Source organism: Cottoperca gobio, chromosome 17 (assembly GCF_900634415.1).
Source record: "Cottoperca gobio chromosome 17, fCotGob3.1, whole genome shotgun sequence".
NCBI lineage: Eukaryota > Metazoa > Chordata > Actinopteri > Perciformes > Bovichtidae > Cottoperca > Cottoperca gobio.
This window is the reverse complement of record NC_041371.1, coordinates 25073654-25145742: the sequence shown is the minus strand read 5'-3', so window position 1 is coordinate 25145742 and position 72089 is coordinate 25073654. Positions and strand designations below refer to the sequence as shown.

Sequence of the window (72089 nt, the reverse complement as noted above, 5' to 3'; positions counted from 1 at the left end):
TTGCTGAAAGAGTGTTGATGCTTTTATTCTGAATTTATATCAAATCAAATCAAATTTATTTGTATAGCCCAATATCACAAATTATACATTTGTCTCAGTGGGCTTTACAGACTGTACAGGTTACGACACCCTCTGTCCTTAGACCCTTGCATCGCACAAGGAAAAACTTCGTAAAAGAAACCTCATAATTAAAGGAGGGAAAATGGAAGACGATGGAGACACCTGGAGAGGCATGATTGGGAGGAAGGGCCTCCCTGATCTAAACCCGAACGGTCGTTTGTTGTTGGACTTCTGTGCTAGTCATAGAATGGCCATAACAAACACCATGTTCGAACATAAGGATGCTCATAAGTGCACGTGGTACCAGAGCACCCTAGGCCAAAGGTCAATGATCGATTTTGTAATTGTATCATCTGATCTGAGGCTGCATGTTTTGGACACTCGGGTGAAGAGAGGGGCGGAGCTGTCGACTGATCACCATCTGGTGGTGAATTGGATCAAGGAGTGGGGGAAGACTCTGGACAGACCTGGTAAACCCAAACAGGTAGTGTGGGTGAACTGGGAAAGTCTGGAGGAAGCCCCTGTCCTGGGGATCTTTAACTCACACCTCCGGCGGAGCTTTTCAGCCATCCCTGTGGAGGTTGGGGGCATTGAACCTGAGTGGGCGATGTTCAAAACCTCTATTGCTGAAGCTGCGGTGATGAGCTGTGGTCTCAAGGTCTTAGGTGCCTCAAGGGGCGGTAACCCTCGAACACCGTGGTGGACCCTGGTGGTCAGGGAAGTCGTCTGACTGAAGAAGGAGTCCTTCCGGGTTATGTTATCCGGGAGGACTCCGGAAACAGTTGCAGGGTATCGAAGGACTAGAAGGGCGGCAGCTTCTGCCGTGTCAGAGGCAAAGCAGCGGGTGTGGGAGAAGTTCGGAGAAGCTATGGAGAAGGACTTTCGGTCGGCACCAAGGTGCTTCTGGAAAACCATCCGGCACCTCAGGAGGAGGAAGCGAGGAACCATCCAAGCTGTGTACAGCAAGGGTGGAACCCTGCTGACTTCAACTGAGAAGGTTATCGGCCGGTGGAAGGAGCACTTTGAGGAACTCCTGAATCCGCCTAACACACCCTCTATGGTAGAGGCAGAGCTGGAAGCTGATGGGGGATCATCGTCAATTTCCCTGATGGAAGTCACTGAGGTAGTCAAACAACTCCACAGTGGCAAGGCCGCAGGGGTTGATGAGATCCGTCCAGAAATGCTGAAGGCTTTGGGTGTTGAGGGTCTGTCTTGGTTGACACGCCTCGTCAACATTGCGTGGAAGTCTGGGACAGTGCCTAGGGGTTGGCAGACCGGGGTGGTGGTTCCCCTATTTACCCCCTGGGAGTGCGTCCATCCGGTCTACATGTGTTTTGTGGATCTGGAGAAGGCGTATGACCGGGTCCCCCGGGTGATACTGTGGGAGGTGCTGCGGGAGTATGGGGTGAGGGGGTCACTTTTGAGGGCCATCCAATCCATGTACGCCCAAAGCGAGAGTTGTGTCCGGATACTCGGCAGTAAGTCGGACTCGTTTCCAGTGAATGTTGGCCTCCGCCAGGGCTGCGCTTTATCACCAATCCTGTTCGTGATTTTCATGAATAGGATATTGAGGCACAGTCGTGGAGGAGAGGGGTTGCAGTTTGGTGACCTGAGGATCTCATCGCTGCTTTTTGCAGATGATGTGGTCCTTATGGCATCATCGGTCTGTGACCTTCAACAGTCACTGGATCGGTTCGCAGCCGAGTGTGCAGCGGTTGGGATGAGGATCAGCACCTCTAAATCTGAGGCCATGGCTCTCAGCAGGAAACCGGTGGATTGCCTACTCCGGGTAGGGAATAAGCCATTACCCCAAGTGAAGGAGTTCAAGTACCTAGGGGTCTTGTTCGCGAATGAGGGGACGATGGAGCGAGAGATTGGTCGGAGAATCGGAGCAGCGGGGGCGGTATTACAGTCACTTTACCGCACCGTTGTGACGAAAACAGAGCTGAGCCAGAAGGCAAAGCTCTCAATATACCGGTCGATCTTCGTTCCTACCCTCACCTATGGTCATGAAGGCTGGGTCATGACCGAAAGAACGAGATCACGGGTACAAGCGGCCGAAATGGGTTTTCTCAGACGGGTGGCTGGCGTCTCCCTTAGAGATAGGGTGAGAAGCTCAGCCATCCGTGAGAGACTCGGAGTAGAGCCGCTGCTCCTTTACGTTGAAAAGGAGCCAGTTGAGGTGGTTCGGGCATCTAGTAAGGATGCCACCTGGGCGCCTCCCTAGGGAGGTGTTCCAGGCATGTCCAGCTGGGAGGAACCCCGGGGAAGACCCAGGACTCGGTGGAGAGATTAGATTTCCTCACTGGCCTGGGAACGCCTCAGGATCCCCCAGTCGGAGCTGGAGGATGTGGCCCGGAGAAGGGAAGATTGGGGTTCCTTACTGGAGTTGCTGCCCCCGCGACCCGATCCCGGATAAGCGGTAGACGATGGATGGAAAATGGAAGAAACCTCAGGGAGAGCAACTGAGGAGGGATCCCTCTCACAGGATGGGCAGACGTGCAATAGATGTCGTATGTACAGGATAAACAACATAGTACAAATACAACATTTGACAGAAAATGATGTGTTGAAAAAGAGAAAGTTTGGATGAATGCAGGAAAATGTCAAAAAGGCTTCCCGGTGTCCAGCAGGACTAGGGCAGCAGGCACAGCCATGATTCCTGATCCTGACGTAAACTTTATCAGTGGCAACCTGCCACATGAGACACAGAAACTCCAGGGATGATACCCCGGATGATGAGTTAGTACATTTACATAAATGCATACAGATAGAGAGGGAGGGGAGGAGAGAGGAAGAGAAGGAAGAGAGCAGGGAGGTGTCCCCCGGCAGTCTAAGCCTATAGCAGCATAACTAGGGGATGATCCAGGGCAAACCTGAGCCAGCCCTAACTATAAGCTTTATCAAAAAGGAAAGTCTTTAGCCTGCTCTTAAATGTGGAGAGTGTGTCTGCCTCCCGAACACAAACTGGAAGTTGGTTCCACTGGAGAAGAGCTTGATAGCTGAAGGCTCTGGCTCCCATTGTACTCTTGGAGACTCTAGGAACCACAAGTAACCCTGCAGCCTGGGAGCGCAATGCTCTAGTTGGTTTATAAGGTACTATGAGATCTTTAAGATATGCTGGAGCCTGACCATTAATTGCTTTGTAAGTCAGGAGAAGGATTTTGAATTATATTCTGTATTTTACCGGGAGCCAGTGCAGAGCAGCTAATACAGGAGTAATATGATCCCGTTTCCTTGTTCTTGTCAATACACATGCCGCTGCATTTTGGATCAACTGAAGAGTCTTAAAGCGACTTTTTGGGACAACCTGATAACAATGAGTTGCAGTAATCCAGCCTTGAAGTAACAAATGCATGGACTAGTTTTTCTGCATCATTTTGAGACAGGATGTGTCTTATTTTTGCAATGTTACGTAGATGAAAGAAGGCAGTCCTTCAGATTTGTTTTAGGTGGGAGTTAAACGACAGATCTTGATCAAAGATGATGCCAAGAGTCCTTACAGTGGTGCTAGAGGCCAAATTAATGCCATCCAGAGCTTCTATGTCATTAGAAAATGCGTTTCGGAGGCGTTTAGGGTCAAGTATAATAACTTCAGTTTCGTCTGTGTTTAACATCAAGAAGTTGCTAGACATCCAAGTTTTTATGTCCTTAAGGCATGCTTGAAGTTTAGCCAATTGATTGGTTTCATCTGGTTTAATTGATAGATATAATTGGGTATCATCCGCATAGCAATGAAAGTTTATAGAGTGGTTCCTTATAATATTGCCCAAAGGAAGCATATATAAGATGAATAGAATCGGTCCAAGTACAGAACCCTGCGGAACTCCAAGACTGACTTTGGCTGTCATGGAGGATTATCGTTAACACATACAAATTGAGATCGCTCAGATAATTAGGACTTGAACCAGCTTAATGCGGTTCCTTTTATGCCAACACAATGTTCCAGTCTCTGTAGTGGAATGTCATGACCAACAGTGTCGAAAGCAGCACTGAGGTCTAACAAGACAAGAAGAGAGACAAGTCCTTTGTCTGATGCCAATAGAAGGTCATTGGTAACTTTCACCAGTGCCGTCTCTGTGCTATGATGAACTCTAAATCCAGATTGAAAAACCTCAAATAAACTATTATTATGTAAAAAATCACATAACTGTTTTGCAACTGCTCTCTCAAGGATCTTAGCGAGAAAGGGTAGGTTAGATATCGGCCTATAGTTATGGCTAAAACCTCTGGATCAAGACTAGGCTTTTTAAGAAGTGGTTTTATTACTGCTACTTTAAAGGATTGTGGTACGTAGCCAGATAATAGAGACAGGTTGATCATATTTAATAACAAGGTGTTAATTAAGGGTAAAACTTCTTTAAACTGTTTAGTTGGAATCGGGTCTAAAAGACAGGTTGATGGCTTAGACGATGAGATTGTTGAAGTTAGTTGGTTAAGTTTGATTGGAGTAAAACAGTCTAGATATATTTCAGGAGTTACAGATGTTTTTAAAATTCCGGAGGTTGAAGTTAAGTCATTACCAATTGAGGTCAGGAGGAGATTAATTTTGTCTCTAATTATAATTTTATCGTTAAAGAAGCTCATGAAGTCATCACTACTGAGAGATATAGGAATAGAAGGCTCTGTAGAGCTGTGGCTCTCTGTCAGCCTGGCTACAGTGCTGAAAAGAAACCTGGGGTTGTTCTTATTTTCTTCTATTAAGGAAGAGTAATAACCTGCTCTGGCATTACGGAGAGCCTTCTTATACGTTTTAAGATGATCTAACCAGACTAAACGAGATTCTTCCAATTTATTGGAATGTCATTTACTGTCAAGATTTCTGGACTTTTGTTTTAGTTTGCAGATTTGTAAATTAAGCCATGGAGCGTTCTTTTTCTGTTTTCTGATCTTCTTCTTTAGAGGAGCGACAGAGTCGAGTGTTATTCGCAGTGAGGCTGCAGCACTATCAACAAGATGATTAATTTGGGAGGGACTAAAGTTAGCATTGGAGTCCTTCATTATATTGATATTGAGTCCTGGTATTGAATTAAGTGCTGATGGAATCACTTCCTTAAATTTTGTCACAGCACTTTCAAATAAACATCGAGCATAGGATATTTTGCCTACTGGCTTGTAGTCCAGTAACAGGACTTTAAAAGTTATTAAAAATTGGTCTGATAAAAGAGGATTATGTGAACACACTGATAAACTTTCAATTTCAACACCATATCCCAGAACAAGGTCCAGAGTGTGGTTTAAACAGTGAGTTGGTTCATGTACATTCTGACTGAACCCAATTGAATCTAATATTGAGATAAATGCATTATTAAGGCTATCACTATCAACATCCACATGAATATTAAAGTCACCTACAATAATTACTTTATCTGTTTTAAGGACTAAACTTGATAAAAATTCTGAGAATTTCCTTTCTGCCTTCTCACTGTCAACTGTCCAATAAGGTGAAAATGTCAAAATAAATCACATCACATATCCCTACTAACTTGTTGATCATGAGACAAAAAAAAAGGCACTCTATACCAGAGGTTTTCAAAGAGGGATAAAGACTTTCCCATGGGGGCTCCACATGTTTTTAAGGCAGGCTCAGTGAATGGAAGTAAAAATATTACAATAGTTATTAGTTATCAAAAGAAACAACACATAAAATACCCCTAACATAAATTCAATGTGTGTAATTTGGTTAAAGAGATGCAGTCTGTTTGGCTGACATTTACTATTTAACCCACTGCAGGTTGTCTTTGCTAGTATTTATTGTCTCCTCTTCAAAGGATTCTGTGTCTGTAGCCTGTCCTCAGTGATCTTAAAGTATCGATAGTGTGCGATTAGGTCCTGTCCAGTTATGAAAGCTTAGGGCTGGTCTGGCACTCATAATTGGTAAGTTAACAATTGGCCTTTGTTAAATATTCTTGATACATGCTTAGTTTTTAATCATGCTGGTTAAAATTCTCCTCTTTAGCAATTGCATAAATTACAACATCTTGATGTTGATCCCATTATTATCGTGTCTGACGTTTCAGTAAAGACATCCAGCGTCAGTTGTAGTCTATATTGTGTAGACTATCATCTCTTCCTGTTCCTAATTATGAGTGTAAACTGATTACTGTAATTATCCCCTGTATGATTATGATTTTTGAGTTGATGTAAAACTAAATGTTATAAAACAGTTATATGGGTCATTCCTGTTATGCAGCAACTTTGGCCTCATAACTGTTAAAAACATTTTTTAGAATAATAATAAATAATAATTATCATGAGTGGATTAGTTTGTATTTGTTTATATAAAAATATTATATAAATGTTTAATTTTCTTTTGATATTAACTTCCTTCATAATTGAACAATAATAATAATAATTGAGTGTGAACAAAAAAATGAGTATATTTATATATATATATATATATATATATATATATATATATGTATATATATATATATATATATGTATGTATGTATATATATATATATATCATTTATATATCATTTATATATCATTTTATTTCAAGTAGAGTAAAGATGAGCGGCACACGCCAGAGTGTAAATGGAGCGCACTCACATCCAATTGGCGACAATCTGTGTGACGTATCCGGATGTAAACGGAGCAGAGTCGTCCTAACGCTGTAACACAAGGTGAGAATGTTATCAGATGTGTTTTAAGTGAGCAACAACATAGGCTTCAGTATTGAAGATGTCGCTTACAAAAGACATTAGTGATGGCGAGATGAAGCCTCATGAAATAAATTGGTTCGCAAAAGGGTTAATTTCTCGAGGCTTCACGTGCTCACAAAACCACCTGTTGGTGAAAGAATGTAAAACAGGCAGATATCATCTCTCGACCACGTGATTCCCTGTGTGTCTTGCTTTATGCATGCTAGTTGCTCAGTTGCTTTTTAATGTCTCAAATTCAATACATATAAAATAACTTCACCCTCTACTGATAAATAATTAATACTCAGCTAATTTCAATAGGAGAACCATTTAATTGGAAATGATTCCCAGGTCTATCAAAGAATGCAAGTGAAACAAGTGTTCCATGTATGCATTATTCCTATTAAACTGACCACCGCTGTCTGTGCAGCCTTGGAAGGAAGCAAAGATGAGGATTTCCACCAGTCAACTGCAGCAGCTCACCCTTTTCACCACTGTGCTGACTGGGGGTGGGGTCGGCACCATGTACTATCTGCTGCAGAGTGAGTACAACTCAGCTGTGTGTGTAATTAGGTGAAGGCATGCTGGTTTTTCTGTGGAGATGTGTGTAAACCAGCACAAGCAAGATGGTGTATCACAGGGGTGGCCAACCAGTCTGAGGTTAAGAGCCAAAAATGTTACTATGTTACTGCAAAGAGCCACATCATACACACAATGACAGATGCGCCGCCCCCCCCCCCCCCCCCCCCCTCTTCTCTCTTTTGTTCTCAGCCTTTCTCTGTGCTCCCCTCTCTCTCTCACACAGACAAAATTAAAATCTAAAACTTTACACACACACACACACTCAAAGACCCTCCCTTCCAAAGACACACACACCCTCACACAGACAGACACACATATCTCTGCTCAGACAGATTTATTGTAAATGTCCCACACCATAATATTGAGAGAAATTGAATTAAACCTCTCCTACCAGTATTCAGAGGCCAGTTATTATCAACAATGAACATTGTGTGCACTCTCACACACAAACTCTCAGTAAGAAAATGTGAAAACGTTTTTTATCTTCCTATGCATGTTGCTTCTTTAAATTAATGGGACTTCTGACATTCCTTGCCTTGAACAATCCTCCTCAAATCTGGCTTGTATTCCGTTGTGGTCACTCGAAGCAATTATTTCACATGTGTGTTAGTCAGAACAGATGGATACTTTGATTTCACGTGTTTCAGGGTAGAAAACACCGACTCACAGACGTATGTTGACCCAAACACTGATAGTAGCTTGAGTGCAGCCTGTTTGACATTGGGATATTTTTTCCATTGGCACAGTTTTCCAGATCTCAAGGGTCCCCTCAGAACAGGTTTCAGTCGGTCTTCCTCAGAAAGTTCAATCTTCTCTAACTTGGCCACCGCCTCGTCCGTGACTAGCGCATACCTGTCAACCCTCCCGTTTTTCCCGGGATTATCCCGTATTTTTACTTCTATCCCGATTTTCTCCCGTTTAAATATTTTCCCGTAATTATCCCATATTTTTAACCTTTCAGAAAAAAAATAGGCCTATTTAAAAAAAGTGTAAAGTGGCCTCCAGTAGAGCAGATGGCAGTATTATGTTTAACTTTAGCTGAAAAACGTTATCCGCGAATAAACACAGAAGAAGAAAACCGGAACAATAACACAGAAGAAGACTAAAACATATGGATGAGTCATAGTGAACGGGAGATAGATGGAGACGCAGTTGTACCTACCAAACAAGTTAAAACTTTATGTAAGTACCTGCCAAATGAGATGAGACCTTCCCTTATTTATTAAAAGCAGAGTCGGGCAAACTCGTGCTTTTTGTAAAGTGTGCCATTCAGATGTTAGCATCGCACACGGCGGAATAAGTGATGTTCGCCATCAAGAAAAATCGTCCAAGCACAAGAGGCACAAAACATACACTGTCAATGACTTCATGTGTGACACGAACTGTGTCGGAGGCAGACCAAGTGACCAAAGCTGAGGGAAAGATGTCGATGCTTTGCGCTAAAAATAATGTAGCCTTCAGCTTCTGCGTTGATTTTAGTCGCAGTGTAGCGGACATGTTTCCCAACTCTGCCATCGCAAGGAAGTACTCGTCGGGGGAAACAAAAGCCACACAACTCATCAATCATCAAATAAATTGATGATAATAACTCATCAAATAAAATACATAAATCTTATAAACATGTCTGTACAACTAATACATACTTTAAATAAACATGTATTTCCTGAATGTATATACCCGGACCCTTATGTGTTTACGTTTACATTGGTGGCTGAGAGCTGTTAAGATATGGGCGGAGTCCGGCAAAAAAATTCCCTTATTTTGAAATTCCAATGTTGACAGGTATGGACTAGCGGGGCTTTCAAACAGTCCGTCTCAGCATTAAAAGGGTTGACGAGGAACGTAATCTGTGACCTTTTCAGCTGTAGATCATGGAACCGGGTCGCAAAGTTTTCGTGCAGGGTTTCAACCAATGTTGCATTTCGGCTTGTCCGCTTGCTTTTAGCAGAGAGGGAAAATGCACTAATTCTCCCTTTTTAAAGATGCGTATTAAACAGTTTCAGTTTGGTAACAAACGCAAATACACTTTGCACTAGGTCAGGCAGCATTTTTATATGAATACGAACTCTCCCACTCTAATAAAACGTCCTATGTTGGTCTTCATATTTTCGCTTAGCTGTGCATTTTTCCCTGCCATTTTAGGATCAAACTCAGATGGTCAGATAGTGTTTACTCTACGATAGGTTTTTCCCCCCTCGAAGGTGGTTGGTTCACTGCATCGCAGGCATTTTTGTGATTGGCTCTTGGGCCACATCAAAATTAGACTCACTGTCATGCTCTCATACTGACAGCACACATACACACACTCACAAATAATTTGATATGAACTGAAGAGCCGCATGAAACTGGGCAAAGATCTGTATGCGGCTCGAGAGCCGCGGGTTGGCCACCCTGGCCTAGAGACTACGTTTTTCATTCAGAGAAAATTACTTTCCTTACCACAAGTAAAGTAAAAAAAAGATAATTTAATTATCGTAGTTTAATAAAAAAATTCTATATGTTGTTATGTATGAAAAGACCCAAAACACCGTAAGCAGATTTGTTTGATTACTATAAGCACATAACTTAAACAATATAGGAATGATTCTGTCCCAAGATTTGTGATCCATATAAGCATTTGATTACTGTATTTATTTGGATAAACATCCCAACGGTAAAAGTCCATTCCTAGCTGTCAGCTTTCTGACTGACTGATAGCCAGAAACAATGTAATACACCCTGCCCGGCCCAGCTCAACGGAACCGGCGTTGCCATGTTTCTTTTTGTCAAGCTTGTCCAAACTAGCAACAGTAACTTAGGGGCCATGAGGGAAACAAGTTTACGATATACCCTCTTGTCTCCAAGTTGTAAAGCGTCAAAGGACATTTGTATAAAGATTAACTTTTCTCAACTTCCGGTCACGACCACTGGGAGACTTACTCATCCAATTGACCCATTAGTTTTTTTGTCATCCCCTTCGTTCCACACCACCGCAGCCCAAACACACTACCCACACTCAACTGAATGAGAGGACTGCCGTTTACGCATGATGCCTAATTTGGTGTGAATCCAGTCTTACTCTTCAGCTTCTGTCAGTTTGTTTTAAGTCATTACACTTGTACATTTCAATGGTTTCATCACTTTAACTTATTATGTAATAACCCTTTTCATTTTTGTCCACTTTTTTGTACCTTCTTGTCTACTATCCAATTAGAGAATTTTGCTGAGTCAGACTACCACAGACTAGCTCTGCAGAAGTTGGAAGCATGTTCAGTTGCCATGGAAAGCCTGGGGGCGCCGCCTTTAAAAGTCCACAACATTCATCTTACTGACAGAAACAACTGTATAAATCAGCGCACTGCGCAGGTACTCTGTTTTCGTCAAGTCATCAAAATGTGTTATTCTTTAATCTGTGTCTCCAGAAGTTTCAACAAAAAGTCGCCTGTGCCAGTGACTCTGTCACCTGTGCATCGCTGCATAAATGTTTGTTTAGCTGTCTTATCATAAGGGATCATAAGATTAAGAGTGACTGATAACTCTGGTGGTCATCCAGGAATCATAGAACCGTAGTTACATCTGTGACTTTCATTTTAATTCATCCTTACTGACCGCTGGGGGCCGTGCTTAACACTGGATGACCTATAACAACAGAGTCATGAGGAATCCTGATTACCTACTTCATAAATATGAAGCAGAAGAACTCTGCTGCAGGATCAAGCCCAATGGATGGGGCATGGCAACATTCACTCTGTAGTATCTGGAGAATGTGCGTGGTGATGCCCATGCATGTTCTCCAAGGGCACCCTTCTCAGGGTTACCCATGGCGTGGAGAGTTGCACTTTACTCCGGATGGCAGAAATGGTCATTCTCCCTGTATGTGTAGGCAATGATGTCCACGATCCAGTGGGTCAGACAAGAGCTGTTCCACCGGCGGTATGCTTGCAGTAGCTTCTACCTAGGCTGCACTGGGCACAACAGTCTTGACTTCCTCCACCTATCCTAGTGGGGTGTCAAACTGTGCAAGCTTGATAAAACAATTGCAATGTGAGCGTGCCAGCACCTTGGGGAGGAACTCTGTATTCAGTTACAGTGTGACACCTGAGCCATCTGAGTTCTACCTTTTTTAAACAGAACAGATAAGGCATGTTGCTCCCCGACACACTTTGCCGAAGAGATGGCAAGGAGAAATGCAGTTTTGACCGACAGCCACTTTAGTTCTGCCTGTACCAAGGGTTCAAAGGGAGGCAAGCATAGGGCGTTCAGCACCAGGGGCAGGTCCCATGCAGGAGCCCTTGGGGGGCTGAAAACTGCTGATTAGCTTGGACAGACCACTTGAGCCCCTGTAGAGCATCTGAGCCGAACAGCTCCCCCAGTTTCACTGGGACAGTACAGAGGGTCCTTCTACATGTCTTTGACAAGGGTGACTGTGCCAGCCAAACCTGTCAGTTATCTATTAGTCAAGCATGTACCATACAATCATGTTGTGAAGAGCTCTGCTATCCGTCTACACTTGTGCAGATGAATTTTAATTTGCATTGTGTTGCAGATAAAGATCCCTGTGACTGGGTCAGAAACTGGAGGTTATCTGTGTACTTCTTCAATTAGAGACCTTAATACCAACAGGTTAGTACATTCTGTATTCAATGCAAATAATGATGACAATTATTTTTTATAGAAATGTACAGTGATATATAAATCCTGATGCTAACATTCTAAATTGTTAAACAAATGAAACAATAACATGGGGGGTTCTATTTTTGAGCAGCACAAGCAGCACTCAGAAGTTTGGTATTTTCCTACCCTTGGAATCCACCTAACCCATCTGTGTGGTGTTTGGTGCTAAGCACAGAGCGCACAGTACACAGATGGGAGGAGAGGAGAGGAACAAACAGGCGGGAGTTGTTGGTATTCTGAAGGAAATGGGTTCAAAGTCACACTAATTTAGTGATTCTGTCAACAAAAGTAAAACAACTGCTTTAAGGAATAACTTATTATGGAATAACGCCTACAGTGTAAATATAATATATAGTATATACTGTAAATATACAGTTTAATGAAATACTCCAACCAGCTGATGTAGTAGACCAGGGGTGCCCACACTTTTTGAGCTTGTGAGCTACTTTTGAAATGACCAGGTCCAAGTGATCTACCTGTATTTAAAAAAAAAAATGCTGCGCCGGGGGGGGGGGGGGGTTGCTGGTGCGTAGTTCACTCCATTCCTCTCCTCCGCTCTGTCTCTGACTTTAGGTGTGTGTGTTGGAGCGAAACAGTGGTGAAGGCAGGAAAAAAACAAAAAACTTGAATTTCAGGGAGCGCGGGGTTCCGTTGGGGGAATATATATGTATATATCGCAATCGACCTTTTGGGCACCCCTGTAGTAGACAATACATTTTTTTTTTTTTACTTTATTTTATTGTTTTCTTCAGAAATAACGATTACAAACATTACATTTTAAATTGAACAGTGCCTGAATGGTGACATTCTACAATATAATCAAATAATACTTAGTGTTTTATGACTCCTTTTTAGATATGTAACTTAACCATTTCCCCCAGCCTTTGAGAAATTTGTCTTCCATAACTTTTAATCTGTATGTGAGTTTCTCCATTATTAGGATATCACCAATAATGTTCAGCCATTGTTTGTAGACTGGTGCATCAGCTTTTAGCCAGTTCTTTGTGATAGCCTTCTTTCCAGCGGCAAGGAGAATCTTGACCATATATTGATCTCCTATGAACAGATCCTTCCATATGTCCCAGGTACAGTACAAGACAGGTTTGTGGGATTCCATAACCTAACACCTCACACAGAACAGTGTGTACACAGTCCCAGAACGGTTTAATTTTCGTGCAGCTCCAAAAAACGTGTGTGGTTAGATTCCATATTCATGCAGAGTCTCCAGCATTGCTGTTGATTGTTTGTTTACTACTGATTTTGTGTGTGATAAAATAACGAATTTGGTTTTTCCAAACAGATTCTCTCCATCCGTGTGACTGTGTAGTGGTCTGGTGGATTTTCCACATATCATCTGAGATCTCTTTGCTCGGTTCTTTTTCCCATTTAGTTCTTACATTAAGTGTTGAATCCTTTTTAGCTTCCATCAAACAAGAGTACAGGGTTGACAAAACCTTGGAAATAGTATCATGATAAGCTCGTACAATAATCTTTACAATAGGATGTACTTCTTTTTTTCTAACCCTTTTTGTATAGTAATCCCTCATTTGCATATATCTGAATAAGTCTTGGTTTTCTAGATCAAAACTGTTTTTCAAGTCTTGAAAGCTTCTCATTTCTCCCTTATGGATAACTGTACATACGGCTGTTAAACCTTTTTCTGTCCATTGTTTGAATCTACAGTCAGAGCTACCTGGTTTGAATCCTTTGTCATAAGCTATCCAGTCTAATAGTCCAAGTTCCCTTCCCACTTTCAATTGTTTAATAATGTAACCATATATCTAATGTAAATGTTGTGATTGGGTCTAAGTCTCTCTTTTCTTTAATATGAGGAGGTATTTTTCTTTGCCCTATGAGTGGTTGAATTGGGGACACAGATGCAAGCACTTCAATGTCTCTCCAGCAAGCTATATAATCAGAGTTGCAGCAGTAAATGAGCGGACGTAGTTGTGCTGCATGAAAGTATTCCTTTAGGTTTGGGAGAGCCAGTCCCCCTTTTTCTTTAGGCAATTGGAGTGTGGTATATCTTATCCTAGGTCTTTTACCCCCCCCCATATAAATCTTGATATTAGTTTATCCCAACTATGGAACTGGACCTGTGGTATATTCACGGGCAAGGATTGAAATAAATATAACAAGCTTTGGAGAATGTTCATTTTCACTGTACTTATCCTATCAATAAAACTCATCGGTAAGTTGACCATTTTTCAAAATCTTTCCTTATTTCTTTATCAATACATTCATAGTTGCTGTGGTACAGTTCTGTTAAATGTTTAGTGATGTTTATAACCTAAGTATTTGATTTAGCTTTCAAATTAAAATCTAATTATTTTAGTTTTTGATTTGGAGAGCAGTTAAACATAAGAATTTGAGTTTTAGATACGTTTAATTTGTAACCAGAATAATGACCAAATTGTTCTATAAGTTGCACTAGTTTAATGAATGAGCTTACTGGATCCTTCAACATGATCAGGACGTCATGCGCAAAAAGGCTAATAACATGTGTTTGGTTGTTAATATCTATTCCTGTTATTGCACTGTCTTGTCTGATCATTTGGGCTAATGGTTCTATATACAAAGCAAACAGGGTGGGGCTGAGGCAGCAGCCCTGTCTGGTTCCTCTTTCTAATGTCAATCTGTCTGACAGTGAGCCATTAACTTTAACTCTAGCTGTTGGTTTATTATAGATAGATTTAATGCATCGAATTGTTTTATTACTGAATCCAAATGTCTCTAATGTTAGATATAAAAATTCTCAATTGACCCTATCAAATGCCTTTTCCGCATCTAAGCTTATCAGCGCTGCTGCCATTTTATTTTTTTGTATTCTATGTATAATGTGTAACGTTCTTCTAATATTGTCTAGCGTCTGTCGACCTGAAACAAAACCTGTTTGGTCTTCTTCTATTAAATCTGGTACTATTTATTTGGAGCCTGTTTGAAAGTATTGTAGTGTATAGTTTGTAATCGACATTAAGAATTGATATTGGTCTATAATTTTTAGCAAAATTCTTTATCCTTCAGTGCTTTGGGGATTACTGTGATTATTGCTTCTTTTCATGACGGGGGAGTTTTCTCCTCAGACAAGACCCAATTAATAGGCACCTAGTAGTAGTGGGGAGAGCTCTTTTTCTAGTTTTTTGTACCACTCAGATGGCAATCCATCACTGCCTGGAGCCTTGTTTGTTTTTAGTTTTCCGATTGCTTTATGTATTTCTTCTATAGTTATCTTTGCTGTTATACGTTCATTTTGTACTTTGCCTATGGAGGGCAGATCTAAGGAGTCTAGGAATGATTTAGTTTCCATATGATTTGTTGTTGATGTTTGCATGTAAAGCTCTTTGTAATAATCGCTGAAAATATTTAAAATTGCTTTGGGTTCATATTTAGGCTGATTTGTTTTAGGATCATGCAGTTTATTGACTGATTCCTGCCTGTTGTTTTCGTAATCGTCTTGCCAACAATTTTGCAGCTTTGGGGCCTGATTCATAATAATTTTGTTTGACATATCTTGCTTTTATCTCAGTTTCCTATTGTAGTAAGTCGTTGATTTGGTTTCTCATCTCTTTAATTTGTTGTTGTGTTTTTCTGTCACTTATTTCTTTATGCTTTTGTTCTAATTGTTTCAGGTCGGCTGTGAGATTCTTATATTGAGTTTCTTTTTCTTTTTTTAGCTTGTAATAGCAATCAATTTTCCTCGTATAACTGCTTTTAATGCATCCCATAATATGGCTGGGTCTGTGTTGTCGTTATTGTTTTCCTTCAGGTAATTCTGTATTTCATCTTTGATTTCTTCAACAACCGATTTGTTATTCAATATGCCTACGTTCAATCTCCATATGGTGTCTCTCCGTCTGCACCCTAGTTTAATCTTTAAGTAGATTGCACAATGATCTGATACGTCAGCCACTCCAATTTGACAGTCCTGTATTTTATCCCTATTCTTCTTCTGCATGAAAAAATTATCAATCCTCGAGTATACTACTGAGTAATAGCTGAAATCTTTTTGTTGCGGATTAAGGTCCCTCCATACATCAAAAAATCCCATTTCTTCCCAAGTATTTTTCACCAGCTTCACCAGCTTTTACGACTAGTTGTACCCAAATCATAGTCCATTATTACATTAAGATCTCCACCACATATACATATACCTTCTGTTTCTACCGCAATAAGATCAAGTAAGGGCCCAAAAAAAGAGGGGGTGCATATATATTTACTAACGTTACTTTAGTTTGGTCAATTTTAGCTATCACTATAATATATCGTCCCCTCTATCTTTTATTTCTTTTTGGTACAAATTTGACTGCATTAGCAATTAGAATTGCTACTCCTCTTTTACGTGAGTTAGTATGGGAGCTATAAAAGGTGTTTTGGAATCCGAATCTTTTTAGTTTTTCATGTTCGGTCTTTGAAAGATGGGTTTCTTGCAGGAAAGTTATCTGTGTCTTTTCTTTTTTGATTTTGGTCATAATTTTGGCTCTTTTGACCGGGTTTCCTAGACCATTAACATTAAGGGACATAAGCTTAATTTCGTCTTGTTTGGTAGTCATAGGTTGTTTTTGGTTCAGTCACCTCGTCGTGTCTCCCACTCTAAAAACTATAGGCACTTAACAGTGTTTTGAACAAGAAAATAAATCTTAACTTAACTATATACTGAAAAGGCGACCTCCAAATAGAAGTGTCAACATCCCTTGTAAGTTGACTCTCCTTTTGTTTGGTGGGTGAAAGCCTTCCATAGGGGAAGGGCCCCCAGCTAGTAATAGGATGAAACCCAAAATGGGTTAAACTAACCATATTAGGTCTACAATATTGGTAGCTGTGTTTCCGTCCCTTTAAAGCCAACATTTCAGATATGAATATGTATTCATGTCATTACTAATTTCAAGACTAACATTTCTTATTGTACTTGAGTAACAAAACAAGGACATGTCCTGTTTCCTTAGGAGTCGGGCTGAAGTAGACATTTATTCTGCGTTGTTATCCTTATGTTGGAATTCTCGCAGCAGTCCTCTCGCCCGCCTGCCTGTCTGCGCGGATCTGTTGTCCCCGCCTCGATCCCAGCCGCCTGGAGCCCGTCACAGCCAGCGGAGCCTCTGGTGGCGGTGGTGTCCTCTACTACATACCCTCTCCTCATCATGTCGCTGGCTGCTTCCTCTGCTCTGCTGTATGTCTTCAATCTTAGCCCAGTGAATGCGCATCCTATGGAGGGGTGTCTGAAAGCGGATGCCTTCCCCCTTCAATATCTTCTTAACACCTGCAATGCGATTTGCGTTGCTGCAGCATCCTCACGGTGTAATCATGATCGGAATAAATCCTACTGTCTCCGAGTTTGATTGTTTTCTTTTCCCAAGCCCTTTTCAAAACCATCTCTTTTACCTGGAATTACAAAAAGTTCAGGATTATCGATCTTGGTGGTTGTCCCGATTTGGGTTTCGGTGCCAGGGATCTGTGGGCTCGTTGAATCTGGAGATCTGTTTCGATTGACAGCTCGTCCCGCAGCCATTTCTCTACAAAAATCGCCACTGTGTCACTTTTCAACTGCATCCTTTGGTATGCCGTACATTCTCAAGTTGTTCCGTATGGATCTCGATTCTAAGTCTTATAGCTTTTCCACAATAATCTTCTGTTTAATTATTTCTTGCGTGGTGCTTTTAGCCTCGGTTAGCCAACACTCATCTTCCTCAGAATCATGACCGCGTCTATCTTATCGTTCTGCTCTCCAACTTCTTCGTATATTTTTGACAGTTTCTGATTAATGTTCTCCTTGAATTCTGTCATCTATATCCTCCTTAAAGATACTCAAGTCTCTTTTAATTTCTCTTTTCATGTCTTGGATTTGCTTGCTAATGCTGTCCAGGTTAGCTTTTTGGTTTAGCCATCGCTGTGCTAGCTTCAGCCGTTAGCTTGTTCTTCTCCTTATTATTACTATTTATTTCTTTACCTTGACCATCTACGCTTTTATTAATCATTGTCTTGGTTGATCCTCCGCTCACTGTCAACGGTTTAGTTTCTCTTATGTTTTAATTTTCGAGTTTTGGCGGGAGTTTATCGGTTGACATAAGGGAGCCCACTTTTCAAGCAGCCATGCTGCCTAGCCGTCCACCGGAAGTCGACAATACATATTTAATGTGTAAAATCAGAAACTTTAGTAAATTAGTCTGCAATGATCTATGAATGAATATAAGTGATTCTTAAAGTATCTGTTCTCCACAGCTACTTTATCCTGTTTAAAAAGCTCCTCCAGTTATAACTTGGTACCTGTTTTTGCAGAGTGGGCTCATTAATCCTGTGCATCACTGCTTTCCTTCTAACCTTTTAGCAACCTCTTGCACTTGCAACAATGCCCAGGAAGTTGTATTCAAATTATGTCACGAGTTGTGCAGTGATATAAGGGGCATTCGTCAAACCAGGATGTTGCTTGTATTTTGACATACAGATTTGAATGTATATTGGAGTGACACTTAAAGGTTATTTTTATATGACATTCAGAGCAATAATATACCAGCAAACAACTATTCACCATGTAAAGATATTGTGGACGAATGTTTACCTGAGCAGAGAATGAAGTCTGTGTGTGTTTTAATGTAAGCTTCTCTATGTGGCTAGCTAATATCCGCCACTCTGCACTGTGGTCATACGGCGGTTACCGTTGATAACGTCGTCCCAACCCTCGGCATTGCAGCAGCAAGAAATGGCAGGAAACGTAATGGCCACCCGCCGGTTGCCCCTCAGGTTAACACTGTTAGCACTGCTGCTGTTGTTTGCACTGTTCTTGCTGTTAGCACTGTTAGCTGCCGGCTCAGTCGTTGCCATGGTGAGAGAGATGTGGAAGCAATCCCATGTATACCTCGATATCAAATGCAAATCAGTGCTGTACCAAATTTATGGGTCTATGACACAAACAAGCTATCCAGTAACTGCTTACTATCATTTTATCCAGAAAACATTTAGTTGGATGTGTGGAAATCTAACAGACTCAACTCCCCTATCTTAACTTGTACTTTTTCTTTTGAAGGTCAAAGTTGATGTCACATTGTCAAAATAGTATTCCAGGTATTCCAAGTGTTGTATCATTCCTGACCTGTGTTTATCCCTCCCTACAGGTGGAGTCTGAAGCAGGCAGTCCTGAAACTCAGGGAAGGACAGACCATTGACCTGCTGAATCCTTCTCCACCAACTGCAGCACAAAACCAGGCAACAGAGTACAAAAAGGGGCTAGACACAGGCCACTGCCACTGACCAACTCCATGTACTGATGAGAATAATGTTGTTCTGCTCCAACACATGTTGAGTAGAGTATTAAACCAAATGGCAATGCCAGCTTCTAACAGACTGATCGGAATTGTTGTGTTGTCGTCTCCGGGTTTTGATATTATTACCAATTGGAAACGTTTGGTGGGGGTTTAATTATTTTAAATGTCATTTATTTTCAAAGTATGACGTGCCACGGGTCCAGACATGCAAGATCAAGTGAATAAAAGTCAGATCACTGTTGAACATGTATCAAGGAGTATTTCACCTTCTAAGATAATGAATTACTCTTTAGCCATCCATCGATACATTTTTCATGCCTGGGTGGACACCGCCTGCCTGTGAGCCGCAGCATTTCAGCAAGGTAGCCAACACCCGCAGGTCACACAGGCAGTGTGGCTTAAGGCCCTTTCACACAGTTCCGTATGGCAGAAACGTATGTTGGCGCATATACAACGTATATGAACGTATACAGCAGGTCATATGCCTTCTCCAGATCCACAAAACACATGTAGACCAGATGGGCGTACTCCCAGACCCGCTCCAGGATCTTTGCGAGAGTGAAGAGTTGGTCCGTTGTTCCACGACCAAGACGGAAACCGCATTGTTCCTCTTCAATGAAAGACTTTACCAGGAAGGGTGAGAATTGTGATATCCATGTAGTTGGCACACACTCTCTGGTCCCCCTTTTTGAATAGGGGAACCACCACCCTGGTCTGCCACCCCCTATGCACTGTCCCAGACTTCCACGCAATGTTGACGAGGCGTGTCAACCAAGACAGCCCTTCAACACCCAAAGCCTTCAGCATTTCTGGACGGATCTCATCAACCCCTGCGGCTTTGCCACTGTGGCGTTGTTTGACTACCTCAGTGACCTCCATCAGGGAAATTGACGATGATTCCCCATCAGCTTCCAGCTCTGCCTCTACCATAGAGGGCGTGTTAGTCGGATTCAGGAGTTCCTCAAATTGCTCCTTCCCACACTTGCTGTACACAGCTTGTATGGTTCCCCGCTTCCCCCTACTGAGGTGCCAGATGGTTTTCCAGAAGCACCTTGGTGCCGACCCAAATTCCTTCTCCATAGCTTCTCCGAACTTCTCCCACACCTGCTGCTTTGCCTCTGCCATGGCAGAGGCTGCCGCCCTTCGAGTCCGTTGGTACCCTGCAACTGTTTCCGGAGTCCTTCCGGATAACCCGGAAGGACTCATTCTTCAGTCGGATGTCTTCCCTGGCCACCGGGGTCCACCACGGTGTTCGAGGGTTAACGCCCCTTGATGAACCTAAGACCTTGAGATCACAGCTCACCGCAGCTTCAGCAATAGAGGTTTTGAACATCGCCTACTCAGGTTCAATGCCCCGAACCTCCACAGGCATGTCTGAAAATTCGATGACGTGTGATATTCAAAATACTCAATCTGTTTTATGACAGCACAGTATGTTGTATGCACAGCAGGTTTGAAGGCCATAGTAAAAGCGCTGAGCATACAGTAGTGAAAAGAAGGCCCCCCAAGTTAACCCATAAAAGACAGATTTATGAGACTCTTAGCATATAGTGTGGGGTTTAGGAGTTCTGAGGACGCTATGACTGCCTTTCAAATCAATCCAGTAAATTTCTGAATGTTTAAGATAGTATTTATTCAAAGTGATGATAACAGTATTTCGATAATACTCTCAACCGAGGGCACTTTCAGCACACCAAGTCCACAGGCCGAATCAATAAAGATCTAGTTAGCTGTCTGTTGGCAAAGCGGAAAGTGTACAAAATCCACAACAACAATTTGACATAGTTCTATTCATATGGGTGTAGCCTCTCCTCATTGGTCCACGTTGGCGTGGTCACGCCCCTTGGAGAGCAGCATTGTGACAAGATGATTTGTAGACCTGAAACTATCATGTAGAGAAACGTACCCGACGTGTTTTTACATTCATAGCTAATATAGTGCTCATTATACATGTTGTGCAGAAATACATGTTGTGCAAAAATACATATTGATTGAGGTGGACAAATACATGTGATAATATGTAATATATAATATATAATAATCAAATGTGAATTAATACAATCAGGAGTTATTTACTTCACAATAGTGATGGAGATAAGGGGTGACATGCGCCTATATGAGGTGACATGCGGCTGTAGTGAGGGCATATGATAGTACTTGACTGTTAATGACAACCCAGTGAGCACCCCTCACACAGGCTACAAGGGCCGCCATATTGGATTTATTCTCTACGTGTTTACATTGTATTTAGCTTATTCTTCAAGCGTGTTGTAAACAAACCTTCTACTCTACAATGAGTTCTGAACTCCTTTCTTATGATGAGGTTCAGATGTGTAAAGTCGAAGCTTTGAAAGTATTTTGCCGGAAGCGGAATTTAAAGGTTTCAGGAACAAAATGTTCTAAAAATAGCACTAGTCACCATGAAGCTCCCGTCTAAAATTTGTATTTAATTGTTTTGCTGTTTTTAAAAAAATTCAATAACACTTGAATTATTCTTTATTTTAAAATGACAATATTGAATATAGAATTTAAAAAACAAAAATGTTTTATGTATATATGAACCTGACCCTGTAAGCTAAATCTAGCTGAGCAACTACGATTGGGCGCTAGGTGCGTTGTTTACGCTGAACATGGCAGAAAAGCGAAAGAAAACTAACTATTACAATGATTGGGAGTGTTGGGTTTTGAAGCCCAAAGGGCGCTGTGATTGCCTTTCAAATGAATCCAGTAAACTTCTAGATGATCAAGATACTTATTTATTTAAGGTGATGATGACAGCATTTCAAAAATACCCTCAGCCGAGGACACTTTCACACACCAAGTCCACGATCCGAATCAATTCATAACTAATATAGTGCTCATTATACATTTGTGCAATAATACATTTTGATTGAGGTGGACGAGTACATGTGATAATCATTAAATGTGACACAATACAATCAGGAGTTTATTTACTTCACAGGAGGAAGAATTATTTTTTACAACGGTGAAAGATAAGTGTGTATGTCTCATTTGCGGGGCAACGGCAAAGCGGCACATTGTGAGAGACACTTTGGTACGTGTCACAGAAGCTACCATGCTAACTACCCAGCTGCAGCACTGCGGGCAGAACAAGCCGTGAGTTAAAGGCAGTTTAGGGCAGCAGCAGTCTCTTTTCACGAGGCCGGTGAACAAGTCACAGAAAGCAACGGTAAAGGTGCAATGATAGTTATTGAAAACACTGTTCTAAGACGAGAAGAAAGGTTTCGATGTCATCTCCACTCTCCGATGTTACAAAGTTAGTGTTTGTACAAACAGGATATGATTTGAAGATGTGACAGTTAATGATTTCCTTATTTTTTTTACACAAGGGTTACCCTAATCCTAACCCAGTAAAGATATCTGTACTAAAATATCACATATTTTGTACTAAAATTTAGATTTTGAACAAAATGCTACAAATGTGCTCATTCATACAAAACTGTCAATAAAGATATTTACAGAAATATCAGAGATGTGATAACTCTGACTTTCAAATGTTGAAATAGATTGAGAACGTAAAAAAATAATGTTGCATGTTTAAATATATCTGTTTCCTACCATGGTAAATGTTAATAATCATTGTGAGGAATAATTTACATTAACATGTGATCAGACAGTCTCTTCACATAAATGAATATTTATTATGATTATTATTATTATTATTATTATTATTATTATTATTATTATTATTATTATTATTAATGATAATATTATCATTAAAGGTGAATCGTGCAACTATGTTATTCAGGAAGTTTATCAAGTACAAGTAGCCCTTTGTATTATTTAGTACCCTTGAAGTAGCTCTCAGTATCAAAAAGGCTGGTGACCCCTGCTCTATTGTATCTGACTTTGTTCTTCTCCAGTGAACTTATTTTGAATCTGTTATAACTTTAAGACTAGAACTAGACCAGAACTTTAATAGCTTATTAGATTTAAAGTGTTTGAGGAAGAGGTCCAGACTAGACTTCTGACCCGGAGAAAGGACTTTTTCCCGACAGTATGCCCCCGGATCAGAGAGATAGGTTGGTGTTCAAAACGGCTAATGCCGAAATGATAGCAATAGGTCGTTGTTCAAAATATGGTGAATAATAAATACTATGTCACACGTATGCCTGGTAATGTTCCGCTACGTTTATATAATGTGTGATCGCGTTCTGCTAGTAAACATGCCAACATAATACAAGTATTGCGTTAGTAGTTAGTTGACGCTAAATGTCTGTTATCGATTAGTCAGACTGGCTACGGTGTTAGATGAGAGAGACTTATGTTACACAATTATTTATTAAAGACAGAAAATATTATTTTAAATAATATACATCAGGGACGTTACTTGTGTGACAGTCTGACGGGCAGCATACCACTCTCGGCATGTGCCGCGGGACGATAATGGCAAACCATTAGGGTAAATAAGGGTGCGGATGCACGTGTAATGATGCTCTGTCTCTAATCTGTACATTTTGCCACCACACTACAACACAACAGTCTGTTTGTAGGACTGCCCCTTTAGCAGATACCTCTCTGTCACTAAACTCTTCAACTAAATCTGCTGCAGTGACCACGGAGGAGTCCGGGTTTCCTTGTGCTCCCCATCCTCCTCTCTTTGCATTACCACAAAACTGCACAGGTGAGTTCAATCAGTCTTTACAACAGTGACATCAACAGTCTGTTGTTGTTTTCTTTGACAGTTATCAATTCTTTATGCTTCTTTATGAATAGTATACATTTATGTTTTTCTATTTAATTCTGGTTTGAAACTGGCATAATTATGGTACTTATTTTATATCAAATGCATGGTGAGGATGAAGTGTCTCTTTAAATGGGAGTTTTCATCAGATCAAACAGCACTAGTAGTAAACTAAACTCTCAACTTCATACAAAATACTGAAATTACTATCTAATTCATATTAATTTGTCACACTGACAATATCGTGATTTAAACTTTAAAGTCTTATAAGCTTATATAAAGCTGCAGAAATGAAGATTTCTACTTTGATTTAAAAATGAACAGTAACCATTTTATAATGATTCATTTAAAATCTTAAGATTTCTTCTGATGGTAAATAATGCCATTGTGTGCACATATAAATGTGACACAATACAATCAGGAGTTTATTTACTTCACAGGAGGAAGAATTATTTTTTACAACAGTGAAAGATAAGTGTGTATGTCTCATTTGCGGGGCAACGGCAAAGCGGCACATTGTGAGAGACACTTTGGTAAGTGTCACAGAAGCTACCATGCTAACTACCCAGCTGCAGCACTGCGGGCAGAACAAGCCGTGAGTTAAAGGCAGCTTAGGGCAGCAGCAGTCTCTTTTCACGAGGCCGGTGAACAAGTCACAGAAAGCAACGGTAAAGGTGCAATGATAGTTATTGAAAACACTGTTCTAAGACGAGAAGAAAGGTTTCGATGTCATCTCCACTCTCCGATGTTACAAAGTTAGTGTTTGTACAAACAGGATATGTACATTTGCTACTGATGGTGTAAAATAAATGGATTATCAGGTTGATCAAATTGAATTAAAAGGACAGTATCAGAACATTCATTAACTAACCACACTTAATAGATAAAGGTAAAACAATAGTATATCTGTTTTTTAAGTCATATATTATTTATTGATTTATTAATAGAGGATAAGGTCTTAATACAATTGAAAATATATTCAAAAATACTTAAATACCATTTAGTAAATTTAAATACCGTGATTAAGGATACACAGGGCAGATGCATTTGTGTTATAATACATAATATGCATAGTCAGCTATGAATGTACTAAACTGACATCTACTTGTCACTTAGCATAAATGTACACTGTACTAATAACTAGCCACTTTCTCAATATTTATCACAAATACAACAACACAACCTCATTATGTGTTAATATAAACTGTCCCTGTGATAAATATTATACATTAATACAATGTCAAACAAGTTTACAGGAAAATAAACTCATAGCTTTCTAAATGGTACACCAGCAATTAAAGGAGCTCTTAACATGAGCTTCATATATTCAGATATACATCTGCTTGTGCAAACTGCGGAGAGCAAGGTGAAGAACTGTTGCACAATTCACTTTTATTCACTTTGTAGGTTGACCACACTGAAGACAAGAGGGTCCAAATAATGTCATTTATTCCCAAAAACTTTTTCAAAATGAAAACAAGTTCAGAGGTAACGAATATAAAACTCAAACTTGTGGAGCTGATAATGACTAATTTCTGGGAACAAGTATTGCACACTGTTGTGAGAGTCAGGACTTTTTTTTACTGCAGTCAGCAGTTTCAATTCTTTATTTTGAGATTAACAAAAGAAAATCCACACAAAATGATGGATCACGTATGAGGTCATTGGTTTAACTGTCAGTTATTTCATAACACTACTCTCTGCATTTTTCAAAGCAGTTACTCTGAGAGATTTTATGTTGTTTGGATCTTTATTAGTTGTTCGCCATGGTAATAACTGCTCTTCTTAATTTCTACAGGTGAAAAAAAACCATGAAATACATGTATTTAATCAGTAATATGTATCATTGCATTAATATTGGTTCATCGCTTGCTATGTATGTGCATCCAGATCTCACTTTGAGCTTTATAACGTCCCTTCAGACACCTATGGGTGACGTCACGGAATAGACATCTTTATTATTTGCTGCGTGTCAGCTGAGGTGTAGTTCATCTTATGTGATAAGGACCAGTTGTGTTTTATGAGAAATTACTTCAACTACCAGCAAAACGACTAACATGGCTCTTTAATGTCTCACAGGTCAAAGCCCAGCCATGAGCGATGATGACAATTATCTGCTCTTCAAGGATCTATTATATGAAGCCAATAACTCAACTGTCCCAAGCTATGTAGTAAGTGAAATTATTCAGCTCTGTTCAAAGCAGGCTGTCAACCAGTTTGGTGCAAAATTTATCCCAGTTTTCTACTATGCAAACTTCCTCCTGAGTTTCCTTGGTAACGGGCTTGTTCTCTTCATCATCTACAAGTATGAGAAGCTTAGCACAGTGACAAACATCTTCCTCCTGAATTTGGTCCTCTCCAACCTTCTCTTTGCATCCAGTCTCCCTTTCTGGGCAACGTACCATCTGTCTGAGTGGATTTTTGGCGTGGCTCTGTGTAAGATGATCAGTAGTGCCTACTTCATTGGCTTCTACAGCTCCATCCTCTTTCTCACACTCATGACATTTGACCGATACCTTGCAGTGGTGCATGCAGTGGCAGCTGCTAAGAGCAGGAAAAAGGCAAATGCCATCATTGCGTCAGTGGTTGTTTGGTGCATCAGTATTGTAGCGAGTGTGAAAGAGCTGGTTTTCAAAAATGTGGGGAAAAACCCATTCAATGGACTGACCTGTGAGGAGTCAGGATACCACGAGAGCATCATGGAGCGCTGGCGTCTGGTAAGTTATTACCAACAATTCCTTCTCTTCTTCCTCCTCCCTTTGTTCATGGTGATGTACTGCTACATCAGCATCACTGTCCGCATCCTGTCCACCCGCATGAGGGAGAAGTGCCGCGCCATCAAGCTCATATTTGTCATCATCTTCACCTTCTTCGCCTGCTGGACACCCTACAATATCGTCATCCTCCTACGAGCTATTCAGATCTCCAGCACCAGTGATAATGACTCGTGTTCTGACGCAGAACGCTTGGACTATGCACTTTATGTGTCCCGAAACATAGCCTATTTGTATTGTTGCATTAGTCCCATGTTTTACACATTTGTGGGAAAGAAGTTCCAGAGCCACTTCAGAAGGCTGATGGCTAAGAGGATCCCCTGTCTAAAGGGAAACATGAGCCTCAGCAGCCAGAGCACCAGAACCACATCACAAAAGACACCACACTCTGCTTATGAGTACTAGACAGGCAGACAGACAGACCAAATTTCACTCCAAACATAGAGTTCACTGCATGTTTACTTCCAGTCAGACTCCTAGTCTACACTGTAAAATGTCGTTATTAGTTAGAAACAATCAAATCCTTTTTTATCAATTAATTAATTAATACTAAATAGTGCGGAGTGTTTAACATATACTTCTCAAATTTAAATGATTAGCTTTTATCATACTTTTTTAAAAAGCATGTATTGTATTTGTATTAAAATTCTCTTTCTTCTTCTTATGTGAAAAAGGTTACATGAAGAAGGATTGTTATGTGTACTTTTATACAAGTGTCTTCTGAGACTCATACTACTGTTGTTAAAGAAAATTCAGGAATACAATTGAACAATATCTATCTATATTTTAATCTGCTGTGTCCAATGTCAAGAATGAATGTTAAATCAGTATGTGTCTTCAGCTGGTCAGTGAGGTTTAAATTCTGAGTAGTGGGCAAACCCTAACGTAGCTGCCCTCAGTCCCAACCATACATACATTTTTAAAAAACGACTTTCTATTTTTCTTTCTTTTTTGCTCTGTTACTGTCACATGAGAGTTGAGGCAGACCAGTGAATATAGAGAGAATGATGTAATAAGTGATTGTTGATTTAATGTTGAATGCAAAATAGAAGTGTGTTTAGAAGAAGTGTTTAGAAGTGTGGTGTTTTTGACAATATGCCAATATTGCTAATATTGCTATTACTTCTGTTGTTTTATGGGAAAAAAATCTTTTAATTATTTGCATTGTTGTATATTGTTGGATTGGATGAGTAATAAGATCGTTTCCCTTTTTGACAGAACATCTTGAGCAGTTTCATGTCAGCTAAGCACATTCCTCTGATGACTCAGTGTAGTTAAGTCTCAAAAACAACATGAACTAAGTGAACATGTTTAAACTGTGATAAAAAGGCTTTATGATACTTACAGGACAGTCTGAGTCTTTGTTATTGCCAAATACATTTTGGACAAGTACATTAAATACATATAAATAATAAAAGACACAGACATCTTAACAACCCATTGGAGCCTCTCTCTCTCTCTCTACATTTTTCTATTTTATATGTTCCAATTGCAAAGTTATATTTGTTTCCCTGACATTTCCTCTCTTTTAGGTTTGATTTTTTTCAAAAATATAGTAGGTTTATCTCTCTTTATCTTTGACTCATTTGTGTGTGTGTGTGTGTGTGTGTGTCTCTCTCTCTCTCTCTCTCTCTCTCTCTCTCTCTCTCTCTCTCTCTCTCTCTCTCTCTCTCTCTCTCTCTCTGTGTAAAATTATATTTGTGGATCTGGATCCTTTTTGAAATTTCTTTTTTTTTGTTAATTCCCAGGGCCCAGGTCTGACAGTTACATTCAAGTATGTTCAACCTCTGTTGAAGTCCATCTTGAGAAATATATGTTGTTCTCTTGTGTCCATTCTTGATGCCGCACAATTTGTTGTGTACATGGATTTTATTAAGTCAAATGTTTTACCCTCTACACCTCTTTGAAGTAGTTTGTAAAATAAACTGATGTGCCAAATTGAATCAAATGCTTTTTTGAAATAAATGAAACAAGCAAATATTGTTTTTATTTTAAATTTACACACTTGTCCACTAGGGTGTGTAGGGTGTAAATGTGGTCTGATGTGCCATGATTTGGTATGAATCCAATTTGACTTTTGCTCAGATTGTGTTTCATAAATAGGTCTATAAGCCAAAAATGTATAATGCTACAGAAAACCTTCCCCAGGTCACTGTTCACACAGATGCCTCTGTAATTATCAGGGTCAGATTTATCTCAGTTTTAAAAAATCGGTGTAATGAGACCACAATTCTAGATGTCAGGGAAGTACAGAAAATCAGATTTTTTACTTTACTTTACTTACATGTTTAAACATTTTGTTTAGGATTAATTAAGTCTTTTTCCAGTTCTTGCTCAGTAATCAGGAGATCCTACGGGTTCTGGGAGTTTGTTTAACTTTGTTTCAGTTATATGTGTTTGTTCTAAATCACAGTTGATAAAAAAATTTGAAGTGATTAATCCAAATGTCTCCGTTTATTTAGTTTAAGCATGTCACAGTAAAGGACGTGTATAACTGCGGGTCTCTGTATTTTTGGTTGGAGAAAGTTATTTTCTTTTTTGTTGGCATCCTTTATCAAACCAATTGATCTTAGGCTACTTTAAGTTAGCAAAGAACCAGCCTTTGAATATCTTGAGCTAAAATAAGGCTTTGTGGATTACCTTACATACCCTACAGTTTTCCTTGAGTGGGAGAAAGACTCTGCTAGAGTTTGGAGTCTTTTTGTCCTTAGGTTAGTGTAGCGTAAACTTCCCGCTTTTGTTCTGTGTCATTAGCTGCCGTGTTTGCCAACATCTCTTCTCTGAGTCTCTATACCTTTCTTGGCTTCTATGATCCTTTTATTTGTGCCTGTCTTCCTTGCTGTTTTCCTCTCTTTTAGGTTTGAGTTTTTAAAAATATAGTAGGTTTATCTCAGGTTAAAACAATTTAATTTCTGTGAGAGCTTCAGTGAAACATGACTCTCTCTTTCACTCTGTCTCTCTCTGAGAGAAACAGAGGAAATGGAATTAGGGCCACTGTCACGGTGGGGAAAAGGTGAGGACTGCAATACTGCAAATGCAAGGTGGCAGACGAGGAGATTAACAAAAAGAGGGCTTTATTCCAAAAAGCTTCTGAAATTACAAAATAAGGCAAAAAGTAAAACTTTAAACACAAACCAGGACGACACGGGGAGCACGAGGAAGCACAAAGAGACATATGCAAGGGTGACACTTAGATGACGAACTGACAAGGAACACTGGGACAGACAGGGATATATACACACAGACACTAAACGAGGGGAACGAGACACAGCTGGGGAGAGAAGCTAAAACACAAGGGCAAGGTGAACGGACACAGGAGGAACAAATCAACAATCACAGAGAGGGAAAACACACAGACAGGACATGACACAAGGGGGAGTGAACACTTCAAAATAAAACCGGATATACAAAATCCTGATCATGACAGTACCCCCTCAAAAACAAAAATCACAAAAAAAATCCAGTAGGGTGAGAGGAGGGGGACCGGAGGAGGGATCAAGGGGCAAACAAGGAGGCCCCCGCTCTGGAGGCCGGCGAAGCGGGCGGGGATGCTCAGGAGGCCGGCGGAGAGGCTTAGGCTGCTCAGGAGGCCGGCGGAGAGGCCGGGCTGGAGGCGGCCGGGCTGGAGGCGGCCGGAGCCGCTCAGGAGGCTGGTCTGGAGGGACGGAGGGAGCACAGGGGCTGGAGTGTCGTGGGACGGAGGGAGCACAGGGGCTGGGGTCTCGAGGGACGGAGGGAGCACAGGGGCTGGGGTCTCGAGGGACCGAGGGAGCACAGGGGCTGGGGTCTCGGGGGGCAAAGGGAGCACAGGGGCTGGGGTCTCGAGGGACAACAGGAGCACAGGGGCTCGAGGGACAACGGGAGCACAGGGGCTGGGGTCTCGAGGGACGGAGGGAGCACAGAGGCTGGGGTCTAAAGGGACGGAGGGAGCATAGGGGCTGGGGTCTCGAGGGATGGAGGGAGCACAGGGGCTGGGGTCTCGAGGGACGGAGGGATTACAGGGGCTGGGGTCTCGGGGGCAAAGGGAGCACAGGGGCTGGGGTCTCGAGGGACAACAGGAGCACAGGGGCTCGAGGGACAACGGGAGCACAGGGGCTGGTGTCTCGAGGGGCAGTTGGGGAACAGCTGTGGTCTGCAGCGGTCCGCCATCAGCTGGAGAGGATGTCTGCAGAGATCCGACAGCGGAGACGGGGGTCTGCGGAGGTCCGGCAGCGGGAGCGGGAGTCTGTGGAGGTCCGGCAGCGGGAATGGGAGTATGCGGAGGTCCGGCAGCGGGAACTGAAGACTGTCACGGCCCAGCAGCTGAAACAGGGGTCTGTCATGGCCCGGAAGCAGAAACAGGAGGCTGTCGCGGCCTGGCAGCAGAAACAGGGGGCAGCAGAAACAAGGTGATGTCGCGGCCCGGCAGCAATCACAGAGAGGGAAAACACACAGACAGGAAGTACAACTAGACATGACACAAGGGGGAGTGAACACTTCAAAATAAAACAGGATATACAAAATCACGATCATGACAGCCACAAGCTATATTTACAACCACAAAAACCAAGAAAAGAAAGTAAGAGACATGTTCTGTCGATCTTTTCCCCTCATTTTTTCAGCACAATGGACAGCACCTCACCTACACAGGTACCCCCTAATTAGACCATCAAGGCTCAAACAAGGAGGCCACCGCTCCGGAGGCCGAGTAGGAGGCCGGCGAAGCGGGCGGGGCCGTTCAGGAGGCCGGCGGAGAGGCCAGGCTGGAGGCGGCCGGAGCCGCTCAGGAGGCCGTGCTGGATGTGGGCGGAGCCGCTCAGGAGGCCGACGGAGAGGCCGGACTGGATGAGTGCATAGGTTTATTTCAAATTAAATAAACTAACCAATGGTTTTGATGTGCTTCCTTGAGAAGTCAATATAGACCTGTAGAACTACAAATAATCTGGACAAAAGGTCCATTATTGATTTCTTGAAATTGATTATAAATCCATGCCTTATTAACCAGCTGGTGATGAGTCACTTATGTGGGCAATACATATTCTATTTCTATTCTGTTCTATTTTAAAAACATGTAGTTCTTAACCTGTTTTTCCCTCCAGGTTGTCCATGTAGTCCTATCACATCCCTAATCAAATCAAATCAAATGTATTTGTATAGCCCAATATCACAAATTATACATTTGTCTCAGTGTGCTTTACAGACTGTACAGGTTACGACACCCTCTGTCCTTAGACCCTCGCATCGCACAAGGAAAAACTTCCTAAAAGAAACCCCATAATTAAAGGGGGAAAAATGGAAGAAACCTCAGGGAGAGCAACTGAGGAGGGATCCCTCTCCCAGGACGGACAGACGTGCAATAGATGTCGTATGTACAGGATAAACCACATAGTACAAATACAACATTTGACAGAAATTATGTTGTGTTGAAAAAAGAGAAAGTATGGATGAATCCAGGAAAATATCAAAAAGGCTTCCCGGTGTCCAGCAGGACCAGGGCAGCAGGGGCAGCCACGATTCCTGATCCTGACGTAAACTTTATCAGTGGCAACCTGCCACATGAGAAAAAGAAACTACGGGGATGATGCCCCGGATGATGAGTTAGTAACATACATTTACATAAACGCATACAGATAGAGAGGGAGAAGAAGAGAGGGAGGGGAGGAGAGAGGAAGAGAAGGAAGAGAGCAGGGAGGTGTCCCCCGGCAGTCTAAGCCTATAGCAGCATAACTAGGGGCTGATCCAGGGAAAACCTGAGCCAGCCCTAACTATAAGCTTTATCAAAAAGGAAAGTCTTTAGCCTACTCTTAAATGTGGAGAGTGTGTCTGCCTCCCGAACACAAACTGGAAGCTGGTTCCACTGGAGAGGAGCTTGATAGCTGAAGGCTCTGACTCCCATTGTACTCTTAGAGACTCTAGGAACCACAAGTAACCCTGCAGTCTGGGAGCGTAATGCTCTAGTTGGTTTATAAGGTACTATGAGATCTTAAAGATATGCTGGAGCCTGACCATTAATTGCTTTGTAAGTCAGGAGAAGGAATTTGAATTCTATTCTGTATTTTACCGGGAGCCAGTGCAGAGCAGCCAATACAGGAGTAATATGATCCCGTTTCCTTGTTCTTGTCAATACACATGCTGCTGCATTTTAGATCAACTGAAGAGTCTTAAGCGACTTTTTGGGACAACCTGATAACAATGAGTTGCAGTAATCCAGCCTTGAAGTAACAAATGCATGGACTAGTTTTTCTGCATCATTTTGAGACATGTGTCTTATTTTTGCAATGTTACGTAGATGAAAGAAGGCAGTCCTTCAGATTTGTTTTATGTGGGAGTTAAACGACAGATCTTGATCAAAGATGATGCCAAGAGTCCTTACAGTGGTGCTAGAGGCCAAATTAATGCCATCCAGAGCTTCTATGTCATTAGAAAATGCGTTTCGGAGGCGTTTAGGGTCTGTGTTTAACATCAAAAAGTTGCTAGACATCCAAGTTTTTATGTCCTTAAGGCATGCTTGAAGTTTAGCCAATTGATTGGTTTCATCTGGTTTAATTGATAGATATAATTGGGTATCATCCGCATAGCAATGAAAGTTTATAGAGTGGTTCCTTATAATATTGCCCAAAGGAAGCATATATAAGGTGAATAGAATCGGTCCAAGTACAGAACCCTGCGGAACTCCAAGACTGACTTTGGCTGTCATGGAGGATTTATCTTTAACACATACAAATTGAGATCGCTCAGATAAATAGGACTTGAACCAGCTTAATGCGGTTCCTTTTATGCAACACAATGTTCCACTCTCTGTAGTAGAATGTCATGATCAACAGTGTCGAAAGCAGCACTGAGGTCTAACAAGACAAGAACAGAGACAAGTCCTTTGTCTGATGCCATTAGAAGGTCATTGGTAACTTTCACCAGTGCCGGCTCCGTAATCTTATGTTATATGTTGTTTATCCTGTACACACGACATCTATTGCACGTCTGTCCGTCCTGGGAGAGGGATCCCTCAGTTGCTCTCCCTGAGGTTTCTTCCATTTTTCCTCCTTTAATTATGGGGTTTCTTTTAGGAAGTTTTTCCTTGTGCGAGGGTCTAAGGACAGAGGGTGTCGTATCCTGTACAGTCTGTAAAGCACACTGAGACAAATGTGTAATTTGTGATATTGGGCTATATAAATAAATTTGATTTAATCACTAATATCACAAACACTAAGCTTTTCTCCTGCGTTCCCTCCTGGGAGCTCGCGCGGACCATACCGTCCCCTTCTGTCCCCTCTTCAGCCCGGTATTGTTGTGCGTATTGGATCGTACCAAGTGTGGCAGAGAGTGGGGGTGTATTGATTGGTACGGCAGCTCAGCGGTTGGACAGATCCTGTCTAATGTCTGCCTGACCATGCACCTGGAGCGCGAAGCCCGGCCCGCAGCACAACCGCGTTCTGTTCACAGGCTAGTTCTGGAGGTTGTTGATCAAACCCCGCTCCGCTGGGCAAGTTGATAAGAAAGGAGAGAGAATTCAAAAAGCACAAGGCGCAACGGGCGGACAGCCATTGCTTTTTGCCTTCGCTGCTACTAAAGAAAGCAGCGTCTCGGCGGTGTATCACCGGAACAACAGACAGCTCAGCGAAGGGATTGCCACACTAAGACCTGTCTGGACCCGCTGTATTGTCCCTTTAGCTGTGTGGATTTTCTGTGAAGATGTCTTATCTGACCGTGACGTTGTTGCTTCCAGTCTTGTGTATCATCATCATCATCACCTCAACTGCTGCATCCTCCGTATCCCGTAAGTAGGCTAATGCACACACATACACAGACTCTCACTAGCAACCGTGGCTAATTTGGTAAGCCTGCTCTTGCTGGGGCCAGTGCAGCTCTCTGTGCAGTCAGGGATATGGACTACATCCAGGACTCAGCATGAGGCCAAACCACCGACATAATAACAGCCGGGCTGGGGACCATACACAATTGTAATGATTATAAACATATAAACATAAACACATAGTAACGTTATTTAATTGTTTAAAATAAATTCATCATCACAAATTCTGTGTTACTGAAGACGAAAACATGACCCTTATATATCTATATGTTTTTTGAAGCAGGAATGGAGTCTGTGCACTATGTTTACACTGAATTCATAAATACACAAAGTATATGGATGAGTCTAGCAAACGCTGAACTAGAACTCACAACAATTCAGAGTTCAAATTTGTGCAGCAAGTAGGCTGTATCAATACAATATCAATATCAATTGTTACAGAATAAAAAACAAGAAATCAGAACAATTCATAGGAGCTCCACTAATCAACCAAACATAGAAAGAGTCTTTTACCCTTACCTTCTTGGGTGACACTGTTTTATCCACCTACAGCAGTTCTAATCGGTGTATAGCATACACTAATTATTTAAAACATACAAATGTGTACCGATGTGGCCGCCGTGTGTTTAAGCGTTCTACTGTTGGTCTGTAAAAGATAATAACACAATATACCTCAGATCATACAATTGTATCCACAGTTCCAGAACAACTACTAAATGGACCTGAAGGGGATAATGTTCTCTCAGCAGTATAACATAATTAACATAATTAAAATAGTATATACTGATGTTTCTATGGTAATAAATCCTACAGTATGTAATGAATAATTTATTAATTATTAATGTACATGTGCAAATCATTCTCAGACACTTTAAAACCGAATGAGGGGCATGTGTTAAAAACAACTAAGGACATATGATAAAGAATATTTTATGCTTTGTTATCAATATCATGCATTCATTCGCTGTTTATAAACCAGTTATGGATGCTTCATGAGAGAGTATAGTTGTTGATACATACATTAATAAACACCTAACATACAACTATCCTAGTGTGTTATGAACTGTTTGTTATTTGTATACATACTGCTACTGTAAAAAAGTAAAATATATGTATATACATATATATTCACATTCCCTCCATGGCGGTGCGCCGTGACCAGCTCTAGTTCGGCTCGGTGAAGGTGGCTTGCAGGTCCGGCAATAAACTCTACTATATAGCTGTAGTTAGGAGCTATATTTTAAATTACCAGTCTGAACAAAACCCAGTGGTAGGTGTTTCTATCCACCTGTTTTATGTGCAATTCATACTAATATTTTAAGCAAAGTGAGAGTGTTAACATGGTCTACACAATGATTGTAGAGGAAAAAGATCTTTAGATATATAAAAGTTTGCACCTTACAGGCACATTTCAGCATTTTAAATATTCTTACCTTGTTGGAGTTTTTTTAGTTTTTTCCCAGTTGGAGGGTTTGCCTGCAGCCACTTTTGTGTGATGGCTTAAACGTAAAAGAGTTTCCTCCTGTGCCATCAGTTTATCTGGATTTTGCCAAGTCAATGTCTATTCCAAAATGTTAATGATCTCTGTAGATCTCTTGTCGATATGACATATTTAAAGGACAAACTCAAAAGGTAACAAAATGACCTGCTTAATAAAAAATAAACAATAGATAGATAAATACTTTATTTATCCCAATTGTCCTAGCTGTAGCCTCGTCTCTGTGAGCCTTGCTGTATTTCAATGTAAGATTCACAAATTTTAGATAATGCTCTTCCAACAGAAGGTTCACTAGGACCTTGAATTGTTGATTTAGCCATATACGATTCCAGTCTTCCTTGTTTAGATACTTAACATTGAGAGATTCTCTTTCATTTTGTGTGTACTCATCTTTCTTTATTAAAGTTTGTGACCTGTTGATATCTGAAGAAATATTTGTTTAAGGTTTTGTTTAGGTGTTTGAGCAGTGTTTACTGCTTATCAAGGTGCCTATCTTGCTACACTGCCCTCCCTCCCAGAGGTCAAAGGGCATATTTACAGAAACGCACAACTTAGAACCCAACTTCCCTCTTTTCTCTTCACTTCTCCTCCTCAACACAGCTTTCAACATGATGCTGCCTCTTAAACCCATTACACTGTTGTGGACTGAGAGCAGAATAGTAAAATGATCTCTATGCAATGCCAAATTATCTATAAAATGACTGGTTATGATAGAGTTTAGCACCGTAGAATGTGATTAGGTGTATGTTTTTGGAAAGAATCCTCACATAAATTTTCTTTGCGTACAGCCTAATTTAACAGATGGCTTTTGTTTTAAGAAACTCTTCACTATGCAGCTCTCATTGAGCCTCTTCACAGACAGATAAGTCAGTCCTTTAGGTGCTGAACAACCATTACAATGGGAAACACAGTAAAGTCTGTCTATAGTGTCAGCTAACAAAAATAAAACTTAAACACTATTATTTAAAAACTTTTCCACCAGAGGCTTTGCCGTGAAAGAAATGGACTACAGATTGCTTTGTTGCCAGTTAGACATAAAGACACGTAAACCTTTAAACTCCTGCATCAGATTGTTCTTAATTATGAATTTAATGAAGAGTAGCATACCAAAGGAGTAACATACACAAGGAGTAACATACCAAAAAAGACCATACTTGCAAGTATCATAACATTCATATTATTTCAAACAACTAAAAACTACCGTGTCTACCCGACAATTTGTATATATTAGGAATAAATTACTAAAACATTATCATTAAATGTAATCTTGGGTTCTGCAAAATTATCCAATACTAACAGCAGGAGGCACAAGAGGGACAAAATTGTTAATTAATGACCAAATAGGAACAAGTATTTTCCTCAGAAAGATGAGATGTCAGTGGAGGGGAGAGGTTATTTTCCATGTTCTCTGTTGAGCAGATTATCTCTTCCTTCTTCCTTTAAACTGCTTGAGATGTGCTTGGCTTGTTGTTTTGTAATGCATATGAGGAAACTCATTACCATACCCCGCACCTGTCACCCACACACACACACTGAGCTGTGACTCCTCCCCCGCCCAAAACTCCATCTCATATCAAGTGTGATGAACAAGTCGAGAACAAAGACACACACAGCCTTATGCTTTTTTACAAGGTACTTGTTCAAAACCAAATCAAAGTAATTACATTTTGTGTCAGTAACAGTGGCATGATAATAGACACCAACAGAAGTTCAAAAGTGTAAGAATAACCTTTATGGCTATTTAGGCCTTTGTAAAAGGATTAGACACTGATGTTGAGCGTAGCTGACATGTGGTACCTTCTTATTTTCAAAAATGTGTCAGAGAATTGATAATATTGTGTACACTTGGCTGGCTTGACCGTATGCTGTATACCAGGGCTATTCAACTTCATTATCCATCCATCCATCGTCTACCGCTTATCCGGGATCGGGTCGCGGGGGCAGCAGGGGGCAGCAGCTCCAGTCATTCATTAGCAAGTGGGCCAAATAGGAAAATCACTGGGGGTTTGTGGGCCACACAATACTTTGTCAATGAATCACTACAAATAACTCTTACTTACAGTAGTGTTAATAGTTACTAATATATGAAATGAACTAGTCAGGTGCATACCTTTTTTCACTTTATTTATATCACCTTAATTCATTACAGAAAGCAACCAGTCCATTCAAAACAGTAGGAAAGCTGCGGTTACAAGGCTTCACACAAAAGTGCAAAATGTTGCATCTTTAAAACCAAGGAGACAAGAGTTTGTTTCCCAACAGGTCCATGTCCACTAATGTAGAAAAAAAGATGAATATAATACCAGTAAGTAGCCCTGTTTATAATATCCTCAACACTTCCAAGCATACATAAGGTGCTTTGAGTCCATATCCATAAAATGAAATACTAAATGCAAATAGAACATAGTAAAACAGTAGCATCAGACTCACAATAACACACATATCTTGGATAAATATTTACAATTTAACAGTAAGTAGGCTTGTTTGAATCATAAAACAGATGTGTCTTATTTACACTAAGAATGCATTACATTAAGTCAGGTGATGTACTCCTACAGAACTACAAACATATCAGACTTCTGTAATTTTGAGCCTGTTTCAGTCAGTGAGCGAAATTAAACTTTTGGTTTTTTTTTTTATATTCAGAACTCAGTTTTCACATTGAACAGGTGCTTATTAAATAATATGTGTCTTGTTTATGTGCACGTTTCCGTGTTTACTGCGTTACTTTGCACGTTCACATTCTCTCTTCTGCTTCGCGGAGCTCAGTCAGACACAGGAGAGGAGAGAACTAAAACAAAGCAGGGCTGCTATCGTGGCTCTCTTGTTCCGTGCAAATGCGACCAAAAGCTACTTGACTCCATTAAATGATGCTAACGGTCCCTGTACTTTCCTTCTCCGTTCCTCTGAGCCCACGGGAAATCTGGCAGAAAACGAGCCGTGACTTGACTTGTAGTGTCGCTTCCCGGTGTATTCTTTCATCACGGAAATACATTCGTTGCACGATAAACACACCAGTTTTTTACTTGTTGTGGCTGGCAAAGTAAATCAATACGTGTCAGTCCATTCGCTCTGGAAGTGACGATTTTCAGAATCAACTCTAGGTTTCTTTGGCTTGGAGAGAGACATATTTAAGCGTGTTGTTAGCGTGCTGAGCTAAAGCAAGGGAGTGACTTTCTCTGTGGTCCGCCAACCCAGTGTGAGCTTGACTGAGCTGATGGCAGGTGCGGACAAAGTGAGTTTTTTCCCGGACGCCGCTGCAGCTCGGAGTGGAATGGAAACACCTGCATTTTCGCCGCATTTGGTGTGAATCAGGCTTTAATTTTATTTATGCTATATATGCCAGCCCGATTTGCAGGCGACCTCTTGCGGGCCAGAAAAAAGTTCAGAAGGGCCGTATCGGGCCCGCGGGCCGCTAATTGAATAGGCCTGCTGTATACTATACGTGTTGGGTCGAGAATGGGATACTGACAAAATACTATATTAGTTATCATTATATGTTGGCTAGATTAGTCAAGACACTCTAAAACTGATTATTAATAATAAAAGGTGGGAGAGCAAGAGAATGATTGAACCAACTTAGAATATAGGTAGGCAATAAGGAAAATACATGATTAAGTTAGATCTAATAATACAAGGTGTACTGTATGTATGACGTTTTATGGATGCTACAATAGAAAGGATGTCCAAACCAGTTATAGACTGGTTCAACGGAACTGCCTTGTGAGGCAACAGCTTGGCTCCATTTCTACTTCCTGTCAGATGATGTCATCCACATACACAGCAACAGGAAATAAACTGAGACGCATTTAGGATGTTTATGTTCGGAACCCAGGATTGCTTTTGAAGACGGATATCTTAGATTAGTGAGTTAGCATGCTAACATTTGATAATCAGCTAGTCAGTTGGCTTCTGCAGACTGACATTATTGGTAATGATGAGTTGAATTCTGTGTCTGTTCTTTTTGTCTCTCTGATTCAGGAAAATGTGGGGACACCTTGGCCACTCCTCTCCCCTACAGCTCCTTTACCAGCTCATCAGTGTATGCCCGAGGATATGGAGCTGGTTACGCCAAACTCAATCGGAAACAAGGTATGCCTTTGCAATGGGAGGTTGTTTGGACCTTTTCCAGTCATGGGGTTCAGTGGTCAGCTCTATCAGATGTGATCAGATGGAATTGTTCTTTTCATTAATATGTTACCACGCTGAAGTAGTTACTCATTTAAAGGCCCTGTCACAGTTCCGTATGGCAGAAACGTATGTTGGCACATATGAAAATTAGCATATACAACATGTATGAACGTATTCAGAGCCTATTGATAGTGTGTCACGTACTTATACAAAACGTATCAGAGCAAATGGCCAACGTATTCGACGAATGCCCAACAGATGCATCACGCGTTCCTAGCGTATTCCTTCGCCGTATGGCGGAAACGTATGCCAGCGTATACGGAATATCGGCAATATGGTGTACGTTGTTGAACGCTGAGGCTGTGAACATTTTTTGAGCATGTTCAAAAACCTTTCACGGCCTCAGTGTTCAACAACGTACACCAGCGTATTGCCGATATTCCGTATTTTCATATGCACCAGCATACATTTCTTCCAAACAGAACTGTCTGACAGGGCCTTAACTTAGTTCAAGGATGAGTTTGGTAGTAGGTAGGGTAAAACTACAACGAATCCAATACAATGAATACTAATACATCTTTAAATATTTAAAATTACCATTAGTAAACAAATCAAATCAAATTTATTTATAGAGCCCAATATCACAAATGAGACATTTGTCTCCAGACTCTACAGCAGGGGCTATTCAACTTCATTAGCAATTGGGCCAAATTGGAAAATCACTGGGGGTTTGTGGGCCACACAATACTTTTGTCAATGAATCACAACAAATAACTCTTAATACAGTAGTGTTAATAGTTACTAATACATGAAATGAACTAGTCCAGTGCATCCCTTTTTTTCCCTTTAATTGTATCATCATAATTCATTGCAGAAAGCAACCAGTTCATGCAAAAAAGTAGGAAAGTTATGGTTACAAGGCTTGACACGAAAGTGCAAAATGTTACATCTTTAAAACCAAGAAGACATGAGTTTTTTCCCCCAACAGGTCCATGTCCACTAATGTAGAAAAAAGATGAATATAATGAAATCACATTTCCAGTAAGTAGCCCTATTTATAATATCCTCAACACTTCCAAGTATACATAAGGTGCTTTGAAAACAAGTCCATATCCATAAAATGAAATACTAAATGCAAATAGAACATAGTAAGACAGTAGCCATCAGACTCACAATAACATGCATATCTTGGATAAATATTTACAATTTAACAGTAAGTAGGCTTGTTTGAATCATCATAAAGCAGATCTGTCTTTGCATTTACACTAAGAATGAGTTACATGCCTAAGTCAGGTGATGTACTACTGTAGAACTACCATACATATCAGACTTCTGTCATTCTGAGTCTGTTTGAGTCAGTGAGATAAATTACACTGCCTTGATTAGCATAGTTTGGCTGGCTCATAAGTGGTAAGGGTAATCCTGAGACACTCCTGCTGCGCTAATTTTTTATATTCACAACTCACTTTTCACATTGAACAGGTGCTCTTTTATTAAATGATATTGATCTAGTTTATGTGCACGTTTTAGTGTTTACTGCGTTGCTTTGCGCATTCACATTCTCTCCTCTGCTCTGTTTCACGAAGGGCGGGGCTCCACCCTCAACACACACGTACGCACTCACGCACGCACGCACACACACACTCCCACACACACACACACAACTACAGTCAGTCAGACACAGAGCAGAGGAAAGGAGATGAGAGAACTAAAAAATAGCGGGGATGCTATTGTGGCTCTCTCTTGTTCTGTGCAAAAGCGGCCAAAAGCCATTTGACTCCATTCAAATGATGCTAGCCGTCCCTGTACTTTCCTTCTCCATTCCTCTGACTCCACGAGAAAACTGGCAGTAAACAAGCCATGATTTGACTTGTAGTGCCTCTTCACATTGTATTCTTTCATCACGGAAATACAATTGTTGACACAAACACACCCATTTATTACTTGTTGCCGCTGGCAAAGTAAATTAATATTTATCAGTCTATTCGCTCTGGAATTGGAGATTTTCAGAATCAACTTGAGGTTTCTTTGGCTTGGAGAGAGACATCTTCAAGCGTGTTGTTAGCTTGCCGAGCTAAAGTAAGGGAGCGACTTTCTCTGTGGCCTGCCAACCTAGTGTGCAACGTGACCTTGACTGAGCCGATGGCAGGTGCGGACAGAGTAAGTTTTTTTCCGGACACCGCTGCGGTTTAAAGTGGAACGGAAAAACAAGAAGTTGCAAACCTATTAGAACATTAACATTAAGTAGCATTTAGCTGACGTGACTCTCTGCATGACCAGCTACAACACCAGCATATTCACTTGCAATTGTCCTGCAATACAGATGAGAAAAACAAAGCTTGCTAACCATGCGGTTACACTGCAGTTACACTACTCACTTAACTCCTTGCAATGACATTGTTAATCATAACAAAATAGTATATACTCAACTGTTCAACTGATGACAGGACACTTATGATCATTTTGTTCCAAATGTTCAGATCCATATTCTTGCTCTTCTTCCTTTTCCTTTCCTCTAATCTTTCACCCTGTCAACCCTACACAACCCATAAAACTAGGTGCTGGAGGCTGGTCACCCTTGGATACAGACCGTTACCAGTGGTTACAGGTGGACCTGGGTTCTAGGAAGCAGGTGGTAGACATAGTGACACAGGGTCGCTACAGTAGCTCTGATTGGACCAGCAAATATCGGCTGCTCTACAGTGACATACAGAGGAACTGGAGGCCTTATCTACAGGATGGAAACATCTGGGTAAGTAAAAAATCTCATGTCTGCTAGATCCGTGTATATCGCCCCCCGATAGCCCAGGCTCAAGTCTCGACCTACTCTCCAACTAACGGGTCCTAGTCCTTTCAAACAGGAGTCTAGCTGACTATTTAAGTTGGTGGCCATGAGATTTAGCGGAGTGTCTACTGCCTGTATACAAACGTCTATCCCACTTGCACCAATAATCCCGCTAAACTGAATAGCATTGTGAATTCAGCGGCTATTACCAGTCACGCTTGTTCGTACTCCGAGAACGCTGCAAACTTGGTCCAACATGCTAACAATGCTGTTGCCATTAGCCTTCCTGGCTGGTCCAATCTCTAGGTCGGAGTCTATAGGATGTCTTCGCACCTTCCCCATCTTGTGTTCGTAGCTTTCGTGCTTTCAATTGTTCCTTTCCTTAGAAACTTGTTTACTTGGCTCTGGGTGATGACTTTGATTTTCTGACCTTGTGCGAGGTCCATCATTCCACTCCAGTATCTGGCCAACACAGCTAGTTATTTTTCTTCTTGGGGGTATTTATTTTCCACTGTGGATATGGTGTAGCTCCAGAGTTACCATACCTCCTTCTTCGTTGCTGACTTTCATCTAAACTTTCCTTGTAACCATTTGATTGCAGCTTGGTCTTTCCAGTGACTGTGATGGTTTCTCAGATGTCCATAAATAACTTTGAAATACTTCAAATATAAATTCAGATCTTGCCTGCAATAATGGTTACAATGCAAACAGGAACTGCACAAATGATGCAGATTAAAAAAAAAAAAATGTAAACAAACTATGCAGTAGCTACAGACAACTCACTTCCTGCACAGCAAAGTTGCCATTCTTTGACATGATATGTGTATTTAGAAAGTAATGATTATAAAAGGACAGTGGTACAGCATTAATCAATAACAGTATATTATATGTATTAGTTATGTTAGGTGGAATCCCACTGGATGTTTTGTCTCTCTCTTTGTATTAAATCTACATTTTGTCTCAGTAGTTGAGCTAAGACTGGTTGCCAGATATCATACAAGAAAATCGATTTTCATAAAATACTAAATGATTGTATTTCTGAGTAGCCTAAACTAAATAACAATATATGGCATGCTGAGCTCAGACATTTAACTATCCTGTAAATAAAGGGAGTGCAATCCCGAAATAATATCTGGCTGGGTTTCTATCTATAATCTATATATTTATGCAATGTAATCTATTCCAAAATGATATGTGTATACTAGCAAATTATTTATTATTTATCTGTTTATCTAGCTTATCAGTACATTTTTTCATATAAAAATCAATAATCAAACTCTTTAAAGTTAGTCTTAGTTAGTCATCGGATTAATTTTAGGTATTATTTAGAAATATAAAAATGATGGCATGAGATCCACCTTGATCGTCATTACATTACATAGGAACTCCTCCCCCAACAAACCTCCACACGCAACCTCCGCTTCTCTAAAAAAACTTTGCTCCACCCCCCTGGACCAAGCTCCGCACCATGGGCGATCGGGCCTTCTGCTCAGCTGCTCCCCACCGACTCCTTCAAGAAGAGCCCAAAAATCCTTTTCACTAAAGCCTTTCCGTAAAATCTTATGTCTGTTGTTGTTGTTGTTGTCCTGCATTTTAGCGCCTTGAGATTGCTTTTAGCTTTGAAAGGCGCTTTATAAATACAATTTATTATTATTATTATTATTATTATTATTATTATTATTATTATTATTATTATTATTATTATTATTATTATTAATAAATTACAGGTCATTTATCAGCATACCTGTCAACATTGGAATTTCAAAATATGGGAATTTTTTGCCGGACTCCGCCTATATTTTAACAGCTCTCAGCCACCAATGTAAACGTAAACACATAAGGGATGGGTATATACATGTTTATTTAAAGTATGTATTACTTGTACAGTCATATTTATAAGATTTATGTATTTTATTTGATGAGTTATTATCATCAATTTATTTGATGATTGATGATTGATTGATGAGGCTTTTGTTTCCCTCGACGAGGACTTCCTTGCGATGTCAGAGTCGGGAAACATGTCAGCAGAAGCTGAAGGCTACATTATTTTGTATGTGTTTGTGCCTCTTGGACGTGCTTGTGCTTGGACGATTTTTCATGCTGGCGAACATCGCTTATTCTGCCGTGTGCAATGCTAACATCTGAATGGCACACTTTACAAAAAGCACGAGTTTGCCCGACTCTGCTTTTAATAAATAAGGGAAGGTCTCCTCCCATTTGGTACTTATAAAGTTTTAACTTGTTTGGCAGGTACAACTGCGTCTCCATCTATCTCCCGTTCACTGTCACATATGTTTTCGTCTTCACCTTCTGTGTTATTGTTCCTGTTTTCTTCTTCTGTGTGTTTACTGGCGGATAACGTTTTTCAGCTAAAGTTAAACATAATACTGCCATCTGCTCTACTGGAGGCCACTTTACACTTTTTTTTAATTAGGTCTATTTTTTTTTTTTGAAAGGTTTAAAATACGGGATAATTACGGGAAAATATTTAAACGGGAGAAAAACGGGAAGGAAGTAAAAATACGGGATAATCCTGGGAAAAACGGGAGGGTTGACAGGTATGTTTATCAGACACTCTTATCCAGAGCAATTTACAGTGAACTAACTACAGGGACAGTCTCCCTGGAGCAACTCGGGGTTAAGTACCTTGCTCAGGGTACTAGTGGCAGCCCTGGTATTGAACTCACAACCTTCTAGTGTTCCATTTGGAAACCAAACCACTAGACCAGGGGTATTCAACTAAAATGCTAAGAGGTCCAGTTAGAGAAAATTTCCTCAAGCAAAGGTCCGGAGCATCATAATGTCTAACTTGCGTTATGAATTGGTGTGATATATATTGAAGTAGCCTAGTAGCTGTATAAATGTCTGCATAACTGACTGTCAAATCAAATAATAATAAATTGTATTTATAGGCGCACTTTTCATTTGAGTAAACAAAACTCAAAGTGCTACAGAGTAAAAATTATGAAGCAGAGTATACATTTAAAAAACATTGAAGAATGAAGAAAGTACAATTCAAAAACATTTAGACAATATTTATTGTCACTTAACATTGAACTATACAGATATTTATAATACTGTAGATCTGTATAATGATCTTCTCGGGCTGCATTTGAAAATAAAATTGTGAAAATAAATAATAAAAATTTTGTTTTTGAAAAATTGTACATCTTAAAATAAAGTGCTTAATTTTTTAATTGAAATTAGAAAAATTGAATAAAGTGTAGCAGCAGTTTGAGTTTACCTTTTTCTTTGTTAACTATTTCACATCTTGACTTAACAGTCTCAACTAATTTAACAATTGAACAGTTTTACAGTTTCTCTTTCTTTCCCTCTTATATCCCACTCCCCCACTTTATTTTGTTCAGTGAGAGAATTGAGCTCTAGCTTGTCCTGCCAGGATTTTAAATCTGTGCTGGAATGGTGTCAGGGCCATTCTCATACACATGTGCAGGTGCTCATTGGTTAGCCTGGAACGATATTTAGTTTTAATTATATTCAGTTCTTCCAAATTGCTATTTCAGGGTCACATCTGCTTGGAGATCAACCAGTTGCATCTTGAGAGGCCCAGCATTTTCCCACTTGAAGTGCTGTGTGACTTCCTTTGAGAACTCCCTGACATCTATGATGAGAAATGGGTTCTGAATGAACATGGTGAGCTGCCATCCAAAACTGAAGCTGTCAAAATGTTTGCTGAAGTTTACAATCAGCTTATCAACAAAGTCAACAAAAGAAGAGGCATCTCTCTGTCCCTGAACCTGTTCCCTCACTTCTGGGAAGTGTTCATAGTCTCCCTGCCGATCTTCCTTGAACACCTCAAGTTTCCTCTGAAAGGAGCGGACAGCTGTCATCAGTTCACAAATAGAATTGTCCTTCCCCTGTAGCTTCAAATTCAATTATTTCAGATGTGAAGTGATATCAACCAAAAAGGCCACATTATCCATCTTTTTCTCATCTTTTAAAAAGAGACAAAACGGTGTTGCCTTCTGACTTTTCAGCTCTGCCAAGAACGCCGCTACTTCCCTTCTGATGGACCAAAAGCGCTCCAACACCCTGCCTTTGCTGAGCCATCTCACATTGTTGTGCAGCAAAAGATCATCAGCATTTGCATCAACTTCTCTGAGGAATTCCTTGAGCATGCGATGCTGATAGGAAGAGGATGCCCTGAGAAAATTGATCATTTTCATCATTGTGTTCATCACATCAGCATGCTCATCTGACAGGTTGGCGCACAGGACAGATTGATGAATTATGCAATGGTCACAGATGAGCTCAGGATTGTCCTCTTTAATTCCTGCCACTTCTCCTTTCTCTCTCCCTATCATGGCAGGGGCTCCATCTGTGGTTATTGAAACCACTTGTTTTGGCTCTATTCCTCGCTTTGTCAACATCTCCTTAATGGCCAGGTAGATGTCCTTTCCTCTTGTACTGGTCTGAAGGGGAGTAACACCTAACAGGTCTTCACAGAACACTTTGTTGTCTTTGTTGAAGAACCGTACATAAACTAACAGCTGAGCATTGTCAGAAACATCAGTGGACTCATCTACAGCTAAGCCTACACACGGTGCCTTATGAAGGGCTTCATCCAGCTGGGCTAGCACATCCTGGGTTAATATTTCACATTTCTTTGTGGCTGATGATGCTGACATAGGTATTTGCTTTATTTTGTCACAAAGCTCTTTTTGTTTTCCCTCAAGCAAAGTTTCAGCTACTGCAGTCATGCACTCCTTGACAACCCCTCCATCAGTAAATGTTTTTTTGTGTTGACCCAAAATCCAACCAACTCTGAGGGAACATTCGTGAGCAAGTTGTTGGGCAGTGAATGAATGGGTCTGGATCCTGGTGGATTGATAATATTGGGTTCTGAGACTGCTTATGTTATGTGACCTGGGTGTGTTTGGTCAAAAACTTTTTGTTTTGCCTCATAGTGGTGTTTCACATTGCCACTTTTAATGAGCACCACAGTCTCTGAACATATGAGACACACTGGTTTTGTGCTCCCAGTTGGAAGGATAAACATAAATGAGTCTGTCCATTCTGGGTTGAAAACTCTGTTATCGCTGTCCACTTTTCTCTTCTTAGAGAGCGCCATGTGTGGTTATTTGTCTCTCCTTGTCTGCCACTCACTTGTCTTTTCGTCTGTATTTCTGTCTCTGTCTGCCGCTGACTCGTTTTTTCGTCTGTATTTCTGTCTCTGTCTGCCGCTGACTCGTCTTTTCGTCGTTACTTCTTTCCCTGTCCGGGCTCATCTCTCTGTCTTCTCTCCCTGCTAACTTGTCTAATCGCTAATCGCCTCTCGCCTCTCATCTGTCTGTATTCAGAGTCGCAATGTTTGCCGGTTCGAATGCACAAGATTTGATTGGCTGAGTAGCATCACGTGACATGTCTTAACTCGCATGCAATTGGTCTGTGAGTTTCCTGAACCGCTAAACCAGTGCCGTGAAGGGCTCTCCCATCCAAGGGAAAAAAAAGCAGTGTGTTTGGTCGTGTCGAGGTTGAGTTTCAAGTGGTGTGAGGACATCCACTCAGAGATATCAGTCAGAAAAGCAGAGATTCATTCCTCCAACTGGGTTTCAGATCTGGGAAAAGACAGAATCAGTGAGTGTCACCACCTAGTTGGGATCAATTTGGACCAGCCGGCCAATTTGGACGCAAGTTGAATCGTGTGTTTAGAATTGATTATGGTTATAAGTACTGTGGAGACCTTCTTGCCAGAATTCTGCAGCATGTTTGTGTCTGTGTGTTTCAGACATTTGAGGGGAACGTGAACAGTGAGGGTGTTGCTCGCCATGAGCTGCAGCACACCATCCTGGCTCGCTACATCCGCTTCATCCCAGTGGACTGGAACAGAGAGGGACGCATCGGAGTACGCCTGGAGCTTTACGGCTGTTCATATTGTGAGTACAAGTGGACAAGAGAGAAACCTGATTCCTTGTATTTAGGGTTATATTTCCTCACCATACACTTTGGAGCGTTTTGTTTCAAAAAACGATTAATTTTGTGTCACTGCATCCGAGGGAATGTTAGCTGGCAAACACGTTTGTCTCGACCTGATGATGTGTCGTGATTGCCATGGTGATATTCAAACATAACTTGAAGTTATGCATTATAGCAGCCATTTTAATTTGATTTCTTTCAAATCTTTAATTTATAAAAATGACTAGCTTTACATTTTACCAAAATTATTTTAATTTGATTTAATCTAACCATTGAGCAGTACTCTGTGGCACACAAGATGACGCTCTGTGGCCCACCAGTGAGAATAGGTGATGGAGTGTATACAAACTGTGATAGCCCCGTTTGTATCCAAAGCCTGATCTATCTTATTCTTCTTTGCCATAGAGCTTGCTTTACTGTTGTCCAAAAACTATTAAAAACACATCAATGAGCCACACTGCACTGTAGTTTATTTTATTAATCACACATACACCAACTTGCTGCCCGAAATACTGAGTAGAGCACCAAATCTGCCGCCGAAAAAAAGTACTCAACAAATGCATTTTTCACCCTGTTTGAATTACATTACAGTTCAGTCTGAAGCGACTTACAAAAAGTGCAAACAATCATATGAATATGAATCACGCCACACCTACTGTAGACACATGCACCTCTAGACACAACAAACAGCGCTATTCCCCTGAAAATAAATAATTATTGTTGATGATGTATAATGAAAAATGTGGGATTACTATTCCTTATTTCATGGGCCATATGGAATTCATACACCTTTATTACATACAGTGTTTCTCCTACCATTGCCCCCCGTCAAAAGAAAGAAACAAAATATTTTATCTCCCCCTCAAACAAGCGTGTTTTGCAAGACTCAACATGTGTCTGTGCAGGAGACCAGAGAGAAAGCCGTTTTTAAAAGTCTGTGTTCAACTCTCAGCACTTTGTCTGTGGATTTTCAAAATTGTATGGAACAGTAGGAAAATGTCAGTCTGTCATTGCTGTCATCACTCTGTATTTTTGCTGTCCACACTAAACACAATGTGAATGCCAACATTTTCAAATTTATCCACCTCAATATTTATTTTTGGGTGATAGCAGTCCAAAATGGAGAGACAAAAACGTGTTTTCAAATGTATCCAACTTCCTGTGGACGTACTCTTATAGTCAGGCCCTGATTTGCAATACAACAGTTCAGTTGATATTTGGGGTCATGTTAGCCATGAAATTTGATAGTAGCAAATAAATATCACTGATAATACAGCTACCTCAACTGCTGCTATTGCTGCTTCAGTGTGTATGAGAGGAAGAGGATGGAGTCTTTGTGTTCATGGGTACCTTGCTACTGCTATGTCCTCCATACCAATTACCCCCATCAGCCCAGGCATCTGCTCTCATGATTCTGTTGTGTGTGTGTATTAAACAAATACGTCAAGCACTGTAGTGATTGTTGACCAAAAGATGATGCTGTTTGCTGATACAGCATTAGATTAGATTAGATTAGATAGTATTCTGAGAATGTTATCCTTTTAAAATAGATGGGCCATTAAGAACTTTAACCCTAAAGTATCTCATGTTAGGCTCTAGCCTCTACTACACCTGACAATACAATATAATAGCAGTTACTTTTTTTAAATAGTGTTTTATTTGTTTATTTGATTGTTGCATTTTCTGAATTAAAAGCTGATTATAAAGTCATGGTCATGGTAGTACAATAAACATCACAGTACAGTGTGGTATTAATTAAAAAATGAATCACCTTCCGGTAAGAAATGAACAAATTTAGAAGTTATAGCTTTGGTGTTATTTAATGAAGAGTCAAAAGTGTTCAACAGAATCAATCGTTTTCAGCTGAAAGGACAGAAAAGTCATTTATACAGTAGAGTTTCATGGGGAGGATCAGTTAATACACATTGCTGTCTACCAAATGGGAACAAAAGGCACAGAGACATCACACATGGTAATTACAACAGTTAACATCTGTCTGCTACTGTCTGTCAAATGCTAGCAGACACAGGGACATCAGACATGTGTATGACAACTGTGAGAAAACACAGGGTTAGTGACTGTAAAGCCAAATTATATTTATCTTAATCTATTTAATTATTGTGTACTCGCTACTTTACTTCATATGTTCTTTTGCTGTAACAAGGTACATTTGTTGCTCTGCTTTGCTGCGTGTCCTCAGATCAGCTTCGGAGGGCTGCCTGTATCAGCAAAACCAAGCTCAGGAGGCAGAGAGAACTTTGTGGGCTGCATGGAGGGAATCATCTACAACGGAGACAATATCACTAACCTGGTCCGCAGGAAGAAGGTGGACATTTCCAGCTTCGTAAGACAACGCTCTCTGGCCGCCGTGTGTGTGTGTGTGTGTGTGTGTGTGTGTGTGTGTGTGTGTGTGTGTGTGTGTGTGTGTGTGTGTGTGTGTGTGTGTGTGTGTGTGTGTGTGTGTGTGTGTGTTTAACAAACATTTATTGCTTATACTAAATGGAATTTTTGAGTCTTTAATTTTCTTCTAAACATTAACATTTCACATGGGCTCTAATCTGTTGAGGAAAACTCTTGTTAGTGTATTCTTCAAAAAGAAAAAATTATGTGTATGCCCTGTGACAGACTTGCAACCTGCTCAGGATGTACCCTGCCTCTTTCCCAATGTCAGCTGGGATTGCCTCCAGTCCCCCCACCACCCTCAAAGGAAGTGAAGAAAACTTCACTCTTTACTTAAGCTTCAGAAGACAACTCAGATGATTATGATGAGGATTCATGCAGCATGGAGCCCTGTATTCTAAAAAGGAGGGACTTTATACAAATGTTTTCTGTAGTAACTACATGCGGATTAACAAATGCCAATTCACATCTGGTTCATAAGGTCAAAAGGCAAGCTGAGTCTGGGGTTTTTCTGAATAGTACAATTTATACGTGTTACTGATATTAATTACATTATACATTACATTATATACTGGGGCATGGATTTTGAAATAGATGGGCATTTACCCAACAAGGAGGGTCTAAATCTTTAATGTTAAGACATCCAAAAGAATATGGAAACATGGCTGGGTCTTGTCTAAAGTAAAATATTTCTGTCACTTTTCCGAATGGAAAACAATACAGGGTTATTGTGAGACAGTAAAACTGCTTTTGGACACACCAGACATATATAATTTCTTCAGCAGCATGTCCATAACTGGTTACACTGACGAGAGAATGAAAGGAATCTGGTATTGATTTGACTATAGGCTTTCAGCTGCGCTGATTGATCTAACAAGCATTAAGCTGCCACACATTCACATTATAGGAAATGTTCTCTGCGCTCACCGCAAGGTAGGACAGCGAGTTAGTTTTGTTTCTATGGTTACCTCCCCTTCTTGCCTGTGCTGCTTCATACAGCTGTTATGTTATTGGTTGTGCTTTGCAAGGTCAGCAGCAATCGAGGTCAAAGTTGAAATAATTTGAACTTTGATCGCAGCGCTCGGTGGCAATTTCGAGCAGTGCACCACCAACTAGCTTCCAACTAGTCGGGCGGCACAACGGTACAGCCATTCACACTGATGATGTGAAAACAGATTTAGATAGTTTGCTCAAACCTTGGTTACAGAATCTGCTGTTGTGTTGTAAAGACCTCCAGAGTTACATGGCATAATATAGATACCTATAGCCCATGACTGATAAGCGGTGTGAGAGCAGGTGCTAGAGTGCACTGTGTTGAGTGGTTTGGACAAATATTTTAGCCTTCAATTCCCAGTCTTTGAATAGTTCATCATGATCCATAAAAGCTCAATACTGCTCCTTAGTTCCTCCAAGTTTTTAAAGCAAATGGTAAAGTTGAGCTGTTGCCGGTTGACTCAGCACAAGCTGTAAAGTATAGGGCTGTATAAATCTAAATAGATAAATACCATGTTATTACTTTTTCCTCTCCTCCACAAAACCCTTTTTGACATCTTGTAATAAAGTTGATTGGGTGCATTTGATTTGAATTTCTCTGTTCAGTGTATTTGTAGGTACGAAAGGGGTACTATTGTGTTTATATCCATTCCATGAATGCAAGTCCAATATTCACTCTCCTTTTTAGGTCTGATTTGGTTTCCACCAACATATACACTACAATTTGTATTGAACTCAAGACTTGCAAGACTGGGCAAGCTCATAATCAGGGCTCCGGTTAAAAAGTGCTCCTTAAAAGGTGTTAGCACACACAGCACAGGTAAAATATGTTCTCTCTCTCCTCCACTGTAGCGTAACCTATCATTTTCTTGCGCTGAGTCCAACTCCTTCTCCGTCTTCTTCAATTCCACGTCCTTCCTGCGGCTGCCGGGTCAGAGTGACAGTGACACTCTGTCAGTCAGTCTGTCTTTCAGGACGTGGAACCCCAACGGGCTGCTGATGTTCACGGCGCTGGCTGACGGCTGGGTGGAGGTGGGACTGGCCGAGGGCAAGGTCACCGTCTACATGAATGTGACACAGAAGAAGAATACACGTATTGACATCTCATCAGGTGAGCTCAGATCATTGGTCTTCAGAATGGAAGTTCAGGAGCCCTCAGTTCAATTAGTTTTCACTTTTAGCTCCATTTTTTATTTTTTGCTGCTTTCCTAAGTTATTGTTGTTGCCAATGCCATTGTTGTTGTCTTTAAGTTTATAGACTGAAGTGTGTTTTTCCTTACAGGTTCAGGTCTGAATGATGGCCATTGGCACAGTGTCCATCTAAATGCATTGGAGAACTATGCTATGCTGACAGTTGATGGAGATGAGGCATCCACAGTCAGAACAGCTATCCCCATCCAGATTCAGACTGGAGGAACCTACTACTTTGGAGGTGATTCCTCAAAAAGATAACTAACTAACAACCTCATGACCTCAGTATTTCTGTTGCCTACAGTCATGACAGGGAGTGGAAGAAAGATGCAGCACAGACAATCCAATGTCAAGAACAGCAAAGTTCATTCTATTAGTATTTCTCCAGTCATCAGACTTTTGATCTCCGCTTGTCTTCAGGCAACCTCATGCACACCAACACCCGATCCCTTCAGCGCTCGTTCCAGGGCTGCATGCAGATGATCCATATAGACGACCATCTAGCTGACCTCAGGGCTGTGGAGCAGGGCCTCATTGGAACCTTTGAAAACGTCAGCCTGGATATGTGTGCCATTATTGACAGGTATACAACTCAGTTGCAATTATAAACTTAAGATTGTAATAAAATAAGAGAATGGATCAAGGCTCAGTGGGTAGTTCTGGTGCCTTACAGCAAATATTGTAGGTTTGAAACTGCTCTGTGCTGGCTGTGTTCACATGAGTTTCCTTCCACCGTCCATCTGTGTCATTTCAGGTGCGTTCCTAATCACTGTGAGCATGGCGGTCGCTGTTCTCAGACGTGGGATACATTCAGCTGCAACTGTAGCGGGACTGGATACACTGGAGCTACTTGCCATACATGTAATAGACACACACACACACACACACACACACACACACACACACACACACACACACACACACACACACACACACACACACACACACAAACATTGCTTTGTGTCTGCTGAGCTGTGTGTCTTCTCTGTAGCGATGTATCAGCAGTCCTGTGAAGAGTATAAGCATCAGGGGAGGAACTCAGGGAGCTACTGGATTGACCCGGACGGCAGTGGATCTATTGCCCCCTTCAGAGTCAGCTGTGACATGACAGGTGAGATGTCACTAGAAAGGGTGTAAAGTTAATCCCTTTAAATTTTCCATTCCGCCCTGGGTAATACAGCAGAACAAAAGACAAGAATAGCCTTGATAGCCTCAATGCTTGCTCCAAAATGTTGCACAAAACTGAGTTCAACTTTCAACATCTTTTTCAACTGTGCTTATTACACTCCACAAAATGTTTTCCTATGTCGGTAAATCAGTCAAGAACATGTGTTTGTGAATGTCGCAGTACATTCGCTACTGATATGGAAACATTTCGGAGAATATTGATGGTATTTTTTCTGGTGTTATAGAGGAAAAGATTTGGACCACGCTGAAGAACAACCTATCTCCTCAGACATCAGTTACCAGTACAGACCAGGAGGGGAAGGCAGTGTTGCAGATCACTTACAATGTGACTGATGAACAGGTGCACAATGACTACACTCTTGATTTTACTTTGTTCACATTTTGTTTTGTTGTGGTCAGAGTGAAGCACTTGGAGTTGAGATCAGTTTTTTTTGTATTGCATTGGTGCTCTAAGTAATAGGATACAGCCACAAGAGTAAGTAAAATAAAGTTTAAATATAGTAAAAAGAGAGAATGCAGATTCTATTAACATGTTTACCTGACAATTCTACATTAGAAAATATTAGGTAATAATATGTTTGGAATAAGCTTATACTAGCAATACACTGCTGTGATGCTGGTGCATCTAAAAGTTAGTAAAAAATATTTTACTTAGTGTAATGTAATCAAGTCCAAATAATTTTCACAAAAGATCCATTAGAAATTAAACATTTGCTGTATATAATAAAAGGACACATACAAATATGTTCTCTCTCTGTCTCCTTCTTGTGTGTGTGCCCAGGTGTTGTCAGTCACCAGCAGTGCAGAGTACTGTGACCAGTATGTAGCCTACGCCTGCCGAATGTCTCGTCTGCTCAACACTCCTGGTAAAGTACTATTATCATCACAGACAGAGAAGTCACAGCTTCACCTGTCATTTCTCAGTCACTCAGAGAAGACCTTGTTTATTTATGTATGCAAATTTAACATTAAATGTTTATGTGTGTGCTCCTTGTTGGTGGTCCGCCATTAGCATTTTATCAACCATAAGTGTGCGGTTGGGGTACTGTTACAACCTTCGGCCATACTGTGTTTGAAGATTCCATTACATATAGAGAACACCATAGATTTCTTAACAGTTGAGATACGATGCACATGATTTACAGTTCTGTCTACCTGACTATTTACCCTGTTGTTACCAAGCACACACAAGCATTATATATGGTTTTGATGTGATAAGACTTGTACTGTACATCATAGTAATAATATGTTCAAATTAAAGCATTTAGTCTAAATGGATTTAATGAATGTGAAAGTAAACTGACTCCAGGCTGTTGGTTTGACTTAGATGGAGCCCCTTTTACTTGGTGGGTAGGAAGAGCCAATGAGAGGCATTCTTACTGGGGGGGCTCAGGACCAGGCATTCAGAAGTGTTCTTGTGGTATCGAACACAACTGTACTGACCCTAAACACTACTGCAACTGTGACGCTGACCTGCGCACCTGGTGAGTGGACCACGGCACAGCAGCTCTGCAACTTCTATTGTTAGCTAGTTAAAGTTACAGAGTTTGATCACTGAACAATAGTCCTTACCTTCACTGTGGCAGCTGGCAGCACTGGCCTTGTTAATGCACACTATTACATTATTCCTTTCCGTTTTATATGGTTTGTTTTCAATCTAATATATATGTGTTCTTGTTGGTCTCTGACGGCATGCTTCTCAAATTTTAGTTATGTTTTCTTCTGAAACCTGTTAATTTTTGTGAGAACATTTATAAAGAGGAACATATTTGTTTAACAAATGCCCAAAAAAACTCCCTGTCACCACATCAGTTTTATCAAATGAAGAGTGTTTCTCTAAAAAAAAGAAATCTCTGTGGGACCATTTGGATGGAAAACAAATGAACATATGCAAGAAATTATTTTCTTGATTTAATTACTTAGTTATAACAATAGTGCTTTATATGCACAGTTAAATGATGCAGATGACACTTTTAGTAGATAGGTCAGCTGTGTTTACTTTGAAATTAACAGTTATAATTATGAATATAGTTTGTTTATTTGTGTGTGTGTGTGTGTGTGTGTGTGTGTGTGTGTGTGTGTGTGTGTGTGTGTGTGTGTGTGTACAGGAGGGAGGATGCAGGCCTGTTGGTGTATAAAGACCATTTGCCAGTCAGTCAGGTTGTGGTTGGTGATACAGGCAGAGCTGGATCTGAGGCCAAACTGACAATAGGGCCACTCAAATGCCAGGGGGACCGTGAGTGTCTCTTTCTCTCAAAAAAAATACACACACTCAACACACAAACACACAATAATCTTTTTATCCATGTCCTGCTGTTGTTTTCTGAAGGGAACTTCTGGAATGCAGCGTCCTTCACCAGCCCTGCCTCCTACCTCCACTTCCCTTCCTTCAGAGGAGAAACCAGCACTGACATATCCTTCTACTTTAAGACTTCGTCCACTCATGGCGTCTTTCTGGAGAACCTGGGAACAATTGACTTCCTTCACATTGAACTCAGAGGTGTGTCTGTGTGTGTATACTGCACACAATTTTAGAATCTTCTTGAGGACAATTAAACACTCCTAGATTAACCCATTCAATGCAGATAGATATTGCACCACAATATACGTAGGTTGTGCTTTGTAATGTTTGTGGTAGCATCTTCTTTGATACTACCACTAGAAGTTGCCATTAAAAATGTCTTTAGTGCTAAAGTTTGGATTTAACTAATCTATTCAAACATCTAAGAACATATTTTTACTTAACCAAGTGAGGAGGTTAAGAAAGTATTATCATTTAACTATGTTAATTGACTAAGTAATGTTACTATTTATTTATTTATTTTACCAGGATATGTCTCATTGAGATTAAAAATCTCTTTTTACTAGGTTAGTTGACTCAGAATAAGGTGTTATTTGGCCAGGTTGTTGAATGGATTAGTGTTTACTGATGAAAGGAGAGCTGTAAGTACATTTAAGAAATGTTTTTTTTCACTTGGTATGGCAGGTACTATTTCATAGTTTATTATAAATTAACAAAGTGCTTTACAGTCAAAAAAGAAAAACCAAGAGAAACAAATAATAATCCATCCATCCATCATCTGCCGCTTATCCGGGGTCGGGTTGTGGGGGCAACAACTCCAATAGGAGACTGGGGGATCCCAAGGCGTTCCCAGGCCAGTGAAGAGATATAATCTCTCCACCAAGTCCTGGGTCTTCCCCGGAGTCTCCTCCCAGCTGGACGTACCTGGAACACCTCCATAGGTAGGCGCCCAGGTAGCATCCTTACTAGATGCCCGAACCACCTCAACTGGCTCCTTTTAATGCAAAGGAGCAACGGCTCTACTCTGAGTCTCTTACGGATGACTGAGCTTCTCACCCTATCTCTAAGGGAGACGCCAGCCACCCGTCTGAGAAAACCCATTTTGGCCGCTTGTACCCGTGATTTAGTTTTTTCGGTCATGACCCAGCCTTCATGACCATAGGTGGTGGGTAGGAACGACGATCGCCCGGTAGATCGAGAGTTTTGACTTCTGGCTCAGCTCTCTTTTCATCACAACGGTGCGGCAAAGCAAATACAATAACGCCCCCGCTGCTCCGATTCTCTGCAGGTACTTGAACTCCTTCACTTCTCAGGCCACCAAACTGCAACCCCTCTTCTCCACGACTACGCCTCAATATCCTGTCCATGAATATTACAAACAGGATTGGTGATAAAGCGCAGCACTGGCGGAAGCCAACATTCACTGGGAACGAGTCCAATTTACTGCTGAGTATCCGAACACAACTTTGGGTGGTTCCCCGCATCCCCCTCCTGAGGTGCCGGATGGTTTTCCAGAAGCACCTTGGTGCCGACGGAAAGTCCTTCTCCATAGCTTTTTCCACATCCACTGCCATGGCAGAGGCTGCCGCCCTTCGAGCCTGTCGATACCCTGCAACCTTTTCCGGAGTCCTCCCGGATAACATAACCTGGAAGGACTACTTTTTCAGTCGGACGGCTTCCCTGACCACTAGGGTCCACCACGGTGTTCGAGGGTTACCGCCCCTTGAGGCACCTAAGACCTTGAGACCACAGCTCCTCACCACAGCTTCAGCAATGGAGGCTTTGAACATCGCCCACTCAGGTTCAATGCCCCCAACCTCCACAGGGATGCCTGAAAAGCTCCACCGGAGATGTGAGTTGAAGATCCCTTGATCCAACTCACCACCAGATGGTGATCAGTTGACAGCTCTGCCCCTCTCTTCACCCGAGTATCCAAAACATGCGGTCTCAGATTAGATGATACGATTACAAAATAGATCATTGACCTTTGGCCTAGGGTGCTCTGATACCACGTACACTTATGAGCATCCTTATGTTCAAACATGGTGTTCGTTATGGCCATTCCATGACTAGCACAAAAGTCCAACAACAAACAACGTTCAGGTTTAGATCAGGGAGGCCGTTCCTCCCAATCACGCCTCTCCAGGTGTCTCCATCGTTTCCCACGTGCGTGTTGAAGGCTCCCATCAGAACTACGGAGTCCCCTACTGGAGCCCAGTACAGGACTCCATTCAGGGTTTCCAAGAAGGCCGAATACTCCGAACTGCTGTTCGATGCATAGGCACAGACAACAGTCAGAGTTTTCCCCTCCATAACCAGTAGGCGTAGGGAGGCGACCCTCTCGTCCACCGGCGTGAACTCCATCGTAGCGGCGCTCAGCCGGGGACTTGTGAGTATCCCCACACCCGCCCGGCGCCTCACACCTTGGGCAACTCCGGAGAAGAATAGAGTCCAACCCCTATCCAGAAGTACGGTTCCCTGAACCAAGACTGTGCATAGAGGTAACGCCCACCAGATCCTACTGGTAGCACTCCACCTCCCGCACTAGTTCCGGCTCCTTCCCCCACAGAGAGGTGACGTTCCACATCCCGAGAGCCAGCCTCAGCTGCCCAGATCAGCTGCCCAGATCAGCTGCCCGGATCTGCGGTCTGTCAAGGTCCCTGACCATCACTGCCACCCGTGTGACAGCGCACCTGACCCCAGCGTTTTTTCCCCATGAGTGGTTGGCCCACAGGATGGATGGATGGGCACCACGTTGCTTCTTCAGGCTTTGCCTCCCTTTGAGCCTGGCTCCAGACGGGGGCCCTGGGCTTCCTGCAGGCAGGGTCTCACCCTCTCTTTCCCTCTGTTTCATGAGGTCATTTGAACCATTCTTAGTCTGGCTCCTCGCCTGAGACCAATTTGCCTTGGGAGACCCTACCAGGATCACCAGGCTCTCAGGTTCATAGGGACACACTGGAGAGGATATTATAATAATAATTATTGTTATTATGAGATAAATAATGAGCTAAGCCTGAAAAAGTAAAAAGCAGAAAACTAAACACAGTAAGACACATATAATTATTTTTAAAAACTTGTAAAATTAGATAAGGCCCTCTGGTTAAAGAGAGTTTTCAGAAGTGATTTATAAGATACTTGTGATTTGGCTCAGGGTCCTAGACTGAATAAGGAATGTTGACCAAAATAGTAAGCACATATCTTTAGTTGCCCAAAGTACATATGTTTTTAATAGATTTAGGTTTGAGTAAATCCAAACAAATGAGAAATTAGGGATGGACCTTGTATTTAGTGAAAATCTCATCCTGAAGTCTGTTTTATTATGATTTTAATCCTGTTCCTCTCAGGAGGCTCGGTGGTCTACTTTTCTTTTAATGTTGGCAGTGAGCGTGTGGAGCTCAGTGTCCACTCGCCAGTGCCTCTGAACGATGACCAATGGCATCGTGTGGAGGCTGAGAAGAACATAAAGGAAGCGGTGCTGCAGCTTAATGGACAATACAAAGAGGTCAGACCCACGCCCCCACATGGACACACAAAACTGGAGTTCTACAGTGAGCTATATGTTGGTAAGACACACATACCCTCATGCACTGTACTATTCTTCACAGCTGTCACATTTCATGTCATACACCACTGAAGTATTCCTCTTGTCTTCGTTTTTGTCCTGTCTTTAGAGTGTATCAGCAGCTATGTATGTCTATATAACTGCAATTTCTCTGTAGCATTCACTATAGTGATGAAAAAGATATTGTTAAGAGTGTTATCAATAACGAATTCTAAAGAAAGTAGTGAAAAGTGTCCGTGCAGTACACCTGCATGAGGATGAATCACACAATTGCTAATGAGCCAGTGGCTGTGAAGCATGAATGAAACAGCTGTAGACTTCAGGGCTCTGCCTACACTAAACTAATGCTTTGCCTTATATCTTATTTCAAGGGGCCTCAAGTGGTCGGAGGGGTTTCCTGGGCTGCATGCGGGCTCTGAAGATAAATGGTGTGACTTTTGACCTGGAGGAGAGGGCACAGGTAACTCCAGGGGTAAATCCAGGCTGCCAGGGCCACTGCAGCAGCTACGGGATGCGCTGTAGGAACGGAGGGAAGTGTGTAGAGCAGTACAATGGATACTCCTGTGACTGCTCTCTCTCTGCGTACGATGGACCCTTCTGCTCCGATGGTACAGCCTCCAGCACTGTACATCATTTTAGATAAGATGATGTCATCTTTCATTAGATTTGATTAGATGCAACAACAAAGGTTGATGTTTTAATTACTCTTCCTTCTTCTGTGTGTGTTAGATGTAGGCGGCTACTTTGAGACAGGAACCTTGGTGCGGTATGACTTTCTGCCAGAGGCAGGAACTTTTGCGTTGCAGGAGGTGAAGAGCCTATCAGATGTTGGTGTTCTTAGTGAGGCCAACCTGACTCAGGAGGAGCTGGTGTTCAGCTTCAGCACCTCCAGAGCTCCCAGCATCCTGGTCTACATCAGCTCCAGAACTCAGGATTACCTAGCTGTGGTACTCAGAGACAACGGTGGGCTCATCAACATCGTACATGATCAATATTCTATTTATTAATACATTTAGGGAAAAATATATATTTTATGAACTGCTGTTAAATTATTATCCTGTGTTAAAACTATCTTTCTTTGTGTGTATCCAGGCACCCTCCAGATCCGCTACAGTCTTGGGGGGCTAACAGAACCTTACACCATAGATGTTGACCATCGTAACATGGCCAACGGACAGCCACACTCTGTCAACATTACTAGGAATTTAAGGGAGATACGACTACAGGTTAGTGCTTCCCGCCACTACATCAGTACCTGACGATGTTATGACAAATACTGTATGCTGCCAATAATTAGAAGAAAAGTGTGTCATATTAATTAATAAAAGTAATAGTTCAACATATGGGAAATGGGCTTATTTGATTTTTTCTGAGAACGACATGTTTAGATGGATATCAATCTCGTGTCTGTGTGTAAATTACAGACAAGACCAAAAGCAAGGCAAACAGCTAGCCGGGCTATGTCCAAGTACCAGAATACACCTACCAACACCTCTAAATATCACATATTACATGATGTATCTTTTTTTACTGTAACAGCATGTGATGTAACAATTTGTGGTTCTATGGTGGAGTTGTATGCTATTTCTCACCTCTCTATTTAAATAAAAGTAAGGGTATTTCCCAAAATGTTAAAATACATTTTTCCAGACTATAATTTACTTCTTGTTTTAAGTAAATAGGAAGAGGGTATGGATAGAATGGCAAAATAAATGTATTGTTCACCCAAATGGGCAAAATTTCTACTGAATAAAGAGTCTAAATGAAAACGGTTAACTACACATTCTGTGGATTGTCCATACGAATAGGGAAAGATAAAGATACATTGTTGATTTTGGGTGCCCACGCTAAAAGATAAACAGTTCTACGTGGTAATGACAACAGAGGAGGTTAAAGTTAATAGTTGGATTTATTGCTGTTCCTCTCCTCCATCCATATTCTCCAGCTGGACCACTACCCAGTGTCCACATACACCCTACCTGAGGCCTCCGACACCAAGTTCAACTTGCTCAAAAGTATCTTTCTTGGAAAAGTATTTGGTAAGTGTGAAGAGTGGGACTAAATTCAAATCTCAAGCCAACAAAAACAATGGGTTAGGGTTAACCTGGGGGCATTGCAAATAGATGGTCAGTGTCTTAAAGGATTACTTCACCCACAAAATGATCATTTATATATCAATATTCACCCTTGAATTCTTGAAGAAACTTTGCATGTCTCTACAAGGGGAGTTATAAACCAGAGAAAGTCTTGATAAAATGACGAAAATGGGGGCCGCGTTTAACTAACCTATATCAAAACATCCGTTTACATACTCTCACAAAACTCGGGCAGTATAATCCAATCTCATTTATCCAATCTTATGCTCACTACTTCCACATTACTTTTTTAACTAAAACCATGATATTTTGAAATAGTAGTTTTGCTGCCGTTAAACACAGCCGACATTTACTTCAATTCATCAAAACTTTTCTCTAGTTTTTGATTTTTGAAGAAAAAAGTTTTTTTCAGAAATTCCAGGTTGGTCAATTTGTGGGTGAATTATTCCTTTAGTAAGTAGTAGTAATGGTTACTATCTACTTACTTAAGTATCGATCGACTTGTTCCTGGAATGCACATGAAATACGCCAGAGGTAGCACAAGTGTAAGGTGATGCAGGATAACATGTACTCAACATGTACTTACTGGCATATCCAGATACAATCATCGCCCCATGGCGAGACAAAGCTGTGTAGACTCAGATTATTCCTTACATTTGACCATGAAGTGCAAAAGTGTGACGTGTCAGCAGGTACACACAATTGTGGCGTGTGTGTCGGAGCTACCATCTGAAAGGTATGCCTATTGTTATTTACTATTACATTTGTGTGCATGTTTCCATGGTAGGCCTATATCAGGACAGTGCAAGGTCTAACTCAGTAGTGTAAACAGTGATTCTGAATACATCTCATGTTAACTACCGTTTTCTACTTAGTGTGTTTAAGGTTGCTTTTGGGTGCCAGGATTTCAGTTGTGTTGATTGGTATGTTTTGTAATGGTCTAAAAGAGAAGATAAAACCCTTGTTGTGTCATTTGTAGAAACAGGACAGATTGATCCCATCCTAATCGAGCGCTACAACACGCCAGGCTTTGTGGGCTGTCTGTCAAGAGTTCAGTTGAACAGCGTGGCACCGCTGAAAGCTGCACTGCGCTCAGGCCTTGCAGCACCCGTCAGCACCCATGGGATTCTGGTCCCATCCAACTGTGGAGCCTCACCACTTACCATCTCCCCTATGGCCTTTGCTAGTGACCCCTGGCACATAGAAGCAGGTAGAGATACAGACAGACACATCATATATTTTCCAGTAACATTAGAACATGCCAAACTCACAGTCCAAAAGAATGGGGAGGATTACAATTCAAACAAATAACAATGTTTTTCCACAGCTGGAGCTGTTTTCCCCTTTAATGAGGACAAGGCCAGTGGTGCTGGAGTGGATCGCAACTCTGCCATAATTGGAGGTAAATCTCATTTAACTTTCAGGAACCAAGTGTTAGAGCTGCAGCTGAGAACAGTCCTTAAAAACTGTTGAAACCTACAAAGACCAGACATCCCACATAATAACTGTTTCCATCAACTTTAATCTTGACAGTCAGAAAGCAGCACACATAGAAAAGCAGAGAAAGGAAATACATAGAGTAAATACAGAAGACCATAGACTAGAGGAAGACCAAGCAATCTCCGAAATCCCACAAGAATGCATAAATTGCATGTAACTGCATTAAGACAGAACTGTACATTACTCAAAAGCAGTTTTTCACCAGGCGTGTTGATGACATAAACCTAAGCAACACTGTACAGGTCTTCACAGGTCCCCTCAGATCCTAATATATTCGAGCCATGTCTAAGATAACATAACCCTTTATTAGTCCCAGGGCGGGCACATTGGCAGTGTTAAAGCAGCAAAGGGGACAGTGCAATAACATCCTCTTAGTGTTTAGTTTGTTTTAGAGTGGGTCTTATTATCTTTGGCCTATTTGGATCACTTGTCTTTAAAAAAAAAAAAAAAAAGAATGTATGCACAACAGGTTCTGCAAGATCTGTTTCAGATGGGGACGATAATTTGGGAATCCTAAGAGACACTCCACTGATTTGACACATGGGCAGTTTACTAATCATGAGGAGTGTTACTGTTTGATTACTGTGTCTCTTGTGAGTGATGCTTTAAGAATATCACACTGCACTTTTCCTCTTTCCAGTATATTGTTATAAATAATGTGCCCATTTCTGTTTTGATTACAGGCATCATCTCCATGGTGATATTCACTGTCCTCTGCATCATGGTGTTTGTGATCCGTCATATGTTCCGTCATAAAGGTTCCTACCACACCAACTGAGGCCAAGGGAGCAGAGTCAGCAGACTGTGCTGACGCAGCAATCATCGTCAATGACCCGGCCTTCACCGAAACCATCGACGAGAGCAAGAAGGAGTGGTTCATATGAACCCCTCTCAGCAACATGGACACATGACGTTAGGATGTATGTAGTTTTCTAAGCATAGGGAGTAGTAGTGAGGTCACCACCTGTGGAACCTCGAGGATTTAAGAACTTTATGGACAATGGACACCATGGCATTATGCATGGTTATTACAGCACAGTGCTGTAGATGGAGATGTGGAGCGGTTTATTTTAACTTAATTTACAATGGACAGGATGACAGTCTGTAAAGGAGATGTAGCCATGACTTTGTCCTCATCATTTGGACTAAGAACGGAAAGAAAACATCACACTTCTATTTATTTTTGCATCTACATAACTGAAGTGTCTCTTCATGACTTTTGAGCCTTGATTGTTGAAACGTTTAATGATTGCATATTTTATTGTTTCTGCTGGCAATGCCAATACATGATAATGCTAAAATGTCTGTCTAACAGTGAAACCAAGTACCGTAATGTTTCTATTTAAGGAACATAACAACATTTTAGAAATCTTGTGTGCCATCTGACTGGATGAGTTTAGCTTAGGTTGGCACAAAGATTGGAAGTAGGAGGAAACTGCTAGCCTATCTCCATCACAAGTGAAGAGCAATGCCATAGCTGTCTGATTTACTCATCCTAGCCAGCTTGGTTGAGAGTAGAGATAAGACGTAGCTCAAACCTGAACTTCTTATTATGAGGACATGACTTTCGGTGTTCTAGTAGAATAAAAAACCTCCTTAACCCATGGCACCTGGTTTCTTCACAAGATAAAATGTGTGAAACACAATTTGGAGTTCTTCCAGGCCCGTAGTCAGGGCCACTTATGTTGTTATGTGTTAGATATAGAAAATAATCAGCATCTGCACTTCTTAATGACCACTCAGAAAGAACAGTGGCCGCTGACAGGCAGCAGAGCAGCTAAAGCTAAAGGCCAATTCTTTTTTTCTGAGACTGGAGGCTTAGCTGGAGACAAGTCACAGTCAAAACAGTCACAAGATTGGGACAAATCCAACAAGAGAATAACACATCGAGAAAACTTCAGCTCTGGATGGAAGGTGTATTTTTTTTTAGACCTTTGATAGGCCAAGACTAGCAGTTTCCCCCTGCACCCAGTCTTTGTGCTAGGCTGGGCTAAACATGTTCTTGACCTATCTGTGTGCTGTATGAAATATGATGAAATGAGAAATTAAACTGATACCGATGATCTTGTTCAAGATGGCAAGTAACAGGCTATACAAATAACTTGCCACAAATGTAAACATTTTTCCTTTAATTGGACACTTAGTAATCAGCTTCTATTGGCAGCATGTTAGTAATTACAGTTTCACCAGCTACTGAGAAAGCCTTTCTTATTTCCATGTAACGTAGTATTTTGGAACGATTCACCAGTGTTAAAGATATTAATTTCTTCCGGCTTAGTGAATTTGTGGCCATGTTGAGGACTGAGTTTATGTAAAAGAACATTTGTTACCCACATACAAAACTATGGCATACATCCTGACATTTGATTGTATTGCATTTGTATTATTTTGACTGCACTGCAGTATAATGGCATGCTGTTTGACACTGAATGACACAAATATTTCTTTTTGATAAACCCCTGTAGCATCACATTGCTTTCCCCTCATGTTATATGTATAAAGCTTTGCTTAACTGTTCTTTATTTATAGCTGATTTCTTATTCTTTGTGCTTTTATCATTGTCTTGAATATGTGAAGCTTCCTATTGGGAAGACCAGTAAAATATGAGTACAAATCTTACTCTGGCTATTTATTAGTTTTTTGACCAAAAATAACTGCATCCAGGTGGTTAGCATCTGGAGGAGAACTAAACTGATGAGTTCCCCTAGCTTTAGACTGAAATTAATACTGAATACTTCAGAAATAATAGTTGATCAATATGGAGATGTTAGCTACATATAACATCTGAAAACTAATTTAAAAATCAAGACTTTGGAAGACTATCCAATCCAACCCAGAGAACGCTCAAAAAGCAGACACATGGACTGGTTTAATGGAGGAAACAAAATCTACACCCAGAAAAAAATGGATTAATGTAATTTGTGATATTGGGCTATATAAATGAATTTGATTTGATTGAAGTTATTTGTTGTCGGCTGATGTTGGTAATGCACTCAGAGACAATTATAATGTGACATTTTGTCAGGTTGTTGAACCTTCACCTACCTGCATATTATACAGTAAACTTTGTGGTGGTCCTGAGATCTCAACGCATGCAAATAGACAAAACACAACCCAATACAGAAACGCACTGCAAGTATGCAAGTTTCCAATAAGTTCAGCGAATTTACTAATGCTTGTCACCCCGACGCTTCATTGGAATTGAATGCTAGCTGTGAATAGGCAAGTCAAAATTTCAATACAAGGTGCTTAACAATACAATGCAATTACCACAGTAGAAGATGGTAGATAAAATAATAAAATATATTTGAGTCTATTAAGAGAATGCTAAAAAGATTAGTTTAAAGGTATTTACAGATGGTGTTCCTCTTAGCTCTTCTGGCTATTCCAGGGCCTGCCAGGTTCCGGGGAGGCAGCATATCTCTGTCCTCACCCTGGGAATAAATAAAAGGACAGTGTCAGGAACAGTTGTGGATAGGTTCCGAGCGAGCTCAGCAGATTACTAGAAGGTGGATTTCTGCAGACTCTCATGGGACATCCTGCACAAACCCAGCTCTTTTAAAATACCGTAAATTGCTTCTTTTTTTTAAAAAGGCAGCCAGCACGACTACCCCGTACACTTAGTTTTACAGTTGACATTCTTGTGTTTGGCTGTTGACGAAAGGATTCAGTAAGTCTCCCGTTTACACAGAAGTTTCACGGGGCGTCGCTACAGCTAACAGCTGATCTCACCCGCCTACACTGAGGAGCTACTATCAGTGCAAAACAAAATAGAGAAAAGCACCTGGGTCATTCCAGAATTGGAGGACAATTTAGACATCAACAGTTTTGAAAAATGAACCTTTTATTTAATTTTTTGTTATGTATTTAGGAAAAACGGATAATAAACCATCAAGAAAAGTGATTTGGCCAGCTAAGGCATCAAATGTACACTTTTTATTGGATGTTTTATTTGTTGTGTGCCATGTTTTGTGCAATCCTGTGACACATACTCATTAAGCAGAAAAAGGTATTAAAAAATATATTCTTCAATAAAACTCTTTACTATTAAGTAAAGAAAGTCACATTTATATTAAATACTCATGTAGTTTTGGATAAAACTGTATTAATATTAATTTAAGTAGCTTGTTGTGGAAGTTTTCCTGCTTTACTCTGGAGAGATGTATATAAAGTCAAATAAATGGTGATAGAGACAGAGTTGTCTTTTTACATTTATTTGAGATCTCAAAGGTACCAGTCCTACAGAGCACTGGTGTAGTCTGTAGGAGAGCCCAGGTTGGAAGAACACACATCGGCATTTTATACATGGCTGAGCTTCTCACCCTATCTCTAAGGGAGACGCCAGCCACGCGTCTGAGAAAACCCATTTCGGCCGCTTGTACCCATGATTTCGTTCTTTCGGTCATGACCCAGCCTTCATGACCATAGGTGAGGGTAGGAACGAAGATCGACCGGTATATTGAGAGCTTTGCCTTCTGGCTCAGCTCTCTTTTCGTCACAACGGTGCGGTAAAGTGACTGCATCGTCCCCTCACTCGCGAACAAGACCCCGAGGTACTTGAACTCCTTCACTTGGGGTAATGGCTCATTCCCTACCCGGAGTAGGCAATCCACCGGTTTCCTACTGAGAGCCATGGCCTCAGATTTTGAGGTGCTGATCCTCATCCCAACCGCTTCACACTCGGCTGCGAACCGATCCAGTGACTGTTGAAGGTCACAGACCGATGATGCCATCAGGACCACATCATCTGCAAAGAGCAGCGATGAGATCCTCAGGTCACCAAACTGCAACCCTTCTCCTCCACGACTATGCCTCGATATCCTATCCATGAAAATCACGAACAGGATTGGTGATAAAGCGCAGCCCTGGCGGAGGCCAACATTCACTGGAAACAAGTCCGACTTACTGCCGAGTATCCGGACACAACAGGGTTGAATGGCTACATTACTTTTGGTTGTAGATGATATAAATGTGACAAATAAATAGTCAGGACGACAAAAATGTTGTTTGATAATAGTTTATATATATTTTCCAATGAAGGATTAACAGGAAGAGTATCAATGATACATAACAAACATGTCAACACAACAACAAACGGGATATAGTCAAATATACACTGGACAAATATAAAACATGGAGGTCACTGAGGTAGTTAAACAACTCCACAGTGGAAAGGCCCTAGGGGTTGATGAGATGCGTCCAGAAATGCTGAAGGCTTTGGGTGTGGAGGGGCTGTCTTGGTGGACACGCCTTGTCAACATTGCGTGGAAGTCTGGGACATTGCCTAGGGGGTGGGAAACCGGGGTGGTGGTTCCCCTATTCAAAAAGGGGGACCAGAGAGTGTGTGCCAACTACAGGGGTATCACACTTCTCAGCCTCCCTGGTAAAGTCTACTCCAAGGTACTGGAGGGTTTGGCCGATAGTCGAACCTCTGATTGAAGAGGAACAATGCGGATTCCGTCCTGGCCGTGGAACAACGGACCAACTCTTCGCTCTCGCAAGGATCCTGGAGGGGGCCTGGTTGTAAGCCCAACCGGTCTACATGTGTTTTGTGGCTCTGGAGAAGGCGCATGACCGGGTCCCACGGATGACACTTTGGGAGGTGCTGCAGGAATATGGGGTGGGAGGCACCCAAGTGGCATCCTTACTAGATACCCGAACCACCTCAAATGGCTCCTTTCAACGCAAAGGAGCAGCGGCTCTACTCAGAGTCTCTCACGGATGGCTGAGCTTCTCACCCTATCTCTAAGGGAGACGCCAGCCACCAGTCTGATAAAACCCTATTTTGGCTGCTTGTACCCGCGATCTCGTTCATGACCCAGCCTTCATGACCATAGGCAAGGGTAGGAATGAAAATCGCCCGTCAGATCGAGAGCTTTGCCTTCTGGCTCAGCTCTCTTTTCGTCACAACGGTGCGGTAAAGCGAATGTAATACCGCCCCCACTGCTCCGATTCTCCGGCCAATCTCTTGCTCCATCGTCTCCTCACTCGCGAACAAGACCCTGAGGTACTTGAACTCCTTCACTTGGGGTAATGGCTCATTCCCTACCCGGAGTAGGCAATCCATCGGTTTCTTGCTGAGCGCCATGGCCTCAGATTTTGAGGTGGTGATCCTCATCCCAACCGCTTCACACTCGGCTGCGAACCGATCCAGTGACTGCTGAAGGTCACAGACAGATGATGCCATCAGGGACCACATCATCTGCAAAGATCAGCGATGAGATCCTCAGCCCACCGAACTGCAACCCCTCTCCTCCACAATTACACCACGATATTGTTACGCCTCAGACACAGGGAAGGAAGACTCATACGCACGACTCCGGACACAATGGTAAAGTGTAAAAAACAATACTTTACTTCAATAAAACAGAATATTAAATCAAAGCGCTCACTAGGAGGATATACTTGGACTTCACTGAAAAAACACACTTCTTGGTTCGCTGGTACAGGCATAGGATCTTATATGGATATGACAAGACGAACTGTCACACGACAAGGGGAGACAGGACAATTTATAGAAGAGGTGAGTGGGAACAGGTGAAAACAATCAGGGGCGAGGCAGACGCTGATGATGGAGGGACATCACACCAGGACAGGAAGTAAAGGGATCTGGGTTGAGAAACAAGAGGTAGGTAAAAAATAAAACAGGAAGTGACACGACAACATGAACAACTCAACAAATTCGACGAGACATGACAGATATCCTGTCCATGAAAATCACAAACAGGATTGGTGATAAAGCGCAGCCCTTGCGGAGGCCAACATCCACTGGGAATCCACTAAAATTACTGTTGTTACTGACTTACTGCCGTGTATCCGGACACAACTCTTGCTTTGGGCGTAAAGGGATTGGATGGCCCTCAGAAGTGACCCCCTAGGGAGGTGTTCCATGCACGTCCAGCTGGGAGGAGACCCCGGGCAAGACCCAGGACTCTGAGAGATTATATCTCCACATTGGCCTGGTAATGCCTCGGGATCCCCCATTCTGAGCTGGCGGATGTGGCCCGGAAAAGGGGTTTGGGGTTCCCTACTGTAGCTGCTGCCCCCGCGACCCGACCCTGGATAAGCGGTAGACGATGGATAGATGGAAAATACAGTAATACATGTAAAAAATTATATTATGCTAAATTATACATATACATGACATTTTACTATAAATAATAGAGTAAACTGAAGGAAATGCAACCCTGTTACTGAATGTCAACCCTATTACTCTAATTATAGTAACAGGGTTGCAAGTAACAAGGTTGCAAATTAATGCTAATTTTAGCCTTTAGCTCAAGAATGAATCCTAGCTGCGCAATGTAATGCTACTGTCAAGGAATGGACATACTTACATATTTAACTAAAGAAAGATACGTTTGAAATTAATTTGTTTTAGTCTCATAATGTGAGTAACAGGGTTATGTTTGTGTGAGTGCCACACACCATCAAGAGTGAAAAGATTGGAAATATATTAAAAATAAAAGAGAGGACTTACCTTTGGTCTACCCATGGTAGTAGCACATGACTTGATGATGGAATTTCCTCTGTGTCATGTGATTAACAGTTTTTTCACTTCCTCTGCCAAGCTAAAAAGGTTTCGGTAACAGGGTTGCGCGCATGTTGTGGGACATACTTTCAGTGTAAAATTACTGTTATTTAAAATATGTTTAGGATTTAACAAATTGATTTTACCATTACAAGAGACATATCAATAGAATAATACCAAAAAAAGTAAATAAAAACCCTATTTGAAATGTTATATTTGAAATGCAAGTTGGTCACGAAGAAGCTGGGACAAGAGAAAAATGCTATTTTAGGGGTTTAGCTATTTGATATTTTAAATAATATTTTGAAACAACTTTTTCTGCGACATTTTGTCTCAAGACAAGTATATTTAACACAACAAGTGCATGGTTTAGCTTTTTGGGCATGGATTATTAGATTTTTTATATGTGGGACATGAAATGTCCTCCAATTCTGGAACGACCCACCTGGTACCAAAAGTGATTTGAGTAGAGCAGAGCAGTGGAAACATGTCTGACAAGTGTTGAAGCGCTA

The 72089-nt window shown here is 41.2% G+C and overlaps 4 protein-coding genes across 5 annotated transcripts; all 4 read left to right on the top strand.

The window, feature by feature from the left end:
* The first annotated feature begins 6562 nt into the window (after positions 1-6562).
* coa1 (cytochrome C oxidase assembly factor 1) lies at positions 6563-19278 on the top strand. The gene is made up of 5 exons (XM_029452790.1): positions 6563-6689; positions 7138-7249; positions 10483-10634; positions 11815-11891; positions 19046-19278. The coding sequence occupies exons 2-5, from the start codon at positions 7156-7158 to the stop codon at positions 19179-19181; spliced, it is 459 nt and encodes a 152-aa protein (XP_029308650.1). The 5' UTR covers positions 6563-6689; positions 7138-7155; the 3' UTR covers positions 19182-19278.
* A 3897-nt stretch (positions 19279-23175) lies between these two features.
* LOC115023090 (C-C chemokine receptor type 3-like) lies at positions 23176-28652 on the top strand. Of its 2 annotated transcripts, none has more exons than XM_029454242.1 (3): positions 23176-23238; positions 23769-23840; positions 25980-28652. In XM_029454242.1, exon 3 carries the CDS (start codon positions 25994-25996, stop codon positions 27077-27079), a length of 1086 nt encoding a protein of 361 aa, XP_029310102.1. In that variant the 5' UTR covers positions 23176-23238; positions 23769-23840; positions 25980-25993; the 3' UTR covers positions 27080-28652. The 2 variants fall into 2 exon arrangements, with proteins under 2 accessions (XP_029310102.1, XP_029310103.1); XM_029454243.1 differs by lacking the exon at positions 23176-23238 and adding an exon at positions 23600-23618.
* Positions 28653-33973: 5321 nt separating this feature from the next.
* LOC115022452 (contactin-associated protein-like 2) lies at positions 33974-50429 on the top strand. Its single transcript, XM_029453428.1, has 5 exons — positions 33974-34427; positions 39943-40053; positions 42651-42844; positions 48627-48774; positions 50407-50429. Exons 1-5 carry the CDS (start codon positions 34343-34345, stop codon positions 50427-50429), a joined length of 561 nt encoding a protein of 186 aa, XP_029309288.1. The 5' UTR covers positions 33974-34342.
* Positions 50430-51018: 589 nt separating this feature from the next.
* On the top strand, positions 51019-66665 carry LOC115022196 (contactin-associated protein-like 2). The gene is given in 20 exon segments (XM_029453125.1): positions 51019-51158; positions 53060-53318; positions 53490-53639; positions 53819-53981; positions 54153-54259; positions 54390-54509; positions 54811-54926; positions 55368-55452; positions 55914-56070; positions 56695-56822; positions 56916-57086; positions 60233-60451; positions 60822-61058; positions 61180-61413; positions 61543-61676; positions 62396-62489; positions 63526-63756; positions 63874-63948; positions 64730-64821; positions 64823-66665. Coding segments are annotated over 20 exon segments (2955 nt in total). The 5' UTR covers positions 51019-51083; the 3' UTR covers positions 64931-66665.
* Positions 66666-72089: the final 5424 nt, after the last annotated feature.

What these genes read in the sequence shown, in the direction of transcription:
- coa1 (XM_029452790.1), top strand. Translation starts at nt 7,156, where the DNA reads ATGAGGATTTCCACCAGTCAACTGCAGCAGCTCACCCTTTTCACCACT. An exon ending in CATGTACTATCTGCTGCAGA is followed by an intron (nt 7,250 to 10,482) that starts GTGAGTACAACT and finishes CTATCCAATTAG; the next exon opens with AGAATTTTGCTGAGTCAGAC. An exon ending in AGAGACCTTAATACCAACAG is followed by an intron (nt 11,892 to 19,045) that starts GTTAGTACATTC and finishes CCCTCCCTACAG; the next exon opens with GTGGAGTCTGAAGCAGGCAG.
- LOC115023090 (XM_029454242.1), top strand. Translation starts at nt 25,994, where the DNA reads ATGAGCGATGATGACAATTATCTGCTCTTCAAGGATCTATTATATGAA.
- LOC115022452 (XM_029453428.1), top strand. Translation starts at nt 34,343, where the DNA reads ATGTCTTATCTGACCGTGACGTTGTTGCTTCCAGTCTTGTGTATCATC. An exon ending in CAAACTCAATCGGAAACAAG is followed by an intron (nt 40,054 to 42,650) that starts GTATGCCTTTGC and finishes CCATAAAACTAG; the next exon opens with GTGCTGGAGGCTGGTCACCC. An exon ending in GCTTTACGGCTGTTCATATT is followed by an intron (nt 48,775 to 50,406) that starts GTGAGTACAAGT and finishes ATCTCATGTTAG; the next exon opens with GCTCTAGCCTCTACTACACC.